Source organism: Mustela nigripes, chromosome 18, assembly GCF_022355385.1.
Source record: "Mustela nigripes isolate SB6536 chromosome 18, MUSNIG.SB6536, whole genome shotgun sequence".
Classification (NCBI taxonomy): Eukaryota; Metazoa; Chordata; class Mammalia; order Carnivora; family Mustelidae; genus Mustela; species Mustela nigripes.
This window is the reverse complement of record NC_081574.1, coordinates 17,973,601-18,044,058: the sequence shown is the minus strand read 5'-3', so window position 1 is coordinate 18,044,058 and position 70,458 is coordinate 17,973,601. Positions and strand designations below refer to the sequence as shown.

The window sequence follows — 70,458 nt, the reverse complement described above, 5'->3', positions numbered from 1 at the left end:
CGAACACACAAAGCCATCCCATTTACAACTGGGTCTAGAAACGAAGACCAGGGCTGGGCTTTTGAGAGAATAAAATACCACTAGGGGGAGCCAGAAGACCAGACGAAGCTTTTCCTGGGCCTTGACAAGTATTTCCCCAAGCCTGGGCAGTTTAATTTTGGTGGGATCTGTGAACAAGGTTCTAGGGACCCGTGTCCATGCTCATTCGCATGTTCCCCGCATCAGCATCGTTTTATGCACAACTTACTCTTCCACCAAAGCCACCCCACTGCGTGTGGATGGGACCTCCAAGTACCAGGCCTTGCCTCCCTCCTGGTCACCCTCACCTTGTACATCTCTCTCTAATTCAGACCTAAAATCAGCAGATCATGCTATCAAAACACCAGAATGGTCTACCTCACAGACGCAACTTCTTCCTCAACTCTACTGACCATAACAAACAGACAAACAAAAGCAAGGAAAGAAACTAATTTTTATTGAGGACCTGTTGTATTTCTGGCATTTCCACGTGCCGTCCACAGACGAATGGCTAAACTAAATGAGCTGTATACATACAAGAATACTATTCACAAAAAGGAATTAAATTTTAGGGGCACACCTGGGTGGCTCAGTAGGTGAAGCGTCGAACTTCAGCTCAGGTCATGATCTCAGGGTGCTGGGATCAAGTCCTGTGTCGGGCTCCCTTGTTCACAGAGGGGCCTGCTTCTCCTCTCCCTCTGCCTGCTGTTCTGTCTACTTGTGCTCTCTCTCTCTCTTCTTGAGATGACAGACTGAGTCATTGGCATATGCGTGAGATGGCCTGATGGCCTGGGCAGGGAGGGGAGAAGAGAAGTTTGTCCCTGAGCAGGGTCCTGGAGCACCCTCACACTTAGAAACCCACAAAGAGAAGGAAACTAGAAAAAAGGACTGTGCCGCGAGAGGAATTCCAGACAGCTGGAAGTCTTGGCAGCCTGGAGAAACGTGTTGTCAGAAGGACAGAGGGCTCAGCTCTGAAATGCTGCTCTGAGGATAGAAGACTGAACTGGAGATAGCAGATGGAAGTCACTAGTGAACTTCGCAGAAGCCATTCTTGTAGAATTCCAGGGACAGAGGACTGACTGGAGTGGGGTGGGGAGGACAGGGATGAGAGAGCAGGCGCAGCAGCAACTCCTTTGAGACTTACCCTGGTGGGAAGCCAAGCCCTGGGCCAGTCTCTGAAAGGACATGTAGGAATCAGAGATGAAAGACAGGGTGGTAATTGCACTCCTGGGTATTTACCCCAAAGATACAGATGTAGTGAAAAGAAGGGCCATCTGTACCCCAGTGTTTATAGCAGCAATAGCCACAGTCACCAAACTGTGGAAAGAACCAAGATGCCCTTCAATGGATGAATGGATAAAGAAGATACAGTCCATATACACTATGGAGTATGATGCCTCCATCAGAAAGGACGAATACCCAACTTTTGTAGCAACATGGACGGGACTGGAAGAGATTATGCTGAGTGAAATAAGTCAAGCAGAGAGAGTCAATTATCATATGGTTTCACTTACTTGTGGAGCATAAGGAATAGCTTGGAGGACAAGGGGAGATGGAGGGAGAAGTGAGGTGGGGGAAATCAGAGGGGGAGATGAAACATGAGAGACAAACTGAGGGTTTTGGAGGGTAGGGGATGGGGGACAGGTGAGCCTGGTGGTGGGTATTGTGGAGGGCACGTACGTATTGCATGGAACACTGGGTGTGGTGCATAAACAGTGAATTTTGAAACACTGAAAAGAAATTTTTAAAAATGAAAAAAAAAAAAAAAGGAAAAGAAAAGAAAGACCGCATGGTGCACTATACTATCTCCATTCTTCTCATCAAGTTATACTACAGATATTACTGTCTTCATTTCAGGCATGAGAAAGCTGAAAGAAAAGTCCATTTCCCACCCGCCAAAATTTTAAAACTAACACACAGCAAATGCCACTGTTATAAAAGACCCGAATTATTTCCACGAACCCCTGTCACATCCCATCAAAACAGAAATAAGCAAAGGTTAAGAACCTCTGTTTTCCTGCCAAACACAAGGACCCAGTTGAATGCCAGGGAGCACAAATGGCTATATTTTTTTAATCTTCCTGTTATTTGTTGACTTGAAATCATTCATTAAATACAGAAAGGTTTTGTCACATTTTAATCACTCTCCGGTGTTTGCCTTGATCAAGCCTGAATTTGGTTTGCAAGCTGGCAATCCTCCTCCTCACTTCACATTTCCAATCCGGTTCTGCCGAATACACGGAGGGTTCAGAAATGTCACAGTTAACGTCGTCTACAAAAGCGTAAAATGAGTTGGTGTGAGCTCAGGGTTTTGCCCCGTGCACCACAGGCCGCCAGAAAATGCAAGCCACTCTTGTTTCATCATGAAAGATACATGATCTTCATTTTATACTCAGCAGAAGAGTTGCTGAACTTGGCCAACGTCTTGAAGTGTACCCATAATGCAGAATTCCACTTCCAGAATTATAAAGCTTTCATGTATCCCACCGTTTCAAGGCTCAATGAATGGGAAAGGACATGCTAGCATTCTGAGCTTCCCGATGCTTCAAGGAGACATTCAGAGAAGGACAGAGTTGATTTCTTCTCTTCGCACCGCAACCCTGCAGAGCACAGAGAGACGACCCAGTGTCTATGACTTCCCTCTATATGGGAAGATGGGAACAGAATATTGAGAAAGTGGATAAGTACGAACTATGGGTATAAAGATAAAAACAGAATGTGGAAGATAAAACTGACAGCTCTATACTCTTCAAAAAAAAAATATATATATATATATATATAGTGATGTTAGTAACTTTTATTTTCAAATGGGTTGACTTATGTTCTATTCAATTACATGCTAAATATTAGAACAGACCATTTCAGCCTTTAAAAATGCTTAATTTTTATACAGAAAGCAACACTAAAAATCTAGGGGACTAGAAGTTGACAGCAAAAATCACCCAAACAGGGGAAAAGAGTCTGAAAATGTTGGCATACCCAAGGAGACATTGAGCTAGCTTAAACAAAAGGCATCACATTTCCCCATGGATCCCCCTGATCCCCATCAGATCTCTGAGTCATCAATGGAATCTTTTTTTTAATTCCTTTTTATTCATTTTTTACTTTTTAAATTTTAATTCTAATACAGTTAACATACAGTGTTATTAGTTTCAAGTGTACACAATAGTGATCCAACAACGCTCTACGTTACTCAGTGCTCGTCATGATAAGTGTGCTCTTAATCTCCTTCCCTTATTTAATCCACCCCCCTCACCCACGTCCCCTCTGGTAACCAGCAGTTTGCTTTCTATAGTTAAGAGTCTGTTTCTTGGTTTGTCTCTTTTTTTCTTTGTTTGGTTTCTTAAATTCCACGTATGAGGGAGAGCGTATGGTATTTGTCTTTCTCTGACTGAATTATTTCCCTTAGTATTATACTCTCTGGATCCACCCATGTCCCTGCAAATGGCACAGTTTTATTCTTTTTTATGGCTGAATAATATTCCATTGTGTATGTATCTCTTCTTCTGTAGGTGCTACATATTCACCTACCAATGGCCATGAGTTTGCATCTCCATCAAGAGTGCAAGAGGCTTCTTTTGTCTCCACATCCTCACCAACACTTATGGTTTCTTGGTTTGGTTGGGGGGGGGGGGTGGTTGGTTTTTTATTTTAGCCATTCTGACAAGCGTGAGGTGATAGCTCATTGTGGTTTTGGTTTGCATTTCCCTGAGATGAGAGATGTTAAGCATATAGAACCTATTTTTTTTAATTCCAAAGTATCCAAAGGCAAATTCACCCACTCACATCCACAAGCCCTAGCCCTCTTCTTTCCCCAACACCTAAGAGTTAGGAGCCCCCACCTTAACTCCTGGTTGTGGTTTTCACCATTCATCCAGACACCAGGCTAAACACCACCCCCACCCTTCCCTCCCCATGTTAATTTTGCCTTTCTCTTCTCCAGTAGGATCGCTTCTGTCCAAGTCTGCCATCTGTCACCTGACAGTCTCCCTGACTCCTACTTTTCTCTGTTCTGCTGGAGAGGTGACCCCGCAGAGCAGGGCACTGCCTTGCTTTACAACTGGGGCACTTCCTTCGTCTGCAGGTTGAGGGCGCTCCTGAGCACGGCAGGTTCTTTCAGAGCGCGCCTTAGCGGTCTCCTGGTGCTGCCGGGGCTGCTGCTGCCCATGACATCGCCCACGCACACATTTACACTAACACACATTTGCGGATTCTCAAGAACCCCTCCGTGGTTTTGCTCCTACCGGTTCCCCCGCCTGACCCCGTTTCCCCTTTATCAGCCTGGTGAAGTCGCATCTTCAAAGGACCAGTTCACCCTGCGTCCTCTAGCTGGCTTTCCTCAAACCAGCCCCTGCCCCATCCCATCCAGGCAGGGGGCTCGCCGCCCTATCTGAGAGCCGGGCATTGTTCCTCCTGAGGACTCCGCAGAATCGATGCGGGCACCTAGGTTGGTGGGGGCGGGGCGGGGGTGAAGGCCCTCAAGAAAATCAAAGCAACAAGGGGACATCAGTTCTAAATAACAAATATGCAGGCACACTAAACGAAAAGGAAAGGGTCGCTGAAATGAGAAGAATGAAGGAGTGACAATGTGTCCATACTTTTAACTCACAAAATGAGACAAGATGATTTCAGGTCCTTCTTTATTTTCAAGTGGCTCAATGTGACATTTTGTCCAAGGTGTACTTTAAGCACTGGAATAGTCCAATGCGGCCTCTTAAAAAAAAAAAAAAAAAAAAAAAGGCCATTTATTTCCCCATTCACCAGCAACAAGTAATTTGTCAGGTGCTCAGAAAAGAATCTGATTTCCTTAACAGTGTCAACAGTGCAACTTGTGAATGAGGATGAGAGTAAGGCAAGATAAAAACAATGCTTGAGGGTGCCTGGGTGGCTCAGTGGGTTAAGCCGCTGCCTTCGGCTCAGGTCATGATCTCAGAGTCCTGGGATCGAGTCCTGCATCGGGCTCTCTGTTCAGCAGGGGCCTGCTTCCTTCCCTTCCCCTCTCTCTGCCTGCCTCTCTGCCTGCTGTGATCTCCCTCTGTCAAATAAATAAATAAAATCTTTAAAAAAAAAAAAAACAATGCTTGAAATATCTTTTCCCTTTTATCTACAGGGATAAACCGATTAGCTAGACAACAGACTAGAATTTTAAAACTCCCAGGAAACGCATTTCCTTAGTTACATAATGAGACAATGAGAAACACTTGAGTCTGGGCCACATTCCAAAAAATGATCCTCCGATACACCGCATCAGGAAGTTCAAGGGCATGGTCTGATGACAGAGGGGAGTGTGCTGAAGCAGATCGGGGTGAATTCATAAGGTCTCCTCTTCCGTCTTCTGCCCAGAAGGAAACCAACCATTCTTGTCAGAAATGCAGATTATCTCCAAAAGCCAAGAGTCACGTTGGGGATTATGTTCACCTGTCCTTGGGAATTATGTTCACCTGTCCGTTGGGATAAAACTAAGCAGTAGGGCGCCTGGGTGGCTCAGTGGTTAAGCCGCTGCCTTCGGCTCAGGTCATGATCTCAGGGTCCTGGGATCGAGTCCTGCATCGGGCTCTCTGCTCAGCAGGGAGCCTGCTTCCTCCTCTCTCTCTCTCTGCCTGCCTCTCTGCCTACTTGTGATCTCTCTCTCTCTGTCAAAAAAAAAAATAAATAATCTTAAAAAAAAAAAAAAAAAACTAAGCAGCAGTATCATATTGAAAAGAAAACAGCAGAAAGGAGAGAAAGTGTCAATCCTGAATCCCCTCGTAAAATATTACAAGAGTTGTCCTTTTAACCTAACAGACTTTAGCTGGAGCTTCTTGTCCAAAGGATGGTGAGGAGTTAGATTGGGGGAAAGTCAGTCCGAAATGGATTGGAAGATGGGGCGCCTGGGTGGCTCCGTCGGGAAAGTGTCTGAATCTTGATCTCAGCTCAGGTCTTGATCTCAAGGTTATAAGTTCAGGCCCTGGGTTGGGCTCCATGGGGAGCCTACTTAAAATAAATGAATCAAGTAAATAAAAACAAAACAAAATAGATCAGAAGAAAGGGGTCTACCATAGGCAAAAGTCAAACCAAATCTAGTCTTACTACCTGGCTGAAGAGTGTTCACCATTTCTGAAAACAGGCTTGCGCTTAGACATTTCTGGGCTTTGGTCCCTCTGTCTCTGCCTGGAATGTTCTTTTCCAGCCTTCTCTGGCTCATCCGTCTTATTAACCCTTTATGACCCGGAGCAGAGGCACTCCTATGACCCTTCCATGCTTGCTCCGTGTCCCCAGAAATGGCACTCTTTGCAGACCTTTCTTATAGTGTTTCTCTTTCTGTCTCCATAACTGTTTGTGGGTCTCTCTGTCCCTCTAAACTGAGCCATTGTGGTCCGTTACCAGGAACGGAGGCTCCATAAGCTCAGTGTGCACTCACAAATGTGTGGTGGAAGAGAGAATAAATTAACGCACTAACAGAAACTAAATTTCTGGCCCCAAGCCTGCTGACGTCACCCCTCATTTGCCTCCCTAATCCTAGCTTCCAGGACCCCTCTGTCATAAGGAGATACAATGAAATGATTTCTAACGTGACTACCACTCTCGGATTCTATGCGCATGTCCTTTGATATCCGTGAATGATTGCTGCGTAATAAACCACCCCAAGCATGCATGATTTACCCTTTATTCTTTCTCTGCAGTTGCATTGGCTGCGCTCTCTCACGCCAGGGCATTCAGCAGGCTGGATGGAAGCATGAAGCGGGACTCACATGTCCAGGGTCTTGGTGCAAGCTGGGGGCGTTGGTTCCCTCCCAAGCCTCTCAGCCGCCATCCACTTACTTGAACACGCTCCTCTGAACACGCGCTGATCAAGCCTCTCTTATGCCCTCCATGCGGGTGTCCATGGGCCTGGGCAAGTCACATGACCAAGCAAGTCACATGACATGAACGGGCACTTGCTCTTCCCCGTTTGTGGACAAAGTGGCAAAACTTTGTAGTCACCTTTTTTGGTTGTTTTTTTTTTAGAGGCTTTATTTTTAAGTAATCTCTACACCCAATGTGGGGCTGGAATTTACAACCTGGAGATCAAGAGTCACAGGCTCCACCCACTGAGCCAGCCAGGCACCCCTGTATATTATTTTTAACCCACTACAACATCACAGAAATACTCGTAAGTTAATTTTGTTGTCCCCACTGTTGTAAATGGAGAATAGGACCTTTTTTCTTTGCTTTCCTTTCTTTTCTTTTTTTGCAGGGGGAGGTGGGTTGGGACAGCAAAGCAAGTTTTATTGAGCGATAGCAAAGTGATAGTACAAAGCTCCCAAGGACAGAGGGGACCCAAGAGGTTTGCCCCCGCAGTTTCTAAGTGTAAGGGTTTTATGGGTTTGTTGGTGGGCTGTCTTCATCGGATCAACCCTCCTCCCTGTGCCTGTCACCTAGTCAGGTTTTTGTCACCAACCTATTCTGTGGGATAGGGAGGATGGCTCCTTCCAGGGTGGTGTAAAATCCTTTTCAGGGTGGTTTCCTCTTCAGAGGATATAAAGCGGGTTAGGGCATTTAGGAGACAAGACCCAAAACACAGTGCAAGATTGAGGACAGCCAGGGGTCCTGCAAGAGTTAGAGGCCATTTTAGTGAACTCCCCACCTACTGCGGGGAGGAGAGGGCTGGCCCAAAGGAATGCAATAAGGATTATGATTTTGATGGATATAGGGAAAGTTACATTGAAGAAGACTTCTCTGTATCTTGTCACTTGAAGACTAGTTTGAAGTCCTCTTTAGGTTCAGAGGCATTTTGGTTCTTTGTTGTTAGGCGCCGTTAGGGATCAGGGTTTGACTCTGGAATGGTGGGTCCAGGCTTCAAATGTAGGCGTTTTGACACTGTCGGACTGACTAAAATCCCCTTTGCTGGCTTTCCCAGACCAGCTTACACAAGTGCTTGCTGATTATCCCACTTGCTGTTGCGCTGGCCCCTAGGCCAAGGCCATTCCCTTTAAAGCTGGGACACTGAGCAAGGCCCTCTTGAGATTTTTAAAAGCTTTTTGTGACTCTGGATCCCACATTACTAGATAGGCACTGGCTGTCAGGGTGTCCTTGATCAACCGATAGAGGGTCCTTGCTCTTTCTCCAAATCCCAGGATCCACGAGCGATGGTGTCCTATTAAAACCAAAAAAACCTTTCCGACAAGGGGAAGTTGTGGGGTCCTTAAGGAGTATGGGAACAGGCACTGACCCACTTCGGCCTGATCTGCCCAGACCTGGGATTGAGTATCAGCCTCTATTAAGGGGAAGCCCTTGCTAGTCTGCCCAGGGACTACCAATAAGAGAGTGAAGAGCTCTACCCCGGAGAGGGGTGGGGTTCTCAGCATTAGGAAAGGGTAAGAGATAATTGGATCTCCCCAGGTGCATCCCAAAAGGCGAGAAGAAAAATGTGACTATTGGGTCCCCCACTGACACCCTTAAAGACAACGCTGCAGATGGACAGCTGGCCCAGGGTAGAGCAGAACAGAAAATGTGGTTCTAGTATCAAGAAGGAAATGGACCGGTTTTCCTTCAATGTCCAGAATTACCTGCCACCCCCAGTTCCCTGGGGTGAGCTGTTTCAAAGAGGCCATCACATAGAGCCCCGGACCCCATCAGTCCCAATCGGGGGCGCTGGCCACCTGAACCTTCACAGCTTGAGGTCCCCGAGGGCATTCAGATTTCCAGTGTCCCCCTCCTCAAGCGGGGCAAGGGTTACCGGGCCTTGGCTTTTGCCGTTGGGGGCATTCTCATTTTGGGTGTCCTGGGTGGCCACAGAGATGCATTTAGTGGCCAAGCCTGGGGAGGCAGAGCTGATGACGGTTTGCAAGACCACAAGTAAGCCTCAGCTTCTAGTCCTCACTCTCCTCTTGGTCCCAACTGCAGAAAACCCGCTGGCAGCTCATTAGAGCTCTTCTAGGGTCCCCTTGGGGCAAAACAGCCAACTTTTGCAGTTTTCTTCCAAATACCTGGGGCCCATTGGGTGTTAGAGAATGATCTTGACCTTGGAAGAACCGGGGAGGTAGCTGTGGGTTAATGAGAGCCTCTCTCAATCTTTCTAAGAAAACTGTTGACTTGTCTTCCTGAATTTGTGTGGACAGTTAGCATCTTTACCAACAGACCCAATATCCTTTAACAGCACAAACCAGGGGCGCCTGGGTGGCTCAGTGGGTTAAAGCCTCTGCCTTCGGCTCAGGTCATGTCCAGGGTCCTGGGATTGAGTCCCACATCGGGCTCTCTGCTCAGTGGGGAGCCTGCTTCCTCCTCTCTCTCTCTCTCTCTCCCTGCTCCTCCCCCTACTTGAGATCTCTGTCTGTCAAATAAATAAATAAGATCTTTTTAAAAATAAAAAATAAATAAATAAAAGCACAAACCTCTGTCTTGTTATCAGTGCTTTTCCCACTTATTCCTGTTTGGAAAAGACCTGAATGTAATCCCATTGACAACCAAGCAAAAGTTTCTTAACAACTACCCAAGAAAACATGGAGCTAGCCAAGATTAACTGCCATTTTTTAAAAAGATTTTATTTATTTGACACAGAGAAAGCACAAGCAGGCGGAGGGACAGGGAGAAGCAGGCTCTCCGCTGAGCAAGGAGCCCAATGCAGGGCTGGACGCCATGACCCCAGGATCATGACCTGAGCTGAAGGCCGAGGATTAACGACTGAGCCACCCAGACACCCCAGTTAACTGCCATTTTAGCTCGAGTTTATTTGACCTTCAGCTAACCTAGGTAGAATCATTCCTGGTTCGAACCCTAAACAGCTTGGACAGATGAACGGACACTTCGGTTTTTTCCACCAAAGTGTAACTATGCAGTCCGTGTTGGGCTGGAGAAGACAGGGAACTTCCCCAAAACAAAGGGAGTTTCAGGAGTTTTGTGGGGTTTTTTTGTTTTTGTTTTTGTTCTTTTTTGTTTGTTTTTGCTTTCTTCTTCCAACACATCTACCCTCAGATTTAGGTTCTTATCTCATTTCATGGCTTAACCAACATGGAAAATCAACTCTGAATTTATTGGGAATTTACCACTTTTCTGCTGGCTCCTGACTTAAGTACATATTCTTTACCACTGAGGGAAATCTCTCTTTTTTATTTCACTAAGGGTGTTTGTTGGTATTTGTTTTAGTTATCGTAATACATACTGAATGTGAACAACAAGAGTGTCTTTTAGGATGATTATTTCTTTGGGTTCATTAATACGATGGATTGTATTAGTAGATTTCTTGCTGTTGAGCGCTCATTCCTTTTTTTTTTTTCTGAAGGCCAAGCAAAGCTTTATTTCGCGCCAAGCATCAAGAATCAGACGGACCGGGACGCCTGGGTGGCTCAGTTGGTTAAGCAGCTGCCTTCGGCTCAGGTCATGATCCCAGCATCCTGGGATCGAGTCCCACATCGGGATCCTTGCTCCGCAGGGAGCCTGCTTCTCCCTCTGACTCTGCCTTCCACTGTCTGCCTGTGCTCGCTCTCGCTCACTCTCTCTCTGACAAATAAATAAATAAAATCTAAAAAAAAAAAAAAAAAAAGAATCAGACGGACCATCATTCCTTTTCTTATATGGGGCCTCCCTCCGGGCCCCTCGCCCTTGACCTCCAGGGATGTGGGCAGGGCTGGGAGGGGCAACTGTTCTGCCTCTGGAGGGACTGTGGGGTAAACTCAACCTTCCTCAGCTGTTAACGGCCACATCTGTGCTGCCCCAAAGCACAGGGTACGTTCCGTGCTGCCTTGAGCCTTAACTGTAAAGCACATTAGATTTTGAATGCTTAGCACAAAACAAAGTAGACCCTCATTAATAATGTTATATTGGTAACATTATAATGTTATCATATGATCTCCCTAATATGAAGAAAGGCAAAGCGGGGTGTTTGGGGGGTAGGGAAGGAAAAAATGAAACAAGATGGGATGGGGAGGGAGACAAACCATAAGAGACTCTTAGTCTTACAAAACAAATGGAGGGTTTGGGGGGTGAGGGGGGAGGTGTAGGGAGAGGGTAGTTGGGTTATGGACATTGGGGAGGGTATGTGCTATGGTGAGTGCTGTGAAGTGTGTAAACCTGGCGATTCACAGACCTGTACCCCTGGGGCTAATAATACATTATATGCTAATAAAAAATTAAAAATTAAAAAAATAATGTTATATTGAGTACATGTTGAAATGATACTATTTTGAATATATTGGGTTAAATAAAACATGGTATTAAGATTAATTTCACTTGTTTCTGTTTACTTGTTTTTAATGTGGCTGCTAGAACATTTAAAATTACTTTAACATATTTAGATACCTTTATACATGTATAATCACATATACCTCTCTTATACCACACCAATCCAGATGAAGGCTACTCTTCGGTTACAAATATTTCTAAAAGATTTCGATAGTCTTATTCAAAGATAATTGGACATACCTGTGATAAATGGTTGCAGGAGTGGCCCCAATTTGTTCTCCTCTCCACGCCCTCGATAATCTCTTCCCACGCTCACTCTGGCCTTGGCAGTGTGACTTGGCAAGAGTGAGTAGAGCTTTGCCGAGAGCTGGTGCGTTACGGGCCACCCTCTCTTGCTGCTGGAACCCTGGAGCCGGACATGGCGTATCTCTGGGAGCCTCCCAGGGACCCAAAGACCCTAAGAAGAGGCCATGCTGGGTGGGCATCCCAGCTGTGACCGCAGAGCCTAGACCCCAGCCCCAACGTTTGCAGCAAGATGGGCAAAAGGACCACCCAGCCAAGCCACAGAATCAAAAGAAATCGTAAACTGTTGTTTCACGCACTAGAATTTTGGATATAAGTTTTATGCAGCAAAGGCCAACCGATTCAATACTTTCAGTCTTGAAGATGGAACTCATGCTGTAGGTATCAGTGTAATTATATGTAAGTGGAAACCACATTATCAGATTCTCAGAAGTATCTTATGATGGGTTTTAAAGTAGCCAAATCGGTCACCATGATGTCATCTCTTACCAGTGTCCTCCCTTATTTTTACCTGCCTTATCATGCGGTTCAAAATTCACATACTTTATGATCTCTCTCTCAAGAAACTTCCTCTTCTTCTAACCATTTATAGATAAGCACCCTTGCCTCCAGGAGGTGACTTTTATTGCCCCTGCAATAAGCGACTTTTTACAGGTGATGTGACTAACAAGTAGCCCAGCCAGGATTTCTGAATTCTAGGTCATTCCTTCTCTTGGGAGACTTCCCGCTGACTCACCCTCAGAAGCCAGACTCCTCCCACCAGGATCAGCAGGTGTTCCCCCAGCAAAAGAGAGAGTGCATTTCCCTTTAATTAAATCTGTTATTTACGGCAGAGCCAGCGCCCAAGCAACCTCAGGACTAGAATTGTTTGTGAATGGCGCTCTAGTAAAATCAATTGCCCAAGAAATTTAAAACATATTTATTAGATTTTTTAAAATACCTTACTTATTTAATTATTTATGAGAAAGACAACACAAGCCGGGGTAAGGGGCAAAGGGAAAGGGAGAAGCTCGTTCCCTACGGAACAGGGAGCCCGACATGGGGCTGGATCCCAGGACCCTAGGATTATACCTGAGCTGAAGGCAGATGCTAAACCGACTGAGCCACCCAGGCTCAGCCCCTTAAAATATATTTAGATCAAAACCACGAATAGCATGTGGCTGGGGTCTGATAATAGCATAGGGTACCCGCTGGCTATCCTTCTAGGTGTCAAGCAGAACGTTTCCAGTTCTGATGTGGTCACTTTCTTTTGATCCACTGTCTTCCTCATTATACCGATGATATTTTGTATATCCTCAGCAAAGTGTTATTCCAATCCAGAACTTACATTTGTAGAAAAAAAAAAAGAATTTACATTTGTATTGTCCAATTATACATAAGCATTCTACTTTCAGACATGTTCTGCTACATTTTCAGTGACTGAGAGAAAATATTTTTAATCCGCTTTAGAGTTTTGTATCAACACTGGCCCGAGCCAACTTCTAAGATTTTTATGCTTCTCCTTCTGCGAAACGAACTAAACTTTTAAAGTCTGTGGGTTTTCGACACTTGAATTTGCTTTACAGAATGACTGACTAAAAACTAAAGATCAATGAAGCAGGAGTTAAGGGTGATCGCTAATGGTGCCTGGGTTTGGAGATCGGATGCACTGGTTTAATGGCCTTGGTCACGTGCTGGCTCTTGATTTTACGGAACCCTGGATCTACCTAAACGTTGCCTTTTATTTCAAGTCCCACCAAAAAGTCAACCTGAGCACCTGCTCTCTGCTATGCCCTTGAGACTTATAGCTTCCCATCTTTATTATATTTTGGAAACCCTGCAAAGGCTAATTCGTTCATCTCTACATCTGGTTGAGTAGAAACTAACTGCTCTGCTTTGTAAGTTAAGATTCTGGGAACTGAACCCGCCCAGAGGCAAACAAAGCAGCAGTGTTAGTCTTACACTCACATCAATCAGTCAAAGCAGGACCCAAGTACCTTCCCTCCACAGGTCGGAAAGTCACTTCCCTCCACACCTCTGAATCCACGTGAGGACAATGAGGAGGCTGGAGCACCTTCTCACGGTCCTGCCTGCCCCCGCGTGTGTTTCCGTGCACACACCCTGCGGGGCTGGCCTGTTTCTCTGTGGCTGGTTTTTGTCTGGGTCTTTCTGGTGTGGAGCAGGGTCAGGAGCTGGAGGGCGCCTGGCCAGTCGTCAACATCATGTGAGGATATTGATCCAGTGGAACCGAAAACCTGATAAAATGCCTGACGGATGGCATCAAGCTTCGCAAACAACTGACGAGTTCTACAAGTTGAACAGGTTCCTCCTGGAATTGCTTCTACATCACGGAGGTGGAGAAGAAGGCTGGGCTGGGGAGAAAGGGGTCTTTCTCAAAAGCTTCTGCTGAGAAACGGTGCTATGGTAGGGCATTCATCTGCTAGCTAGCAGACTAACCAAATCCCGCACCAGCCGGGCCGGAGAAATAAGACCTGTCTGCAGGTTTCCCGGTGATGTGCTTGAGAAATCACTCTCCTGTGGCAGGAAAATAAAACCCCTCTGTTTCTCATCCTCAGGTTGTTTCCGTGAAATTCCCCCCAACCTCCATCTGTTGATGGGAAACGGAACTGTGAACAGAATAAGACAGGGCAGAGAACTTTCCAGCACAGTCTACACTGCTTTCTCCTCTTAGCGATGAGGGGCAAGGGTGGAAAATCTACAACCATCCAGACAAGGGGGGTTATCCTTGCTCTGGAAATATGGAGGACAGTGTGTTTTCTTATACTCCTTTTTCATTACCACGTCCAAAGGATCCATGAGACAAAACAACTGCTTGCTACATTTATTACCCTTTAGTTTGCCCTGATAAATCCTATGGATTTAGTTCCCTTTAGTTCCCTTTAGAGGCACAATACTTTTTATCTTTAGACTAAAATTTCCCCTTTAATCTCACTTAAACTCCCTAATTGAAGCCTATGGACTCACAGCATAGCCTTTTTGCCCGTTACTGGGTTCAGTGCATTTCCCACACGTATTCGGACGTAGCACAATATGGTAAACACAACATTGGGTCATTCAGAGAATTGTATTACCTGCTTAGCAACCGCAAGAAAGTGTATTCAGAGTTCCAGGAAGAAAAAGAGAAGAAAAAAGAGAAAATGTTTCTTAATATTCATGAGTTTAAGCATTCACCACAATTATGAACATGGTATGATTTTTTTTTTAAGATTGTATTTATTTATTTGACAGACAGATCACAAGCAGGCAGAGAGGCAGAGAGAGAGAGGAGGAAGCAGGCTCCCCGCTGAGCAGAGAGCCCGATGTGGGGCTCAATCCCAGGACCCCGAGATCATGACCTGAGGCGAAGGCAGACACTTTACCCACTGAGCCACCCAGGCACCCCAAGAATACTATTCTCAAGCTGAAAACTATCTCAATGACCTAGAGAAACCCACCCATGGCTGGGCAGCAGTTTTTGCTCTGCGGTAGGCAGGAATAGATGGGGCTGGAGAGAAGTGGGCTATGATGGAAGGCAGCCGGAGACTCCTCTCCCCGCCCACACTGTGCAGCCCAATGATTGCACAGCAGCAGCCTGAGGCTAAGGCAAGAAGGGTTTAAGATTTTATTTGAGAGAGAGAGAGAGAGAGAGAGAGAATGAGCCAGGGGGAGGGGCAGAAGCAGACTTCGCACTGGGCCTGACTCGGGACTCCATTTCAGGACCCTGGGATCATGACCTGAACTGAAGGCAAACGCTTAACCAACTGAGCCTCCCAGGTGCCCAGGTTTGAAGCCTTTAGAAGATAAAAGCTAAGCAAGTTTTGGGGTTTTTGTTGTTGTTGTTGTTGTCTTTGTTTGTTTGTTTATTTTAATGGCATGATCCCTTCTGATACGTCTGAGAGGGATGGCAAATAGGATCTTGTTTTGGATAGGCAACCACCATACAGAACAAGATGGAATAAATTAGAAGCCATATGCCATCGTATGCACAAAAGCCAAAAGGTGGAAACAAACCAAGTGGCCCCTGAAAGATGACCAGATAAGCAAAATGAGGTAACACATACGATGAAATCTTTTTCAGCTTTAAAAAAAGAAAGAAAATTCTGACAGGTGCTACCACAGGGACGAACCTGGAGGATATTACGGTAGGAGAAGTCAGCCATGAAAAGACAAATAGTGTATAATTCCACTTACATAAGTTGCACAGAGTAGTCAAATTCAGATTTTTTTTTTTTAAGATGTATGGTGTGGGATGCCTGGGTGGCTCAGTCAGTTAAGTGTCTCACACTTGATTTCGGCTGAGGTTATGAACTCTGGGTGGTGTCAGGCTCTTCACTCTGTGAGGAGTCTCTTTCTGTCCCTCTGTCCCTCCCCACCTATAAAATAAATAAACAAATCTTTTTTTTTTTTTTTTTAAAGATTTTATGTATCTATTTGAGAGTGAGAGAGAGTAAGCACGTGCAGGGTGAGAGGGAGCAGCAGACCCCCCACTGAGGAGGGAGCCTGATGCAGGACTTGATCCTGCTTAACTGACTGAGCCACCCAGGTGCCCCATAAATGAATCTTTTAAAAAATAAAGTGATGTATGCTGTAACTTCATTATGTGTTATTGTGTGGAAATTTTACAAAACTTCTTTAATCAACTTAGTACATATTTACATACTGCAATGATTGAGTAACTACTATGAGCTAGGAATAGTCTAGGTGCCAAAATACAGCCACAAACAGGACCAGCAAAGTCCCTAGTGCTTGGAATTTAACAATGCAGTGGGAGAAATGGACTATAAATAGGTCAATACATAATTAATAAAAAATAATTTTTGGTAGCAATAAGTTTCATAAAGGAAATAAATTAGGGGATGTGATACTGAGCTGACTGAGTGTTCCTTTAAATTAGATATCAAAAGTTTTTTTAATAATAATAAAAAAAGTTATTTTTTTAAATAATATAAAGGCTAGCAAAAGGGCTGTCAGGCTATTTGCCAATGAGGAAAGCTAATGCTATATTGAAGGGACTTAGTTCTAGCTGTTTTAATGCTATTTTAAAATAGAGAAGGAGGGCCGCCTGGGTGGCTCAGTGGGTTAAGCCTCTGCCTTTGGCTCAGGTCATGACCCCAGGGTCCTGGGATTGAGCCCCTAATCGGGCTCTCTGCTCAGCGGGGAGCCTGCCCCCCCCAACCCCCAACTGCCTGCCTCTCTGCTTACTTGTGATCTCTGTCAAATAAATAAATAAGATCTTTAAAAATAAAATAGAGAAGGAAACAAAGAATGGTCATAGTTTAATTTTTTATAATTTATTTTTTATTCCATAACCTACTGAATTTGCCATTGAAAGCCTAGCGACAGTGTTTAGGGCCTTCTCTGTGGGAAGTAAAATGTGAGGACCTTGAGGAAGGACACGGAGGTCACCTCACAAGAGCACACTGATGGGGTGGGTCCCTCTGCCCCCCCCCCCCGGAAGTTTGTCACGTGACTTCCAGAATGACATCACTGCAGAAGATTGGAACTATGTGCTCAGTGTTATCCGTGACCAGCCTGTGAGGGCTAACAGGGGACCCAGACTTCGTCCCTTTAGAATTAGTGGCTGGGAGCTCACGCTTCATCTGGAAACCCAGGGCACAGTGAATAGATTCTGGTCTTACCATAGGGCCTATCTTCAGAAAAGAAAGCTAGTCTAGGGCCCTGGGATCAGCTTTCACGGACAGGTACAATCTCAGCAACAATTCCTTCCTGCTGCACTGGGATTTGTGCTGTTTCTCACTGAACCTTACAATGAACTTGGAAGTCCGTGGAACAGGGACAGGGTGATGCAGGTCTGCGGTCAGATGCTACAGAGTGCAATCTTCTCTTTCTCTTACCACTGAGAAAGTGACATCCCCCCTCCCCAGGGCTACCCTGCTCTGTCAGAAACACCCGGAGCTGGCCTGTATTTCACTGGTTTCCATGATGAGAAAAGCAAGCGCTCCTATAACCACCAAACAAACCCGTTCACGGAGATGCGGTAACCACCTGGTTTGGCCAGGCGGTCATCTGGGAGACAAGCCTGTGGGTTCCGTGTGCAAGAATGCGGGGCAGAGGAGACAGTCGGGTTGCTAAGTGGCTACTGTGGTCAGGCCCTAAGATGGATTTCGGGCCAGAGCAGAACAAGACAAACATCACCCCTGCCCTCGAAGGCTTTACAACCTCGCCGGACAAACCAGGTGGTTCAAGTAATGAGGAACTGCGGCGGCCGGTGCTGCAGTGGAAGAGAGTGCGCGGCAGGACCCAGGGGGAAACAGGAGCTCAGTCCCTGAGACCGAGAAGCCTCCCAGAGTAAAGAGTATTTAAAGCAAAGATCTGAAGGGTGCCTTGGGGTCCAGAAAAGGAAGGCAGGATTCCGGAAAAAGAAACAGCATATCAAAGATCTAGGGATGAAAGGAGGGGAAAAAAATGAGAAAAAAAAAATCCAGTTTTGGGGGTAATGGTGTGAAAAAGAGGCGGTGGAGGGGAGGTGGGCAGGAGTGGGTCGCTGGGGCTGGGCTGTAGGCAGCCCGAAAAGAGAGGAGTCTAAGAGCGCCTGGGTGGCTTGGTTCAGTGTCTGACTCTTGATTTCAGCTCAGGTCATGATCTCAGGGTCTTGAGATGGAGTCCCAAGTCAGGATGCACACTGGGCGTGGAGCCCGTCTCCTCTCTCTCCACCCTGCCCCCTGCACGTGCTCTCTTTCTAAAATAAATAAATAAATAAATAAATAAATAAATAAATATTTTTTTTTTTTTAAATTTTAAGGCAGAGGTTAATGTAAGCACAAGATTCAGTTGCAGTTTTACAACGTCAGTTCTGAGGGCCTGGGTGGCTAAGAGAAAGGGACAGAGAAAGTGTGGGTGTAGGTAGTCACTTCGAAACCAGTCCAGGGGGAAGATGAGAGGATGTCTTGGGTTGAGGGAGAGGCGAAAGGGAAGAAGGAGACAGTGCAAAGGCAGGAGACAGATTGAGGAGACAGAACAGAGAGGGTTCCTGTCCTCCGTCCAGGTCACACGGCCTGGGCTTCCTTCATTCCACACAGGAATCCACGTGGGGAGAGGACTCAGATCCTGTAAAGTCTTCCCCAAGTCTCCCTGGGTTCTAAACCACAGTAAATTAGAGATAATCTGTGAAACGCTGTTCGCTGTTCGAAAGCAAAAATGTCCTCTTAGAGCTGAGGGGGGTTTCAGTTGTTTTTGGCTACGCTGGCTTTGTGTCCCAGACTTCCCTAAACCTAAGAATCCCCCGAGGGCTTGCAAACCCACAGATTCCATCTCACTACCCTGGGGAATCCCATTCAGTGGGAATCTGTGTTTTCCCTAAGTGTTGGTCCCAGGTGATCTTGAGTTCAGACAAATGAGGGGGCTGCTGGTCCCGGGGAAAGCCTGCTGATGGTCTCTTGGTGATTTATATTGTGTGATTGATTGCACTCCTACAAAATTCTAGAAAATGCAAACCAATCTATACTGACAGAAAGCAGATCAGTGATTGCCTGGGGATGGGGGGACGGTGGCAGGGGGAGAAGAGAGTGAGCATTACCCAGGGTAGAAAGAAACTTCTGTAGGTGATGGGTGTGGTTACCATCCTGACTGTGGTGATCACTTCGCAGGTGTTATGTATATATGAAAACTTAGAATACGTGATGTGTGCACTGCATTGTATGTCATTTATACCTCATTAAAAATATAAAGGTAACTTCCAATATGCAGTCTTAGAGTGTCTTAGATCAAATTTCAGAACACATTCATCAACAACATATTAGCAAGCAGGGGCAAAAACAGTCTTTTGATCGGTTTCATTAGTTTGATGAAGTCTCTGTTCTCTCTGTCCATTGAGGGGCTCCAAGAGCATCTGTCAGGAAAGTTCCCTGAAGGCAATATTCTAGAGCAGGATTAGCTAACCCTCTGGCTGGGGTCAAGAGAGATGGGCTTCTCTGAGGCTGCCGCTACACACAGGGTCATTTATAAATCACGGCTGGGGCTGTATTCTTGTGGGTATCGGGTATCTGGATTCTAACACTCTGTTCCTGGAAGGCCCAGAATGCCTTGCTCCTATTTCTAGCCAATTCACAAATCTCAGACAGGAATGAAAGAGCATTAGTAACCAGTACTTGTTATGCCCGAGTTTTTGCAACCAAGAGACCACCAAGGAGCCAAGCACCGATGCAATCACATGAGGGTTTATTTGACAAGCTTAAGCCTGGGCCCAAGTATACCTGACACAGCGGAGTAGGGACTTGGACCCCAAGCCAGATTATAGTCAGAGTTTTTATTTTATTTTTTTAAAGATTTTATTTATTTATTTGACAGGCAGAGATTACAAGTAGGCTGAGAGGCAGGCAGAGAAAGAGGAGGAAGCAGGCTCCCTGCTGAGCAGAAGCCCTATGCGGGGCTCAATCCTAGGACCCTGGGATCATGACCTGAGCCACCCAGGTGCCCCTATAGTCAGAGTTTTTAAAGGCAGAGTAGGGGTGGACTCTGGGTGAGGATGAAGGGGGTGTTCAGAAGGGCTATCAGGGTAAAGAAGACTGTCAGGATATTGAAGTCCTGTTTACTATCAAGTTAAGGCCGTTTTTCCCTTTAGTAAGGCACTAGCATGAAGACAATTGGGAGTTTCCTGGTAGAATGGCACATTCTGGTTATCAAGCTTCCTTGTTAGTGAGATTTGGGTTTAGAAGAAATTTAACTTTATTTAAGGCTTGAGGAACTGAGTTATTTGCCTCTGGAAATTGTGCTATTGTTAGATAGCTTCTTTGTTTGTAGATCTTTAGGTCATTTGTAAACCAAGGGAGACTCCTGCTTTGCAGGATTGTGATCTCTGCAAGTTAACTATTTGTTTTCCTTTTAGGGCAGTTAGAGGTGGCTGAGGAATGTCACACGTACTGCCGAGGGGAGGGGAGCGGGTGGAGAGGGGGTGCAAGGTGCCAGCTTTTGCTTTGCCAAGATGGCTGTACTTATGTCAGGGCTAGACTCGAGGTGGGTACAGCTCTGTTTTTCTTGGCCTCCGCATACTGTGTTCATTATCAAAGTCACTGGTACTGATTGAAGACAAAGATGGCTGAAATTTGTAGATTCTGCTGAGGGAGTGAGACTTTTTTTTTTTTTTTTTTTAAGATTTTATTTATTTATTTGACACAGAGAGAGAGAGATCACAAGCAGGCAGAGAGAGGAAGAAGCAGGCTCCCCACTGAGCAGAGACCCCCGACTCAGGGCTCAATCCCAAGACCTGAGACCATGACCTGAGCCACAGGCAGGGGCTTAACCCACTGAGCCATCCAGGTGCCCCAAGGAGCATGACTTTTTGACTCAGGCTCTGACATGTCATCTACTTACGCATACAGTAACTCAAAAGGGGGAGCAATCAAAGGGTGCATCAAAGGATGAATGGATAAACAAAGCAAGGACATTCTGATACATAGTAGAACACAGAGGAACCTTGGTAATATTATCTAAGTGAAATAAGCCTCATAAATACTATATGATTTCACTTAGATGAAGTATCTCAAGGACCCAAATTCACAGAGACAGAAAGGGGGATGGTGGTCGCCAGGGGCTGGAAGCATGAGGAGTGGTGGCAGAATGGGGAGTTATTGGTCAATGGGTTGAGTTTCAGTTTACGAAGATACAAAACTTTGAGAGCTGGACATTGGTGATGGTAGCACAACAGCATGAATGTGCTTAATGCCAATGGGCTGTATACTTAAAAGTGGCTGAGATGGTAAATTCCATGTGATGTGTATTTTACAATAATTTAAGAAAAAAGTTTTTAATGACAAAGGTATTCCTTTGATTCCTATACCTGGTTATTATTCACTCTAGAATGTTTAAAATTATTTCAAATCAACACTTAACTTTGGTTTTAGAAATATTTTTTCATTTTAACCAATTATAAAGATAATACACCTCCACTGTAAGAACTATGGAAAATGAGAAAAATATCTTTAAGAATGATTTTTAGAAAAATGTAAAATCATGACTCTCACACAAGTATAAAATGAACACATGCCAAAGATTTTATTTAACTCGTTAGCAACAAGGGAAGGAATATGATGTTAGGACCAGTTCAAAGAAGAATGCACATTTACAGGTATACAGCTGAGAAATCTACAAATCAATGTCGAATTGGTCAGTATCCATTGGGCAATCATCATTTCCGTTCTACTGACACAAGCTCATTTGCATTTCTTTTTTTCTTTTTAAGATTTATTTATTTCTTTTAGAGAGAAAGGGAGGAGAATGTAAGGGGTAAGGGCAGAGGAGGAGAGAGAGAGAGAGACAGACAGACCCAAGCGGACACCCCGCCGAGCGCAGAGCCCCAGGTTGGGCTTGATCCCGCAACAGGACATCAGACCCCAGCGGGACTCGTGAGTCAGAGGTCCAACCCACTAAGCCACCCAGGCGCCCCCTCATCTGTATCTTTATGAACAAAAGTCACCGGCAGTACTATAGGCTTTCAACAACTGACAGAGGTATAAAGCAGCTCAAGGACGAGAAACGGACACAGGACCCTATATGGTTAGACACAACTGAAAAGTGTGCCGCACAGGACGCCCAGTAACACTCCTCCTTTTTTTTTTTTTTTTTTTTTTGGCCTCTTCAAACTTTTCCATGGGAATAATAATAATAATAATTAGAATCCTCTGAAACCCTTCATCCCAGAAAAATACTACCTTTGATTCTTTTGAGCGGGACTGAAACTGCAGGGTGGGGCTTTTACTCAGCACGCTGAACACGGTTTCTTAGGCCACCGAAGCGCCGCATCCCGGGACGCGCCGCCGGACGGGGACCCTCGGCGCACACCTGCCCGACGCATCCCCGGCGCCGCCCGCTCGGCCGCGGGTGGCCGAAAGTCAACAGCCCAGAACTGCGAGCGGACGTCGGACCCGCCGGGAGCGGAGCGGGGAGAGGAGGGCCCCGCCGGGCGGACGGGCGGGGGCCGCAGCGACCGCGGCGAACCCGGGTCCGCGGCGCGGGAGGGCGGTGGCGCGGCCCCCGAGCCAGGTGCGGCCGTGCGGGCGGCGCCGCCCCCTCCCTCCTCCCCCCGCCCAGGGCCGGCCGGGCCGCGGGGCCTCGCGACGAGCAGGGGCGGGGCGACCTTTGCTCGGTCCCGGAGAGCCCGGCGGCGCGGCGGGGTGTGGACGCGGCCCGGAGCCCGCCGCGCGCGAGCTGCCCCCTCCGCCTTCGGCTCGCACCCCCCTCCCCTCCCACCCGGGCGGGCTGAGCCCCGCCGGCCGCCCCCGGGCGCCCGCACCTCGGGCCGCAGTCTCGGCCAGACGCGCCAGCGAACCGGTTTCGATTGGGGCCGGCGGCCTCGCGGGCGGCGGGAGCGGCGGGGACGCGCGGAGGGCCCGCGGAGGGAGCGGCCGAGAGGGGACGGTTCGGTCGACTCGGGCGCAGGCGGCAGGTGCGCGGCCGCCGGGATGCGGACGCCGGCGGTGATGACGCTGGGCATGGTGCTGGCGCCCTGCGGGCTGCTGCTCAACCTGACGGCCACGCTGGCGCCCGGCTGGCGGCTGGTGAAGGGCTTCCTCAACCAGCCGGTGGACGTGGAGCTGTACCAGGGCCTGTGGGACATGTGCCGCGAGCAGAGCAGCCGCGAGCGCCAGTGCGGCCAGCCGGACCCGTGGGGCTACTTCAACTCCGAGCCGGTGCGCGTGGCGCGGGCCCTCATGGTCACGTCGCTGGCCACCACGGCCCTGGGGCTGCTGCTGGCGTCGCTGGGCGTGCGCTGCTGGCAGGAGGAGCCGCGCTTCGCGCTGGCCGGCCTCTCGGGCGCGGTGCTCTTCGCCGCCGGCCTGCTCAGCCTCATCCCGGTCTCCTGGTACAACCACTTCTTGGCGGACCGCAGCGCCCTGCCCGCCGACGCCAGCCCGGTCACGCTGCACGTCAGCTACAGCCTGGTGCTGGGCTACCTGGGCAGCTGCCTGCTGCTGCTGGGCGGCTTCTCGCTGGCGCTCAGCTTCGCGCCCTGGTGCGAGGAGCGCTGCCGCCGCCGCCGCAAGGAGCCCGCGGGCGGCCCGCGCCGGCCCAGCATCAGCACGGTGCACGTCGACTGGCCCGAGCCCGCGCTGCCGCCCGCCATCAAGTACTACAGCGACGGCCAGCACCGGCCGCGGCCGGCCAACCCCGGCGCCGCCCGCCAGCCCAAGGCCGGCTTCCCCATGCCGCGGCCGCAGCCCGGCGCCTACATCAACCAGATAGACGTGCTCCGCGGGGAGGACGCCCGCTCCCCCCGCGACTCCTGGGGCAGCACCGGGTTCTGCCACGCCTCGCTGCCCTGCGACTCCGACCTGTAGACGGCGCCCCCCTCCTCTCCCAGGCCTGCTCTCGGCCGGTGCTGCGGGGACGAAGGACTCGCCCCCACCATGTCCAGCCTTGAACTTGCCCGGTACCTTGCGGCTGGAAACACCTGACTCGGCGTCCGAAACCCTGGACAGGTTCCTGGAACTGGTTTGGAAGGTGATCTTCCTTTCTTGTGACTCAAGCGATTAGGTCAACTTGGCTTTGCTTTTCTTTCTGTAAAATTTAGTTTTCCTCCCAAGAGGGATGAGGATCTTCTTACGGAGTGACGGGATTTTCATACTTGAAGCTGAAGGAAATCTGGAAAGGGCGCCTTTGCATCGTGTTGACACAGGACCATGACAAAAAGCCAAAATCAGCAAAGAGAGGCTCACAAGCCATGTTAACACCTTGAAACAGTATCCGGAAATGCCAGTGAACCTTACATCAATATAATTTTTTTCCCCCGTTGTATAACTTATTCTCCTGCAGACTCTCAAGAGACCAATATACTGGCTATGTTTGATTGAAGCTCTTAAAATAAACTTGGAGCCATGCAAGCACCAGGGGCTCTTGTGGCTTTTATGGAATAACTTGATTAACTCTTATTTACATTTCTTCAGGTGTACATAGCATTTGTCTTTATTACTTATTTTTGGTGTGAAAGTTGAGGTCACTGCAATTTCTCTCCTAGAAGCCAGGTGGGATTGAACGGACTTACTGCTCCATTCCTGGGCTACCTCACACTGGACATAGGGGACCATAAATTACATACAGAATGGAACCTGTTTTAATCACAGTAGGTAAAGAACATGGGCATATATCTCTTATTTATAAATAAAAGCTGAACACAAGCATTTCAGTAGACACACAAAAGCTTTTTTGTCTCCAATACAAACTTGTGGAGTTTGCTCATCATTACTAACGATTTCCTGGCTGCTTGGGCACTGTTTCTGAAATCTAGCATTCAGATCTTTGCCCCTCTTGGCATAAGATTACTAAAAGGAGCCAACGGGCCCCACTTAAATCCCTGATCGCTTTATTTTCAAGTTGGTGCTGTTTTCTGAGCAAAGACACTTCTATTGTTTGAAAAAACTAGAAGCACCAGTTTCCAACATGAAGGGAGACTAGAAATCCTTTCCTCTTGTAAACAGTGGTGCCTAAAATCACAGGTAGGCAGCTCTGCATTCCACGAAAGGGACTAAATCTCAGACAGGACCCACTCTAATTTCAAGTAGTTGATTTTAAGGGCGCCTTTCACTGAGTTGAATTTCATCTTTAAAACCAGCCGGTGGGGGGAACCTGGGTGGCTCAATTGGTTAAGCCTCTGTCTTCAGCTCTGGATCATGATCCCAGGGTCCTGGGATAGAGCCCCACATCAGGCTCTCTGCTAAGCGGGGAGCCTGCTCCCCCCCCCCCGGCTGCCTCTCTGCCTACTTGTGCTCTCTCTCTGTCAAAATAAACAAATTTAAAAAATCTTAAAAAAAAAAAAGGCCGGTGGCAGCCCATTCAGTTGTAGGAACGTTCAGTTCAGCAAGCACTGATAACAGCGAGCTAAAGCAGAACGAAACAGCACATTCTACTCATTAGCAGTGGAAGGGATAGTACAGATACACTTATATTTTGCATCTTTTGGGGACTAAACCTTAAAGTGCAGGCTATCTCTTTCAAATGCAAATTCTCATTGAGTAGGTGGAGCAGAGGTCAGAAAGGGACTTTTCCTACCAGCTCCCAGGAGGAAGCCACACCTGGGATGCCTGCGGTCCCCCCACTTGGGGTTGCGAGGCTTTCCTGCGAGGGTGCTTCACCCAAAATTGCAACCCCAACTGGCGGCAGAGAATCAGACCTCTGAGAGCTCGCTGCTCCAGGGACAGAGCCGGAGGGAGAAGAGGCAAGCTGCTTTCTCAGGGAACACCTCCAAAGGCAGGCATGAGGGCTCTGGGAAGTCAGGACCCAGGCGGTTAAGAACAAAGATACAGAGTTCCTACCAAGTGCCGAATCTACTCATCTTGCCTGCATAATAATTCCAGATATTTCTCAGGGAGGCCTGCGTAAAAACAAAACTAGGGCTTTGTAGTTTTCACTTTTCCTCCCCGCCCAGCTATTCTGCAGCTTATATCCAGGACACACCCCCTCTGCTGATTGAGGATTTGTTGTCAGGAATGAGGGCTCTGTTTTGGCCCTAGCAACAGAAATGAAACCGAAACTCCCTTTTAAAAAAAAAAATGCAAACTGCTTTTTGCTGTGAAAAAAGTCAAGACAGCATGGAAAGGCACTCCTGAGTCAGGCTGGGATCTGTTGTGGGCACACGGGTCATTCTGTGCCACAGCAGCACCCAGAGACAATGGCTCTGACACTCAAGACCCTGGACCAGGCAGGAGCCTCCGGAGCTGCTGCTGTGGGCGTGAACTTGGCCTAAACTGAAAACCCATGAGCCAGGCAACCTCCCCACAGGGAAGACACTGCTGGGGAACAGCACTGCCCCCTTACCTCATACCCACCCCCGCCACCCCCCTTGCGCCATCACGACCTGTTCTTCATGAACCTGATCACATACGAAGTATGTGTCCCCAATTAATGGGCGAAGTCTTCTCGAGATTACTCAGCTTGTGCCTGCCTGCAGGGACCGAGGAATGTGTGAACGTAGAGCAGACACTGTTCACCAGGCTCCTGCTCTGCCTGTTGGCCAGGCTGGCTCTGACCTAGCAGCATGCCTTCTGTGAGGAGGGGTGAAGATCTCAGCACAGAAGCTGTTCAACATTTGCAGATGCTGTAGGAGGCGCTGTCAAGATGCTTCTAGACCATGCATAGACCATCCAACCAGTAGGTGCGGGGGCACCTGTCGTTTCGTCGGCACATCTGTGGGCACCTTGGAAGACCACTCCAGGCTCTGCCTTTGGGGAACTTACACAATCTAGCAAAGCCTGAGAGACACGCACTAGGAAAATGAGGAGAAACAGACCAGCCACAAGGGCTTGAGGAGAGGGTGGTATTTTAGGGAAGGTGGTCAGGAAGGAGGTGATGCTTGAGCAGAGAACGGAAAGAAGAGAGAACCGTGATGGCGCAGTGGGCGTGGCACCAGTGTGTTTTGCTTCCATTTGGCTCTAGAACTGGCTGCTAAGGACAGGAAGAAGCTGGTGGTGTCTTTGAGGGAGGCTGGGAAAATCTTGCCCTCTGCCCTTTGTCAGGCTAAGAGCTTGAGGAGGGAATGAATACAGTCTGGTCTGGCACAAACTCAGTCAATCATGTCTTTAAAAGCCCTGGGATCTTCCTTAGGTGTTATCCTTTCTCGGCTTCAACTCCATTCATGGCTTGGCCAGGGCCTATGTTATCACCAGCCCCCCACACACCCTAAATGGCAACTTTCCCACAACAGCTTCGAGGCGTCCTGTTGGACATATCACTCACATGTTCAAGCATGTCTTTTTCTTGATGTACTTTCCTGTTTTACCTCTAAATTGAAAGTAAGGGTATGATGGTTTCTATGTATATTTGTAGTCCCAGAACTGGTGTTAACACTTGTTTGGGAACTGTTAGAAATTTAATAAGTTACCTCTAAAATCTGTTTCTGTACCCTAAGTGCCTCTTTGCCTTATACACAACTTGTCTTGTACAGTCATTTGTGACCCGAGGCCACAGGCCCACAGGGTGTGGAGGGGCACGGACGCTGGCGGGGAATGGGTCACGGGACCAACTTTGCGAACTGGGTTACCATCGGCTTGCAAGGACCAGGCCAACACAACCGGTGCCTCCTCTGGTCCCAACATGTCATGGATGAGATTTTCTCAATGTGAGGGGAACAAAATAAGGGACAACATCACAACTTCAAATACAAACTTGTGTGAGGGGCCAGGGAGGGGAAAAAACCACAAACGTGTGTGCAATTCTCATCCAACCTTCCCCGTGACCCCCGCGTACATTCCCCTGTCTCTTCACTGCCCGCAGTTCAATGGCCCCTCCAGCAAATCTCCCTTACGGAGGACCGAACACTGGAAAACAAGGGCCTTTGTCGAAATCAAGGAAAACACGAGACGAGGCGTGGGGGACACAATGCTGACCAGAGGGCTTGCTTCTCCAGGGTTCCCATGTGGGGAGCAGGGCTTGAAACAAACAGTCAAGACAACTGGACCACCCTCCCTCAGGTCCCGCGGGGCTGTGGAGCACGTCCTCCCCCCCCCCCCCCCCACAGGCAGGTGGGCGGAGCCGTGCTCACAAACCAGCCCGAGGTCCGCACAGCCTTTCCAAATGCGCTGTCTTGAGAGTGAAGCTTAAGAATTGGGTGAGGCTGAGAGGAGAGAAGTAAATGTGAGCGGTGAAGGCCGAGGAAGCAGACTGATCTGTACATCTGGTAAGTGATGGCAACCAACTCCATGTTCTAGTTCCTGGTTTCTCTGGATTTCAAAAGCCTTCCAGCGGTTAAAAGAATAGGAACCCGCTGCATCGCTTCCAACATCAATGATCTCTCCCCCATTGGTTTCCTAAAACAAGTAAGTAGCAAGAGTTTAACTGAATTGCTAGCTAGAGACCTAAAAGGTCAAGTTTTCCACAGGGCTCTCTGAACCTATCGCATGAAACTATGAGCTTTTCTAAAGCTCCTTGTCCCTCTCCAGAAGGAAACCCAAAGCTACCACCAGGTTACAGATGTTGAGTTTCTACAAAGAAATTTAAATTTGGGGGCACCTGGGTGTCTCAGTGGGTTAAGCCTCTGCCTTCAGCTCAAGTCATGGTCCCAGGGTCCTGGGATCGAGCCCTGTATCAGGCTCTCTGCTCAGCGGGGAGCTTGCTTCCTCCTCTCTCTCTCTGCCTGCCTCTCTGCCTACTTGTGATCTCTGTCAAATAAATGAAATCTTAAAAAAAAAAAAAAAAAGGAAATTTAAATTTCACATCTGCTATGGAGTTTACTACTTCATCTATTTAGGTGGAGAGAAATTAAGAAATTAACACCTAATACTGAGATCATCACAAAAGAAGTTCTTACAGTTAATATGCCTTTGCTCCAAACAGCTAAGTTTAGGTAACTGACATATGAAAGCCAGTGTCGGGCATAGCAGTGGTTAGGGATTGTTAATCCTATGAATGGGTACTTAACATTTATACTTAGTCTGTCAGTGACAAGGAGTTCAGAGGTGTCCTGTAAATTCTTGAATTGGGGATGCATAACGATGCATTAAACTGCATTCAAGCGGGATAATACTTAGGCACAGTTCATAGGAGACCAGATAGGAGGAGACATGACTAAGCCCGGGCAGGAGGTAGAGGTAAGGGATACCTGCGTGACACACACACTGGGCTGCTGTCAGCCACCCTTTCACCTGGAAAAGGAAATGGTGGAGCGGTTGGGGTCTAGACAGGAGGCGGAGCTTGTGGAATAGAAGGCGGGGCCTGTGGAGTTGAAGGCACAGCCTGCGGAAGTCCAAGGTCAAGGGAGCTGGCTAGAACTCTAGTCTTGGAAGTCTGCTGGACACTTAGGGTCTGCAGGAGGTGAGGGTGACAGCTAAAGTGTGTCCAGACAAAGTGATAATGCCGCTGCATGTCATTCATGCACGTTTTCCAGCGTTTTTTACTCACTTTTCCACAGATGGAGGCAGAGCCTTGCCAAGGGCCAACTTGGCAGGGAGACGGTTCTTGGAAGCGGTGGCAAGAGAAACCGAAGAATCACTCTGTGGCGAGGGGTCTCGTGCGCTTCAGTGCGGAAATGGTTTCTCTCAAATACAGCTAAGCACCCCCAGGAAACTGAATGCTGCTGTGGGTGTCTCCCAGCCTCAGGAAGGGTGGAACCCCCAGCTTTTGTTTTTCCTGTCAAGTTGATCTGTACTTGGAAATTTTTATACTTGACTGCAAAGCACAGTCAATTTTATATTCCATACCCACAGCTATAAGCTTAGGACCGCTCTTACGCCTTGAAGCCTACACAAACGCATGCTACAAGAAACGAACTTTATAAATAGCCTAGACAAACAGCCAAGCAAGGAAAGACTTCCAAGACAAGTCATGACTATCATTTGGACTTGGGTTCTCAGCCTCTGGTACTACGCACTAATCAGTGCACATATTTTTATATCTTCATGTGATGATTCATTGGCTGATGTAGGTTCTCTTGTTATCATTGGAGAAACAGTTTCATGATTAAGTGATCAGCCCAAGGTTGCTACTGAATGTTGACAATGCTCCTGTTATCCATCTCCCGTCACAGATTCAGTGCCCGTGATTCCTTACATAAGAGTGTAAAGGAAGATACCATCTGGAGGGCCAAAGGGAGTCCGGGATCTAAGTAGCATCTGTGAGTTTCCCAGCAGGCTAGAGCTCATCAAGATGAGTCCCAGTCCACACCGGTAACGCTATGTTGAGGCCCCCAGTGTCTACCTACTTTACTTCAAGCCTTAGACAAATCACTGTCTGAGTTTCTACATCAGTAGAGTAAATCCACCTGCACAGCTGATCCTGGAACAGACAGGGGTTGGGACACCCACCCACTGCGGTAGAAAATCCACACACGCCTTGACTCCCCCAAAACTTAACAGCCTACTGTTGATGAGAAGCCTTACCCATAACAGTCACTTAACACATATTTTGTATATTATATGTATTATATGCTGTATTCTGACAATAAAGCTAGAGAAAAGAAAATATTACTAAGAAAATCATGAGAAAATGCATTCACAGTATACGTACTGATGGAAACCACCTGCACGTAAGTGGGCCGGTGCAGTTCAAACCTGTGTTGCTCAAGGGTCCACTGTACTTAGTTTTAGAATCAAATGAGAGCATTAAACAACATCTTCTATAAATTTTCAACAAAAGCGCGTACTAACTTTGTAGTAAAACATCTGAGAGGGACTGATAAAGAACTAATACTTGAACACTTGCTACACTGCAGAAACTTGACCTTTACCTGGGAGGTAAAGATTTAAGAGATCCTTCCCTTCTGTAAGCTGAAAAAGCCATTAAGTACCCATCAAAGTTAGTGACGGGACTAAGATTCAAATCCAGAACCTCTGACCAGCACTGGGCCACTCCCGCTGGGGATCAGACAGTCTCTGCAGACGAGCCCTCACCTAAACCACATGGAGCTTGTGCAGAAATCCGACCTGGCCTGTGACTCTGCAGTCCCCCAACCTCCGCCAACAAAACCAATCCTCCAATTTAAAAAGCAGTTATGTTAATAAGTTACCATCTTCGCACCTAGTTACAGTTCGTTACTTATAGACGTTAAAACAGTACACAGTGCAGTGTCTAAACAATTTTTACGGAGATGTTTCAGCTCCTTTTTCAGCAGGTTAGTCACTTTGTAAAGTTAACAGTTCCTGTAGGAAAAGAGACCTGAAGTTAGAGAATATACACTATGATAGTTTTTTCTTGGTTTGTTTTGTTTTTAAAGATTTTATTTTTAAGTAATCTCTACACCCAACTTGAGGCTCAAACTCACAAACTCTAGATCAAAGTCCCATGCTCCACTGACTGAGCCAGCCAGGTGACCCTTAATATATATACACATATGTATTTATTTTTTAAATTTTTATTTATTGTTTTTTTTTTTTCTTTAAAGTAAGCTCTATGCCCAATGTGGGCCTTGAACTTATGACTCCGAGATCAGGAGTTGCACGCTTCACTGACTGATGTAGGCACCCATGAATACACACTACGTTAAAACAAAGCAAAACACAGAGGTGGCTGAGTGACTGAGAGATCGCAGAGGGACATAATTTTAGGAGTAACTCCAACTAGCACTCATAACATCCCACCCCACCATAGGACTGAGCCCCTGGTGGAAGTTCACCTAAAGCTGAATGTCTTGATTACTATTTCATGCACATTTCACTTTGGTCTGAACTAGAGACTGAACAGAGACTACAGATAAACAAGTTACTGAACACTCGTTGGAGACACATAATAGCATCATTCACAAACCACGAAAAGCGCTGTAAGTTAACACTGCCTACTCTCACCCAGCTCGGACTTTTCAGGAGGGGCATTCTTCAGCTGTATCTCACAATCTGTTCTCCGCAAAGACACTTCCCAGGCATACCTGCTCATTGTAGGCCTCGTTGACAAAAGTCTCACTGTTCATTAGATTCTCCTCTTCTTGGGCATTGTCTTTATGGCGGGTCGAATTTCTTGATGCTGCTGCACTATTTCTAAGAATCAAAAAAAAAACAGAGTCAAAAGAGTGGTTCCTTGAGGTTGAAGCTGGGATGAGTCAATAGCTGGAAAGGGCTGGCTCATCCCCTATCAAAGGCTATCGTTATGGGGACTATGTTGTTTTGTCTTTAGAACCAATCAAATGACCCAGAATGGGTGATACTTGAGTCAATTATGATTTGTTAATAGGCATTCACTTAACTTCCAAAAGAATACAGCTTCTCAATTGGGGGACTCTACTAATTGGGGTCAAGCAGAACAGAATCCAAGGACAAGTTAGTGGTTAGTGGATATTGGAGGCAGGTACACTAAGAAAGCAGATTCATGTGGTTAAAAAGACCTGTGGTGACCATCAAAACCCCATGGGTAGCATTTCAGTCAGTCTTAACATTAGTAATCTGTTAACCAGGGTTCCCTTGGGCAAAGATACACCATTTCTCTCTCCTGGCCTTTTCTTTAGTCTGTGAGTGCTGGACAGAGACATAACTTCCTTATCTCTGTATTTCTTGATAGATAGGCTGCTTAATGTCCCTTCCCAGCATATAAGTGGACCCTAACAAGCACATGTGACCTAATCAGTGTCTTCAGTCTGTGGTATTTGTTATAGCAGCCCCAGCAAACTAACCCATCCCTGCTTTTTTTTTTTTTTTTTTTAAGTGAACCAACTGGGAGCCATGTTGAAATCTGAATTCCTGACTCATTCAGTATGTCTGGGTTTTCTTCTTCTTCTTCTTTTTTAAGATTTTATTTATTTATCTGATAGACAGAGATCACAAGTAGGCAGAGAAGCACGCAGAGAGAGAGAGAGGAAGGGAAGCAGACTCCCATCTGAGTAGAGAGCGCGATGCGGGGCTCGATCCCAGGACCCTGGGATCATGACCTCAGCTGAAGGCAGAGGCTTTAACCCGCTGAGCCACCCAGGTGCCCCCATCCCTGCCTTTTTTCTCCAGCCATTGGCATGAACTCGGCCTTGTTGGCAAAGAACCTCATCACTTCATCCCTGAGATTGTGCCTCTGGGGCTGAGGCAGATTCTAGCTGCATGAATGCCTCCCCCCCCTTACAATATCATTTGCCTCAGGTCCCAAAGAGGTGACCTCTGTTGTCTCTCCAGGTCATCTAACAAGTGAGGGCTGCCTCATCCCCCGAGATCCTTCCTCAGAAGATAAATTCTTAGGGAAGGAGCCATACCTCTAACCCCATGAGTCCTATAAGCCTTCTTTGGAATGAACTCTCCCATGAGGACATTTGAGAGCTGCTCACCTTTTGAATTTGTGTTTTCTGAGACAGACAAGTGCTCCCAGAGCAACTAGTGCAACTGCTAAGACAATGGTTAAGCTGAGGGTGATGTAGCCAGGGGCAGGTCCACGTGCTGGCTCTTCACAGAACTCTCCGCCATATTCCACCGGACAGCGGCACTTTCTCAGCGGGCCTACCATTGTACAGATTCCCCTTCCGCTACAGAAATCTGTGCTACAGGGCAAATGTTTTGCTCTCTGTAAGTTCTTGGGCTGGACAAGTTCGCCTTTTTCCTTGGTTTCTGAGTTCTTGCTTTCTCTAGCAGAAACTGGAGGGATTAGTGTTTTTCTGACAGGGTAATTCATCCCCTCTGGACCCGGATATCTAGCCTTGGTGGACTTGGGAGCTTGGAAAGGTAGGGAAGCTTCTGGAGTCAACCTTTTTCCAGCCTCTGCATTTTTAGATGTTGGTGTTGAATGGGTTTTATCTGGATACGTACCTACAAAAACAGGTGTGAGTGTGGGTATATACACATATTTGTCAGAAAGGATTTCAGAAGAAGAATTCTAGAACACTTAACCAGATAAGTTTGAATCTGTGAAGTCATCAAATCATTACCATTACCTTTTGGCCAACCAAAAAACAATTAAAAACATATAAAAAACTGCATATCCTAAGGCACTTAAACTGTTTAGTTCCAGGACCAGTATATCATACCAATCTATTTTTAAAGGATGGTATGCCCAGTTTTAGTCAAGGCAGATTTCCGCAATTACAAAAAGGTTTTATTCTATAAAGAATAGTATGGTAGATCTAAGTGGTAAATATCTAGAAAGATTTTTAAGATATATGTTTATCTGTAAATACAATTTTTTTTTTTTTTTGGTCCAAGTGAACTGTTGGTTTTGCAAGATCTGCAAGCTGCAAAACTTGGACCAGATTTGGTGGCAGTAGTGAGCAGGAGGGAGTAGGCAACAGGGTATTTCTAACACCAATCTGAAAGTCAGGTTTGCCTGTAAGGCATTTCACCTTATCCTCCATCATTGTTGGCACAAACATCGTTCCATGTACAAATCAGCATGAGGTACTTGTTGAGGAGTGGAGCCAATTCCTGGTCGTCAGGTTGAGAGCAAGTGAAGGAACGTTAGGCTTCTGGTATAGTTCACAAACCAGATGGGGAAGACAATCCATTTCTTGCTCACTGACCTGCCTCCTAGAGTCGCTGTAACGTGAGGTTTTTGAGAAAACCGCCCTCATTCGTGAGACCATAGAATCAACTCTGGGAATCAAAATCTATTAACTTTTCTATTTAAGATTGAAATTGCAAGGTCAGTAAGAACTCTTCACTCTAAGATTCCTTTTCCAGTTTGTTCTCATACTAGCTAGGACAAGTTTCAGTGCTGAGCCCACTGTTGCTTCAGCTCTACAGCTGCCATGACTTGGCTACCACTGGAGTGCTGTAGAATTTGAGCATAGCAGCCACCACAGAATTAGCTACCATAGTTGCTCAGCCCACTGGACATGACAACACCTTTCCATGAAGGCCGTATTTGGCAGTAAGATTTCTGTAACAACCATCTACTAGCTAGAGTTTAAGAAGTAACCTGACAATGGTATGTACTCACATGGTAGCTTTAGTCACACACTCTTGTATTCCGTAACACTTTGAGGCAGAAAGTGCTACTTCCACATTAAAAGGGAGTACCCGAACTAAGGTTAAATCATTTACCTCACCTCCTCCTGGACCAGCTCGCAATGTGATCCATTTAAATGGACAGAATCAGATGTAGTTAAATAGTGTTCTTTCAGACAGCATACAAACTGTTGAGCCCTATGGAGCCCATCACCCATACTAAAACTTTCCAGAAGGCGTCCAACTGCCCATAGTTAGAAGTTTTACATTGTTCAGTTTAAAAGCGCCAGTGATAAAAGGCAGTGATTGAGAAGATAAAACCTTCAGGGATACTATAGAATTAGATATTAAGAATTAGGTTGAGATATTAAGGATTATTTTATTAAATATCCAAAGTATGTCACATATGGTGATGAACAGTGGGGTCCTAGATAGGAATTACTCACAGCGCATCTCATCAGATCCATCCAGACAGTCAGCACGACCATCACAAACTTGCTCCGGGGAAATGCACTCCTGACCATCCTCACAGGCCTGGGACAGCTCAGAGCACGGGACAGCTTCAACACATTTGCTTTCGTTAGCCAAGAAGTACCCACTGGGGCATTTACAAGTCGCTCCTTCAGGGTTTGGTAGACACATATGGCTGCACCCTCCGTTGTCTTTGGAGCAGCTGTTACTACCTGTGGACCCCCCCCCCCCATAAACCACTTTGATTTAGATGGTTTCATAAGGGTCTTCTGCCAACATTCTACAAATACACTATCAGATGTTATAGGACCCAGATGTTTTTTCCAGAGTGGACAGCTTTTCAGTTTAACTCTGCTTGGCCAACCAGGTGCCAAGTGATCAGTGATTCTTCACCATGAATCACACTGGAGAATTCTAAGAAGGTTCTCTCTGCAAAGCCAAGACTTCAGAAGTTTAAGCTTGACTAACATTAGTTTATAGAGTTTAGCTTTGCAGAACAAAGCAATGGAGTAGCGTTCGCTTAAGACCAATGTAGTCAACATCCCTGGTAGTGGTAGGTGTGGTAAACCATTTGAGCTCACATTGTTGGTGTTCTCTCGCCTAGGAAAAGACCGTATCTATGACTAATTTAACTAAGCCCTTCATCGCTCCACTCAAACACTGGAGAAAATCAACTGAGCACCCCCAAGTTGGACTTTCAAGGATGAGTCAACATCACAAGCAGATACACATGACAATAAGTAGAACAAAGATGAGTTCTAGTGCAGAGTTAAAGATAATTTCAATTATACCACAGTTGTAATTCCACCTACAAGAGAACATAAAATCATACTAAACCAGAGCCCAATATATATACTACTATTTTGTCTCCTAGAAAAGTAACGGGACTAGTTTTATACCAGAACTATACTATATATAACTGCATGAAGACAAGAGAGCTATGCATATCTATGAGAACTTGCCAGAGAAGTAACTTAGTGGGAAACACAAAGCCATTTCAAGGAGATACTGCAGGGCAGAGGATCCCCTTCAAAGGGAAATTCAACAGGCTTCTGTGTTCTCATTGCTGCAAAGTTGCTTACCCTGTTGACTAAGTTTACTGTAAACTTTTAAATCCACAATCTTCTGGTCTATTTGGAACCACTGGTCTTCTGAAAGCTCTGCCTTGCCGTACCAAACTTTAGTGATTTGTGCTGAAACAAAAGCCAGTGAACAATCATTAAGAAAGGCAAATTTTAAATTCTTGCGAGAGAAGCAAATTTTAATTTTAAGACAACTTCTTGTGCAAAGATAATTGCTCACTGTGAAAACCGTCACCCATCTGCATAAACTCTAGTTGAATAACAAGAGTTTTACAGAAGAGACATGTGTTTTTCTAAATTTTTTTTTTTCTGGAAAGAAATTTCAAGACAGATAAAAATAGTTCTATGCTTTCCTCCAGAATAAACTCAAGTGTAAGTTATGTTGAGCATTCATATACGTCCAGAAATACAAAGATAGATAATTAGGATATGAGACACTTAAATGTAGTCCATGCAAATGATGGGTAATGATTTTAAACATTGTTCTAGAACATATCTGAAAATGGCTTTCTGCAATAAGTGTCACCAGTGGATCTCAAAGGAAATCCTTTGAGATCAAGAGAGCAAAGGTCTCATCACATAGCTAATAAATTAGCACCTCTGGAGGGAAAGATCTACCCAACCTGTTTTTGCGATTGTAACATGACCAGCCCAACTGGTTAATGGACCAGCATTTGGAAACACTAAAGAGATAGATTTTAAATAGAGTTTTCCAGTTTAACCAAATCTAGACTCTAGCCAGAAACAACATACTAGAACACTGTTGTTTAGGAAAAACTGCTTTAAATACCAGTAATACCCTGCAAGGACAGAATATTCTGTAGTTCACCTCGTACTTTCCTGCGTATGAGTCAAGTGAGACACGTACTCATTTTATAGGCAAGGTATTCTAGCTACTAACTGACTGAGCAGTCATCTGATTCCAATTCCTGGCCCAGTTCTCTCTGTACTATATCAGAAGGCCCTCAAAAGTGAAGAGCCTCAGATCAAAGCCAGCAATGTCAGGCAGAACAGAATTAAGCATCTTCACATATAAAGAATGACCGAGTAAGTCAAAGCTTCCCCAAGTCATAGAATCCCTGTTACACATACATGTTCAATTAGGGAAGTTGCTAAATTAATCCTTCCAGAAGAAAGACTTTGCCAAAGATCAGTGCGAGACATTGGCAGATTTGCTTTAGAGACCCAGGAATAGATTCAGATCACAAAGACAATCAGACATTGAATAAGACATACCATCATCAGTTGTCACCCAGAACATCACGCCTTGGCCAATGGTAAAGAGGGTGAGGCCCTCAATGCCTCTGCGGTCTACTCTGTACCCAGAGCCATCTTGTTGAATACTCTCTATGAGGCCTCGCCCTGCAGAGAAAGACTCGGTTAATCTCACGTAGCCCGCCCAGCTCCACTCCATCCTGCAGCTCTTTGCGTCTTGTCTTGCCTCCCACCAGGAGGGCACTGTCCACCCTGCATTTTCTGAAGGACAGTTCTTCAATTACTCTACTCTAACAGTGATACACCAAAGATTGGCTCACGCACATTGGTTAAGTTCTCGATTTTATGCCTTCACAAAGGGACAACCGCGTGACTCTGTGGGCTTACGTCCTACTCAGAATGGGTTTGTCTGGAGGATGGTGCAGAATATGTAAACTCAGGCCTAAAACTGTTTGGAGTCATGGCTGAAGCGCAGAAAGCAGAACATCACTCTTTCTCTCTGGCTGAAGTCCTTCAGGCAGGGTGTTAGGGTGTGTTATAATTGCTTACCAGTATCAGCCCAGTAAACTCGGGTTCCCGAATCCAAGAAGGTCAGGCCCGCAGGGACCTGGGATTTCTGCCACAGCACCTTCCTCTTGCGGCCGTCCATGGAGGCACATTCAATGCTGGACCCGCGCCTGCCGTCGTCCTGGGCACCCAGGTCCACAAAGCACATGACTGCAGAGGGCGGGTGGAGCACAACCGAGGCTGGCTGGTAGAGATTTTCACGGACCAGCACAGTGGGATACTGGCCTTTTGAGGAAGCCACGTTGATGTGAGGATTCTCACTGTCAATCCAATATATGTTTCCACTCAACCAGTCCACAGCAAGGTCAGTCACTGTTCCCTCCACAGTTAGGATTTTCCTCCAAGAGAGTTTTCCAGATTCTTTGAGCCTCAGTAGCCTGATATCACCATTATCCAACTCTGAAAGGTAGAGAGCCTTTTCCTGGACTATGTAATCCAGGGATGCAAGCTGGTTCGCATTGGTAAAGGGAAGTATCCTATGTTCTGGTAAAGCTGGTTGTCCTAGTAAAGCTTCTAGATTTTTCAGATAAATCTATGGGAAAAAAATTAGGGTGGATGGTACCAGCTGAATCTAGTGTAATTCTCCGTCTTGATTTGCAATAATGTCACAATATTGAGAATCTAGGGAAATCTGAACTTATCATCTAAAAACAGATAGTCATTATTTCTCTCCCTTCCTGGAGCTTTAAGCATTTAAATGTCCTTGAATCCACGTGCTTCAAAAAGCGACCCTTTTGTTAAATGTCCTCCCCTTTATTTGGTAAATGTTTGAGCTATAATTGACATACAACATTTGTCTAAGTTTACCAGGTTTGTCTAGTTTACTAAGTTTTTCTAAGGTGTACAATGTGTTGCTTGGATACATTTGTATATGAAAGGCCCTCCCCTTTAAATGAGTCTCTGCTATTGATATCTTACTGAAACTGAAGTCAACCCTCCGTCCCAACATTTGTCCTTTTAAAGTGCTCAAGTTGTAAATGTGGTAGAAGTTATTAGAAATAACTTATTTGTTGGTGTCTCCTAGGACTTAAGAAAAGTTCCCCCGTAACTTGTACTTCCCCCTCACCAGGCTAAAACCCAGCTGAGCTGCTGGGACTAGAATTACTCTATATCATCAGCAAGATGCCCGGACAACTACGCCAGACACACCACACTCTCAGAGCCCTACCCCGTGTGCTGGTGTACTAGTTCTCAAGGAGTGTCCGCATTTCATAGCCACTTCATTTTTGGTCGTGATAGCTCCCAGGACACAGTGAATACTAAAATTTAAGTTGTATGTGCAGAATATTCCAAGGGAAAGTGGGGCTGGCTGGTTTGGTCAGTAGAATATAAAACTCTTGATCTTAGGGTCGTGAGTTTGAACCCTAAATTGGTTGTAGAGATTACTTAAAAAATAAAAATAATTTACAAAAGAGAATTCCAAGGACCAGGACCCCTACTATTACAACTGTTGCCTGGAGAATTCGAATTAGTCAGTCTGAAACAGACCACGACCCAGGCACAGACATGTGAGTGAGGCTGCAGACCAGTACCTGCATGATAGCTGTGGGCAATGCGAGGAACAGAAATGCAGAATCCTCGAGCGGAATGCAGGTGGTGCCATCGTCCGCAAGCAGGAGGCCAACTGGACAACGACAGCTTGCCTTGGATCGCGGGCTCAGAAGGCACAAGTGAGAACAGCGGGCGTCCAGACAGGGATTAGGAGCCTTGGGCTGGAGTACTTCGTGCATTATCTGTAAGAGAGTAGCTGGATGTCACCGGGCCTTGTTGAATCCTCACAAACAGCAAGTGAATAACCCTTGCTTTTTAATCATGATAGAAGGAGGTCACTACAGTCTGTACTTGGGAAGGTCATATAGGTAGCCTTTTCGGGGAGAATTGGGGGATTTTTTTTTTTAAATATTTTATTTATGTATTTGACAGAGAAAGACACAGCGAGAGAGGGAACACAAGCAGGGGGAGTGGGAGAGGGAGAAGCAGGCTTCCCGCTGAGCAGGGAGCCCAATGTGGGGCTCGATCCCAACACCCTGGGATGCTTAAGGGCTGACACTTAAGGGTGCCCCTAGGGGAATATATCTGAAGAGTACACTGGAGACCTTGAGTCCATGAGGCTGCTGGGAACGTTTGATGAGAACAGCCCTGCTCTTGCCTGTTGTCTTCTTCACGCGCTGTACTGTTCTCGTCTTCATGTCAGACCAGAAGACTTCATCTTCAAACACAGCGACCGAAAAGGGGCTCCTGATTTGTGTTAGCTGCAACATCTAAAATGGGGGTGATGAGGTTTCTGGGAGGAGTTTTATACAAAGCATGAGACATCTCACACAGCCTGATACCAAGGAATACTTACGCTAACACCAGTACCATCCAGATTAGCAGAGCCAATACAGTGAAACTGGTCATCAGACCAGAATATCTTCCAGCTCAACCGGTCGAGAGCTATGCTGGTTGGCCAACCGAGACCTTGACTGATGAGGACTTTCCTGCCGCTACCGTCCATCCCTGCTTGTTCTATTTGAGGTTCTCCTCCGATTTCAGACCAGTACATTAACCTGTGTGGACAAAAGTCAGCTGTAAAGTGTTACTTCACAGACAATATCAAGACATTCCTTGAAACGCTGATTTCTAGCCCAATTATTTTTTCCTCAAAATTGGTCTATGCCGTAAGTGAAACTGTGAAGTAAAAGAGAGTTTCCCTGGAAATCTTAGGGTGCACATTCATCATCACGTGGGGATAAAATATCATGATGGTTATAAGCAGCCAAGGAACACAGTAGCTCCTGGACCTGGAAAATAGGGAACCTGTCTTTTTCTCCTGGGCTGGAGAGCAGGCTGACTCTATGGGAAAGGTGTACCTCGGACTTCACTGGTCACAGTCAAGGCCAATAGACGCCTCAGTAACTATTGCCAGTTTCCTGAGGACCATGGTAACAGATTCCTGGTAGAAGGTATTGAAAAGGGGAGAAAGCAGATAGAGGATACCCAGTCCGGATCACCTCTCAGTCCTAAGTTTTGCTCCATCTTGCTCTTACATTTAGGACACGCATGGCCACCGCAATGACGGCTGGGCTCTGACAGTTAGGAAATGTTGTTTCCAAGTTTCTGGACTTCTCCAGAGAGAAAGGACTCTGGATGGAAGAACCTTGATTCACCCTCACACGCAATTATTTTCCCCACTACTACCAAGCCCATTCATGTAAATTAAACACTTCTCTTGAGTGCCTGGGTGGCTCATTCAGTTAGGCATCTGACTTTTGATTTCAGCTCAGGTCATGATCCCCAGGTCCCGGGATCGAGCCCCATGTCGGGCTCTGCACTCTGTGGGGAGCCTGCTTGAGAATTCTCTCTGCCCTTCTCCTGCTTGCCCTTTCTCTCTCTCTCCCTCTCGCAAATAAATAAATAAATCTTAAAAAAAAAAATAAATAAACACCATCCCTAATTCCATTCTTTTTCCTCCTGCCATTTAAAGCCATAAAAAAAATATACCTCTGAAGGGAGAATTATGTTCACAGAAGAAAGTTTAGGTGAGCCACCAAGTGCAAACACCTATACCAAACTTCACTGAAATAAAGAACTTTTATCAGAAGCTTTTAAGATTATTATATGTATGGTTGACCCACATCACCATAAGATTTAAAGTCAAGTCAGGTATGTTTTTTAGTCCTTCTGTGTTGAGTGAACAGCTCCAAAGTAGAACTAAAGAGGAATGATGCACTTGAGCAACTTGACTGGCGTTCTGAACCCTGGACTCACCCATTTAGCGGATCTAAAGCCAAAGACCGTGGCTGAGCCAAGTCATCGCCCAGGACAATCGTGTGCTCGCATCTTCCTCTCCACACAGCCGTCAGCTGAATGGCCAAAATCTGGCCTGCCGCCCCATCCACCCAGTAGAGGTTCCTCCCAATCCAGTCGACCGCTACACATTCTGACTTCATCCCTGAAGAGAGAGTGGAAACCATGCTGCACGTGAATCCAGGCTGAGTCACGGCTCTTGCTAGGTTTCAGATTGTAGGCATCAGACTCGAAAACCATGTTAAGTCATCCTACAACTGGTGCACGCGTCTCCATCAGAGCAATTTCTATTTGCAGAGGAGGATGACCATTAGAAATAGAGGCCACTGGCTGACTCGCATGGTCTACTGAGGTGACAAAGCAGCTTTCCATCTCTAGCCCACTAGCAGGCCTCGGTCCCTTTTAGTGGAGAAGATTTCACTGAATCAACGTTTAGACTGTTAACGACCATTTCATTCTGCGTGCTATATGTAGTTCGTAAGGGCAGGATGAAGCCCGCATGGGACATACCCTTCACCACGGTCCCTTTCCTCTTTGTGTCCATACTAATCCACTTAATGCTTTCTGCACCAGGATCTATCCAGAAGACCTTCTGCCCCACTAAGTCATAGTCAATGGAGAAGATCATCACATTCTTGTCCACAGTTGTCAGAATGTCCTCCTTCAAGCTCCTCAAGCCGTAGAGGAGAAGGTTGAACTGAATCGCCACCAGCAGGATGGGTTCGGTACCTGCCAGATAAGAACTGTGTTCAGCGTGTGGCCTTATGGAGCCTGAACGCTGAGCTCAGCACTGGCTAAGGAACCAGAAAGCAAAGTAGCCTTTGCCTTCTCGCTGCCAGGGCTGGGGGTAGCCCGGTAGTTCACCCCTCGATGTGCTGCTTCTGCTAATACCCACCATTTAAAGATACTTAGAATAAAGTCATGATTAGCATAAGCTAGGAAAAAAGACATTTCTAACTAAGTATTTAGGCTCAGGTGAGCAGGAAAGAAGGGCTTGTCAAGACTTTTGACACTTATCCTAACTTGAGGTAAGGCTGACCTGTGGCTAGAGGGACCCGAGCCGTCATCACGACAGCTTATCTGTAGACACCTTCCTAGATCTAATTCCATCTGAAATACTGCATTTAAAAAGGGGATCTGGAAAATGTTCTAGGCTTGCTCGGCAGGCACAAGCAGGCAGGAGCGTTTAAGACTTGAGAAAGAAGGTCTGCCTTTGTATTCCTGGAGAGTCAGGACTTGGAAGTTCCTGACCCAGGGCTCAGGAGACATCAGGGTTCCGGCTTACCTGCTGCTTTACAGGTGTGGCCATCGGGCTCCAGTGAGTAGCCAGGGTGACAGGTGCAGCGGTAGGAGCCCTGGGTGTTGACACAGGTCTGACTGCAAGGCTGACCAGCTGGCTTCCGGCACTCGTCCACATCCTTGCAGACCTGGCCACTGCTCCCCAGCTCGAAGCCTTGCTCACAAGCACATACCTGAAGGGATTTCAAGAACACTGAGACTTCCTAAAGACACTGACACATAACCCTGATGAAAACACCTGACTTTGCTATTTAAAGCACATGGTGATGTACTTGATTTCAGCAGCTCGAAATGAAAAGTTCTGAAAACCAACTTTGCTTTAAGTTGTCATTCTTTCAGTCTTATCAGTGCCACTGCACACCTCACACCCTTGCTACCACAGTGGGTCCTGAGTTAACGTAGGGGTCCGAGTTCAGCCCAGGACACCGAGAATCCCAGCAGAACCAGTAAGAGGCATGGAGACTGAACTGAATGGGCTGCCTGCCAAGGGAGAGGTTACCATGATCAGACATCAGAACACTATATTCTTCTACTTGCCCATCAGAGTCAAGGTCACGATGTTCAGTCAGCTGATAATGTTAGACCAGAACATGGGCAGTCCTCGATTTAAGGGCAGATCACATTCCAAATACACATATGGAAGACAAGTCCATAAAAACATCAGGCTTAGTCCCAAATGTCACCCCAAGCTCAGAGCTACAGAGTTACACCCACAGCAGAGTTTCTGGAGACTGGGTGGTCAAGTTCTAGGAGACACGACCCAGGGGAGGAACCTGACAGGACTCCACAGGAGCCAGGAGGGGCTCAGCAGACACGAGAGGACAGGTCAGGACAGCTCAGCCACGGAAGACGGAGGGTTTCACGAGCAGTAAGGACCGACCGACGAGTTCCCCCCGTCCCTAGACTCAGTTTACAGCCACCGGCAAGCAGTAGCGGCGTGAACTCACAGGCCCGTGCGGGGACCGGTAGCAGGCGTGGGAACACCGCGCCCCGCTGCATGCTGACGACAGGCACATTCCACCTTCATCGGAGCCGTCCGCACAGTCCTCCTTCCCGTCACACAGCAGGCGGAGGTCGAGGCAGCCGAGGGAGCGGCACTGGAACTCAGAGCTCGGGCACTTCTCGGGGCGGCCTCGAGAGGATGATTATCTACTGTTATAGCATCTGCTCCCTGCCGCCCCGAACACCCCTTCCACGGCAAGGATGTGCAATCAAGACACCCCGTCCTGTCAGGGCCAGTGGCACCTGCCGGCTGAGCTGGCTTCTCGTGCCAAGAGGAAGCAAGCAGTCGGTGCCCCTGGAAGCCCCCGCCCTCAGGGGGAGCCCGCACACTTACACCCAGCCTCGTCGCTGCCGTCCTCACAATCTCTCTGCCCGTCACAGCGCCACACGTCAGGCACGCATTGGTCTCCGCCGGCACAGGACCACTGCCTGGAGCCACAGCGAAGCTTCTCGGGTTCACAGTCCTGAGCGGACAGTAACTCAGTCAGCGAAACCAGCACTCAGAGCCCAGGATGGGGTTCTTGGAGGGAGAAAGAGCCTGGCTTACAAGATAATGCTCGAGTCCCTTTTGCAAGGGGGCCAGAGAAGCCCCAAGACTCAGAAAAACATTTTCAGCAGGTATTTAAGGGAAGAGGTGTAGGTAAAGCGAACTTGGCCATGAAGAGAAAAGAAAGGTCTTATTTTGTCCAATCGGGGCATCTTCATATAAGAAATCTAAGAATAAGGGCGCCTGGGTGGCTCAGTGGGTTAAGCCTCTACCTTCAGCTCAGGTCATGATGTCAGGGTCCTGGGATCGAGCCCCGCATCGGGTTCTCTGCTCAGCAGGGAGCCTGCTTCCCCCTCTCCCTCTGCCTGCCTCTCTGCCTACTTGTGATCTCTCTTGCTCTCTGCCAAATAAATAAACAAAATCTTTAAAAAAAAAAAAAGAAGAAGAAGAAGAAGAAAGAAAGAAAGAAAAGAAATCTAGGAATAAGAATGATAAGAATGTGCTCTAGAAACTTTTCTTTAGAATTCCTTTGCCATTTGGGGTCACCTGGGTGGCTCAGCTGGTGAAGCGTCTCCCTTCAGCTCAGATCCTGATCTCAGGGTCCTGGGACCAAGGCCCGCTTCATGCTCCCTGCTCAGTGGCGAGTCTGCTTCTCCCTCTGCCTCTCCCTTTTCCCCTGCTCTCGCTCTCAAATAAATAAATAAAATCTTTAAGAAAAAAAAAAAGAAGAATTATTCCTTTGCCATTTCCAAAACCACCCCTAGCCCATTGACATTCTGGCCTCCCTTGCACCTCCCCTGACGTGGACACTGTGCTTGGGGGCAGCACATGCTAGAGAAGGGGAGGGGACACCTGTCCCCCTGCTAACAGCCCTGAACCTTCACAGGCATTCTCACCCCCTCAGGCGCCATGAGGCCTATCTCCTACCCATGTGACAGACGAGAAAGTAGAACATGAGGGAGTAAGTGTTTTCTTCGGGTCAAACGCAAGCAGCAGGATTCAAGCCAGACTGCACCTCCCACAACGTGGCAGGGTCGTGGCTGCTCAGTGACAGGGAGGCAGAGCTTTGGAGCAGGTCTCTGGGGGGACATTTATACCAGAGCCATGAAGACCCAACACTTGCAAACCTACAATAAAAAGTCACTTAAACATTTGCCTTTTGACAAGAGATCTTCTCACTCCAGACACCCTGATGTCATGATGAGTGGCTCTCTGGGCAGGAGGGATGAGAAGCCTTCCTTCTCTGTTCTTGGGTTTTCTCACACTTTCCACGGGAAGACACATGATCCGGCTGTGAGGGGAAATCGGTTTTTCTGGAGAAGGGTGCCCTCCCTACCTTCTCATCCATCCCGTCTTCACAGTCAAAGTCACGGTCACAGAGCCACGCCACGGGCACACACTCTCCGCTGCCCCGGCACTTCACCTCCCCCGACGGACACCGCAGCGGCCAGGCCACAGAGCAGCTGTCCTCATCCGAGTGGTCCAGGCAGTCTCGGTTCCCGTCGCAGCGCAGAAAGTGCGAGATGCATTGGCCGTTCTCGCACTGAAATTCAAAGGCGCTGCACTTCACCTGAACTAGAAAACAAGGCTTTGGGTAAGAAGTCAGCCAGATGTGGAAGCCATTTGAGGGCACGTGGAGGATTTGAAGACTTTCCAGTTTTCTGCTGTCACCTGGGGAACTAACCCGCAGCCCTCGAGGTGGTTAAATAGTCTTAGGATAGAGAAGTCCTACTAAATAGCCCAGAAGAACCCTGTCTCGGAGAATGAGGGCTGGGGGACAGGCAGGGGGCACACATGGAAGGACACTGGGAGAGGCTGAGGAGTAGGACTCCTCTCTGGGACCTTACTGTCATCCATGAGGAGAGAAAGTCTCTCATGACATCCAACATACCCTACATGTTATGTTCTTGGGCTCAGTTCCTACAGATAGAAGTTGCTTGACTTGGCTCAAGAAAAAAGCTTAGGTCCTATGCAAAACCATAAATATGCATTGAAAAGGAAATTATACCCAGTGTTCCTTCCTGCCTCTCCTGATGTTCTTCTCGTAAACCCAAGTGCACGGATACTGTCCAGCTACTCCATGGCCTCTGCATTCAAATCTGTCATGATACCTCACCCAGCTTCCTCTTCTTCCCATTTCAATTCTCCAAATTCTCTCTCCTACCCTATTCCCACAATGTGATTAAGGGCCTTGAAACAGGCCACCGGGAAGACTAAAAAGAAAGATGGCGTATCCTAACGAAAAGAGGGGAAAGCAATCACACCTAAAGATAAGGATGGCCGACCACACGAGAAGACCTAGGATCAAAATTAAAATCTTCAAGATGGTCGATTCTTGCTCAAGCAACATTGCGAAGAGTAGACTAGTTTTCCACTAATGGGAATCTTGTCACAAAGAGAGAAGTGTTGTACCACGATCTCCAACATCCAACTCAGACCCTTTCATCCAATCTGCTAACTTTGTGGTAAGTCCTGTCCGTCTTCGCTATTTGCAGATTCTTTATTTACACATTCACCTACTTGCCAAAATTCATACCCCCACCCTCAAATCCATGCTCCCACGCTTTCACGGTCATCTGAAGATACGCCTACACAAAGCAGAAAAACACTTGTGTCCCCGAGCACGCGTTTCCAGCTGAGGTGGAATGAGGCGACGCTCTGCCTTCTAGTTTCCGTCCTCACACTGGAAACAAGTGTCCTTTCCGAAGTCTCTTTAGAGCCATAGTTCCCACATGTTTGTACTCTGGGGGAATTCTGCTGTTGAAAAGCTCCCCCCAAGGGCAGAGCGGAAATGTGGTCTGGCGTTCCTAGTGCGAGACGTCGAGAGCCGCCTCGCGGAGCAAACGCTGTGTCAAGCTTTGTTGGGGCAGGTGTTACCGTGCTGGGGTCGCGGCTTCAGTGTCAATGAGCTGACAATGTGCATATCAAGTAGTCTCTAAACAGCCTGCACTAAAGTAAGGTTTTATGTTGGTCAGTCGACACAAGTACTGTCACGAGAGAGTCTCAGAAATGTTGCCCTGTGTCTCTTCTATGGGCAGTGATGTGGGGTCTGTGCATTCGGGGTCGGTGGCAACCTCGTAGAACACAAGGCCGCCGACGTGAGCCGCACGGCACTTACCGCATCTTTGTTCATCGCTCCTGTCAGAACAGTCGGGGTGGCCGTCACACAGCCAGCTCTTGGGGACACAGCGAGTCTCGTTGTCACAACGCAGAGAACAATCTTCAGCGGGCTTCCAGCAGCCCAGCTCGTCAGACCCATCAGAGCACTGCTGAGCCCCATCACAGCGGAAGGTCTCCTCAATGCACTGGTTTCCGTTCCGACACCGGAAGAGCCCTACGGCGGGAAGGACCGGGGGTTTGCACCGTCTGCTCAGTCCTACTGAAGGCTGAAAGTCAGATGAACGCCCCCTCACTCTGGGGCTTAAGGGGTAGACTACATCCTATCTGATCAAGCTCTATAGCTTATCTAATCCCTAAGCAAGCTTTAATAAAGTGCTCAGGTCAGTTAAATTAACCAGCTGAACGAGGCTGTTTCAGTAATAAGGACTCCTATTGGTTTGGGTACTTGAACAACTTACAGAAAATCACTGCCAAATCTGTTCTAAGTGGTCCATTCTGGTCGGCTTATGGCTCAGCCTTTATAAAGGCAAACCCTGGAACACTTAAGCAAATTTAAGGAGGCAAGGAAGCAATAGTTAAAAATTACACCCGGTAAAACGTCCGACTTAACGTGATAAAACGGACACTGGCAGCGTCCGTATTCCGACAGACTAGGACCTTTAGCTACGACACTTTACCGAGGGGAGGCAAGGGTACTTGTGATCAACGCTGCTCACTCCTACCACGTGGCATTCCTCCTGACACAGAGACAGACCTGGTCTGCTGCAGAACCGGGCACAGTCCCCTTCGTCCGAGCCGTCCTGACAGTCCGGCTTGCCATCGCAGAGGTACTCCCGAGAAACGCATTCCTCCCCATTCCGACAGGGGACAGAAGACGGGGTACAGAGCAATGGGGGTGCAAGAGGAAGCGCGGAAGGACCATCTGCGGCCACCCCTTCAAGCTCAGGATCTGCAATAAACAGTGGCGTCGGCAAGGCTGGCCCTGGGCTCCGGGCACCGGAGACTTGCTTCTGCGGCCTCCTCCTCCCAGAGCCAGGTTGGGGCCCGGCAGCTACGTGTGCCTCCCTCGTAAGAAGAAAACAGTGAAATGGCCTCAAAGCCTAGATCCTTCGGTCAGACGTGATCCATTGGCCCATCATCATCTAACGGCTTTACATTTGGGCAAATTGTTTTCTCCTTCACGCCTAATAACTTCTTCTCCTGCCTGATACTAGCTGCTAGGATTGAAAAATAAAATTTCGGGCACCTGGGGGGCTCAGTTTTTAAGCCTCAGTCTGCTTTTGGCTCAGGTCATGATCCCGGGATCTTAGGACTAGGGCCCCCATAGGGCTCCCTGCTTGGTAAGAAGCCTGCTTCTCCCTCTCCCACTCCCCCTATTTGGGTTCCCTCTCTCGCTGTGTCTCTCTCTGTCAAATAAATAAAATCTTAAAAAAAAAAATAAAGTTTCTGTAGACAGGGCCTGGTTCTGGCTCACTCCCTGCTACAGCCCTATAACCAAGCTGCAGCCGCCCACCCCACCTCCTGTGATAGGATTTCGGCTTTGTCTGCCTCAAGGTCCAGAAACTAACTTTTTGGCTCTGGGCCAAAGGCTTATGTGAAGAGGGAAAAGCAGCCATCAGCAGGGTAATCTGAACTACCGGGGCAGCTCCAACAGCCAGGGGGACCTGCCCCGGTGTCCACAGCCCCTGGATGGTTCCTCAAAGGGTCCTCTGCAAGATGCTGCTGCTGGGGGAAGGGAGTAACTTGGTAAAATCTGTTCGGGAAAGTGCTTCTGAACAAATTAAATGGATCTCTTTACCTCCAGATGAAGAGGTTTAAGATGCTAACATATGAGAGGACTCCCCAAAGGGGTTATGGTGGGCAAACTTCTGGAAGTTTTGCTGGGGGTCATGTCAATGTAGCAACTTTGAGAAACGTGTGTGTGTGACTCTTAATCCTCCAGGATAAGGACGAGTGAGGGGGAAGGCCTGTGGCACTGTGAGTACCGACAACAGCTAATACAAAGACCCCCCCCCCCCCAGGATTTTACCCTCCGCAAACACACAGACCAGAGGCAAAGAAAGTGATTTCAAAGAAGAACCCCACAGAGGAAGACTCGCCTGGGACTTGCTGGTTCTCAGTCAGGATGATCAGTGTCCTCACATACGGCTCTTTGGACAAGGTGAAGGGCTCCAGTGTCCTCCTGTCCCACAGCAGGAGGGCTCCCCTGTGCACGGTCACCAGGTAGGGCTCGTGAGCCGCAAGAATGCCGTCACTCCAGGTCTTGTTCAAAGTGTATGTTCTGTTTTTTAGGAGACTCAGACTTTGCAAACCTAAGGAAGAGTCAAGTGCTTATAGGCTGGCGGAGAGTAACCTGTGTCGGGGTGGGGGGTAGGGACAGACGCATGGGTAGCCCTTGATTGAGAGTCAACGAGCCCCATTGAAAAGCCCAGACTCTTCCTATTGAGTTTTGTAGGTTTTAGTTTTGCAGTTAAAGATAGTCCCGGAAAGCGTTTAAAGCTCTAGGAACTGGAGATCTGCCACCTGTGAGCGTGAGGCAAGCCCTATCCTATCCTCAGGCAGCATGCAAACACACTCAGTTGCCCACACGAAGCCACCAGCCCTCGGGGGCAGCTACTGGTGGAGAAGACGGTCGGAGCCGGCAGCCAGGCAGAAGTTGTATCTGGTACCCAGCGGACCGAGCACCTCTGCTTCATTTGCAAGGCAGGTTTGGGTTTGTTACGTCTGCTCATGGAGGCAGAGACCCATTCCGAACCAAAAGCGACTAAGCATGTTAGCTCTGCAGTTTTCTGCCTTTCAAGTCAAAAATCTAGACTTACCAAGGAAACTGAGTCTGAGCTGAGGGACGCGTGCCCAAGCCGTAACTATGAGAACCTAATTCAAGCCCAGGTCTAGCTAGTTCTCGGAATGAGCTCATTCCTCACGCAGTAACGAGCCTTACCACCACCGCTCCCCGGCTTCTACCAACCACTGCTCTGCGTGGCACTTACCTGACCCTTTGGCCGTCCAGAGGATGCTAGACGCGCCGAGGTCCAAGGTCATGTGGGTGTCTGCCGTCCAGGTGCCCGTCCAGACTTGCCGTCTGGTTTTGCCATCGAGGGTCATACTTTGCAAGTGCTTCCCACTCTCCACCCAGTAGAGCACTCTCTCTGGCCAGTCGAGAAGAAGATGCAGTATAATGTGGCCTGTTGTGTAGAGGGTCCAGGTGTCTGGGCCAGGGAGTCCAGTCTTCTGGATAGCACGTCGGTCACATGGCAGCCAGTACAAGTTCCCTGTGGATATGTCCACCTTTGCTGAGCAGACTGTGAGGGCGGGAAAGGAACTCCCATTAGGACATTCAAATACATTCGTGCACGCCCTTAACGTTTTGGAAGGGAGACACTCAGAGGGATGCGAAGCCTGGTCCCTAACGAGCCCACATACCTCGTTCACATGAGGAGTCCCATCAGACCTACTCTGGTTCTAGGCCCTTATCTGTCATACGAGCTCATGTGATCCTCACAACCTGCTGGTAAGAGAGACAGCCACTGCCTTTTAGGAGCTGTATATCTGAGCTGCAACACTTATGTTTGAACGCAGACATGCAACTCTGCTTTCGCCTCCCTCTTCGTCGGATACGTAGGACAATCAATCAATGACATGCCAAGTGCCTGGAACTGAAATGGCTACGGGAAGGCAGAGCCTGGGGGAAGTGTCACCACAGCAGTGGTATGGAAGGTCACCCGTAGAGTGGGCGGGGAGTGAGGAGACCTAGAGCTTGAGGACAGAGATAGGACAGGGACCAAGTATATAAAAGCCACAAAGTGGTAGCTTTTAAGCATAACAGACGTGGGCACTAGCCCACCAAGCACTCCCTACTCCCATTCTGCCCACTAGACCCACGTAAGTGGATCTCAGCTAGGCAGTACCTACCCTAGGGTGAGTACAGCTTTAAAGTTAAGAGCAGTATTGGGCTGGAAGTCAGACTGCCATTTTTGAAGCACATCCCAAGATAAGGTGTCAGCTAATTACTGTGGCTCAGTTCCTGCAAATGCGTGATAGGGACAGGGCTTCTCCCAGTTTTGAGGATTCGAGTCGGTACCTATGAAAAGCATAGGAGAGCATCTGTTCTTTGCACAAGCTTGGAATGGCCAGTTGTTGAATTCAGGAACACTGCAAGCTTGCTGTCCAATATAGTCATTTTTAAAATTAAATCACATCAACTTAACTGCACTTGAAACAAAAATACTCTGGTCCTTGCATTCCTGCACTTTGCTACTCCATGCTCCTTCCAAACTCTGTGATAAGTCACCTTACATTGTGAGCCTGAAACCTGCCACTGTGGGAGTATTTTCCACCAGAGGCATTGGCAAACCCTCCAAATCAGGGCTTGATTTGTTTTCAGTTTCATTTTCTAGACCAGGAACTGACAAAGAATGGCCCTGGGGCCAATTCCAACCTTTGGCGTGTTTTTGTAAATTCCAGGGGAACATACCATGGTCCCTAACGCACACACGGTGGTCGGCTCCTTTGCAGACGGAACAGCACAGTGCCCGACCAGCCTGAAATAGTTGCTGTCTGGCCTTTTATAGAAGGAGGCTGACAACCCTGGTCTGGACTTACGTGGCAGAGGAAAGTGTTCATATTGCCAATTAAACTTACATGCGTCACACCTATGCCCACGACATTTTAGAGACCACAGAAGTTGGGAAAACATTTTCCTAGATTTTGAAAACTATTTTCCAAATCCACAAATCAGTCCCTTTGGTCAATAAAGTAATTTCAATTAGTCTTCACTGCTACACTTCCCACTAGTTTACAGAAGCAACTGTCAAATTACGTTAGAGTAGGACTGTATTTGCTCTGATGGCAGCGACTCTGTGCCAAATTGGATCGCAGTCGAGCATTTATTCATAGTTGGATTTTGTTAAATTCTGATTGAACTGCAGCTATAAACTGCTTTTTTTATTCTGAATTCTTGGATCTGTAACCAATCTGAAAATCATGTACCTACATGAAATTTACAACAAAGAATGTTGTATAGTTTGTTATTTGTAAATTGTGCTACAACATTTATATAGGCAAGCTTTATTGCAAACCTATATAATGCATCTATGTGCACATTCCCCACGCCCCCACCACCTCACAGAGCTGGGTCTTAGTAGAACACTCTGTGGTGTGCCGGAATGTTTCAGAACTCTAAGGTTGGTGCGCCTGGGTGGCTTAGTCGTGAAGCGTCTGCCTTTGGCTCAGGTCATGATCGCAGGGTCCTAGAATGAGCCCCGCTCTGGGCTCCCTGCTCAGCGGGAAGCCTGCTTTTCTCTCTCCCACTCTCCCTGCTTGTGTTCCTCCTCTCACTCTCTCTCTGTCAAATAAATAAATAAAAGCTTTAAAAAAAAAAAAAAAAAGAGCTCCAATGTTAACTACGAGGGAGACTGACAAACAGATGAGGCACGAAGCTGGGCGTGGGTAGCAGAAGGGAGAAGCCTGTACACACAGGGTTCCGGAGTTCTAGTTCTTCCCACTTCCTGGCTGTGAGGATGGGAGGTTTTACTATTCCCCGTGTTTTCACGTGGAGGAACTTGCACAGAGTTGTCCCCCACATTCCTTAAGTCACCCCAGGAAAGAAGGGACTTAAGGCTGGCCAGTTAGTAAGAAGAGACTAGCCACACCCAGATCAACTTCTCTCTTCTCCTATGGGCTCTGCCTTCTGCCCAGAAGACACGTTCTGTCTGGTATTAGCTTTAACTGGTGCTGTCTGCACGGTTGCCAGGGCCACAGAAGGTTCTTTGAGCAATTCTATACAGGTTTCTTTAGGCAGTCTTGCCTAAAACAGAATTCTGGAGCCCTCCCATTTTTTTGTTTTTCCTAAAGTAATCTCCTCTGTATTCCCTAGCCTACATTTTTCAATGAGGACAAGATTCACTCATTCAAGAGAAAACACTGGGGCACCTGGATGACAGAGTCGGTCAAGCATCTGACTCATGATTTTGGCTGGGGTCGTGATCTCAGGGTCAACAGATCAAGCCCCACATTGGGCTCGACACTCAGTATGAGTGTGTTTAAGCATCTTTCTCCCTCTGGCCCTCCCCGCCATGTGCTCTCTTTCCCATTCTCAAATAAATCTTCTAAAAAAAAGAGAGAGAGAGAGAGAGAGACAACACTGATATTAGCACGCTCTGATGCAAGGGGAAGCTGAAAGCTGCATGCTCACCGGGGTCGTAAGGAGACCCTGGGCTCTGCAAACAGGTCCCGGTAGGTAGTAACCAGCCTGATCCCCGCTCTGAAGGGTCTGCCTGGCTTTGTCATGCTTTCACTCACTTTGTAGGAAGAAACGCACCTGTGTGGCGTTTACACCTCCAACACTTCTGACACCAGATGTGGGGGATCCCGGGGGGTTCCCCATACCAAGCAATTCTGCAACACTAGCCGAATATCCTACAACCCAGTGCTGACCCTGTCCTCCTGGAGTTGGCATCAAAGCCCACAGGTTAAGGGCTCTGTGCCAAGACTGCCCCTGCTTCTGAAGCTAGTCACAAGTCTCGGGTCCCACCAGCACTCTGAGCCACTGGCTCTAAATCAGGGTTCCCACAACCTCCTTGGGTTTGGTAACCTGCTGCTCACAGAACTAAGGGAAACAAATTTATTGGTTTATTTCGTAAGAGATACAGATGAACGGCTGGACAAAGAGAACCACAGAGCCACATCCAAAGGGCCCAGAAGTAGGAGCTTCTGTTCCCATGGAGATGGGCTGCACCACCCTCCCGGCACACAGACGTGTTCACCAACCCGGAAGCTCTACTGAAGCCCCCGCTTTGGGGATTTCATGGCAGCTTCATTACATAAGCGTGATGGATCCCCGATTCCATTTCCAGCCCCTAGCCCCTCTCCCCTCTCCAGAGAACAGGAAGTGGAGCTGAAAGTTCTAAGCTTCCAGTTACGGCTTGATCTTGATCTTGATCTTTCTGGTAAACAGCTTCCCAGGGTCGGTGGTAAGGTTTTTAAATTTTTCTGACCTTAAGTCTGGGTAATGTAGAAATGGACCTTAAATTCAATGCTACATTGCACTGCAGACCCCGCCAAACTTGGCTCATTCTAACTAAGCTCTTCCTATGACCTCAAAAATTCCAAACAGCTTAGGGGAGGGAGGTGTGTGTCTGGTGCTTTCACTCAGGAAGTTACGAAGGTCTTAAGAACTCTGTGCTAGTAAGCAGGGGACAGAGACATATATATTTTCTTTTATTTCAGAGCCACGTACCACAGGGACTCCACATTCCACACTAGAAGCCAGCTCAAATGAAACTGCCAGTCCCTTACAAACCCTCAATGTGATCATTGTAACACAGAACCCTACTAGCTAAGATTAGCCAGTGGAGTGAAAGTGGCATTTTAATTAGTGGGGAGAAATAAAAGAAATTCAAGATCACGACTTTCCTCAGATAGCCACCAGTTGTGTTTCAAGAATGCGGTCCATTCCACTCTTTCCTGAAAGTTCTCTGGGGCAGGTACCAGAAGTTCCTAGGTGCCAGGCGTTGTGCTTGCCCACAGGACTCAGCAGAACCTACTGCTCAGAAGCGTGTTGGAGGAACATGCATTTCAATATGGCGCTTCCTGTAGTAAAGCCTATCATTGGTGCTTAGACTAACAGGGACCCAGACATTCAGAAATCAAATTGCTCACCCTAGAGCTCTAGCCCCAGATCTCTTTTACAAGGTAGATGTTTGCCTTTAGGTAGAGTACACAGCGCTAAGGATGGGCCGTGCCATTCAGCAATGTGAGAGTGGAGAGAAAGGATCTATTGCCATATTAAGAAAATATCTCTCTAGTTGTCTCAGAAATCTGCATTGCAAACCACTTCTAAATTAGTGCAAGAAAAATCTGCAATGCAAAACTGAAATATTTAAGGTCTATTTCTATCCTACCCAAACTTAAGGCCAGAAAAATAGAATTTCAAAAAACTTACTACTGACCCTAGGATTTCCCAAATCACAGTAGTCTTTTAACAGCCTGTATTCCTCTTAAAAATATAAGGTTAAGTCAGACAGTCCATGTTTAAATTACCTTAAAACCATCCTTTGGCATTAAGGTTGATTCAGATCAGGTAAGGTTTTTTTGTTGTTTTTTGGGCTTGGGTTTTGTTTTTGTTTTGTTTTGTTTTGTTTTAGTTAATTTTAAAGCCAGGAAATAAAGGGGAAAAATCCAAAATAGCCATCCAGCTTACCTGTGTGCTCTGTCCAAATCTCTTGCTTTTCTCCTGAATAGCCAGCTGAGCAGAACAGCTGTCCCCCGGCATTTGTCCAGTAGACGAGGTTTCTTTTCCAGTCAATATCCAGTAAATAGATGTTTCTCGAATGCTCTTGAACTAGGGTTCTCTCTATAGCAGTTCCCATAAAACCAACTTTCAACAAGTAGAGACGTTTGCCAGACGAAAATACTATCTTTAACTCTACCAAGAGAAAGGAGAGATTTACCATTTGGCCATTTGTTAGATAAGCCCCCTGCTCCCTTCTTGAGTAAACTCTCCAGCTGAGTAACACGTAGAAAGGGGTCTTAGCAAGTTCGCTTCTGAGGCATGAATACAGCACGAAAGCCTGAGCCTCCTTGGAGAAGGGAGTCATTTGGGCAAATGAAGTATTGCTCTGCTTTCCCAAATCACTAAAGCTTTCAAATTTCTGCTGGAAGGTTAACAGAGAGCCACAAGGATTAGGGCTGGGCAGTGCCCCATCTGTTTCATTCATGCCCTCAAACCCTTGCTCATGGTGCACAAGTCTCAGTAGAAAGAATTTTAAATTCGATTGCCTATTTAAAGAAAAGTTACTCGGGTATTTAGCTGTATATGTTATGTTCAAGATATAATTTTTAAAATTTTTTAAAAGATTTATTAATTTATTTGAGAGAGGAAGAGCGCATGAGCAGGGGGAGGGGTAGAGGGAGAAGCAAACCCCCGGCTGAGCAGGGAGCCTAACACAGGGCTGGATCCCAGGACCCCAGGATCATGACCTGAGCCGAAGGCAGATGCTGAACTCACTGAGCCACCCAGGTGCCCCTCAAGATACAAGTCAAAGTGAAGTCCTGAGTTTGGCACAACAGCGTATTACGTGCACCGTGATCGCATCCGGCATCTACCCCTGAGAATTATGTTTTTTAAAGGTGGTTAGAGCATGAAGATATTTATATCTTTATCCTTCTTAAAACCTGAGTGTTCTTCAGCAAAAACGTAATGTGGGAGGCACCTGAGTGGCTCAGTTGGTTAAGCGTTAAACTCTCAGTTTCAGTTCAGGTTATAATCTCAGGATTGTAAGATCAAGCCCTGCACTGGGTTCTGCACTCAGAGGGCTCTGCTTGAGATTCTCTCTCTCTCTCCTTTTACCCCTCCTCTCACTTCTGTACCTCTGTGCACGCGCTCTCTCTAAAATAAATAAATAAAATCTTTCCCCAAAAAAAGTAATTTGGATAGAGATGTTCAAAGGAGCTTGTAGGCCTTAATATTTCAAAGCAAAACAACAAGAATTTCTATTAACCATACTGCAATAGACCCTGCTTACAAACCTAGGTCAGAGTACGCAAGCATAAGACTACGGAGCATTTCTTTCTTGTACCGACTTAATTTTGGGGTAAAACTGACTGGTGTAAACCTATTACTCCTGCTTTAAAATCAAACAAGCCCTAGTATTCATTAACAGATGAATGGAGAAACCAAAATATAAATTAAATGATTATTCAAGGAAGGCAATTCTGACACATATTACAACATGAACCTTAAAGACAGTAAAGGAAACTAAGCCAGCAGCCGAAGGACAAACACTGTAGGATTCCACTCCTATGACGTTCCTAGAGTTGTCACGTTCATATAGAAAGTAGAATGGTGGTCTAGGGCCGGGGCTGGGGGAGAGGAATGGGGAGTTATTGTTTAGTGGGTACAAAATTTCAGTTTAGGAAGATGAAAACATTCTGGAGAGGGAAGCCTGAGTGACTCAGTCAGTTAGAAGGCCAACTCTTGATCTAGGCTCAGGGTGTGAGCTCAGCATCATGAGACCAAGCTCCGAGTCAGGCTCTGCGCTCAGTGTGGAACCTGCTTGGCACTCTCTCCCTCCCACTCTTCCTCCCTCCTGCTCTTGCTCTCACTCTAAACAAAGATCTTTCTTTAAAAAAAGAAAAAGTTCTGGAGATGGATGGTAGCGATAGTTGCATAAAAACGTGGATGCACTCAATGCTACTACATGCTTGAAAGTGGTTAAAATACTAAGCTTTATGTTCTATACTTTCAACACAATAATAAAAGAACTTAAGATCTTTGGATAACAAAACTTAACAAGGTAAGGTTGTCAGTATACAAGTGATTGATCCCAAAATGGAATGAGTCTCCCTGAGCCAAGTCCATTTGCCTCAGCATACTCACCGCTACATGTACCGGAAGGCAAAAGGAACATTCCCTCTGGGCAAACACACTTATAGCCCTTGGGATGGACGGGGGACAGGAGACAGAGGTGGCTGCATGAGCCTGGAGCACATGCTGGCGGTCTGCCTGTTTTCAAATAGAAATAGGTTAGGTATGATTTCAGAAATCTCCATATCAGTTCCAAACTTAATACTCAAGGGAGTTCAGTTGGTTTTGCCTTAAGAGGAATCCCAGGATCCTCGTTACCTTCTAGGTTAAACTCTCATGATCCCCTTTCAGATAGTAGCAATTACTTATCCATATTAAGCTCAGGCCAGTAAGTCTTCAACCAACAGCATCTTCGGCCCTAGAGTTAAGGCAAAAAGACTCCCTGGCTTGCTGACAAGAAGACTCCTTTAGAAGTAAGTAGTAGTCACAGCTCTCTACTTTGGGGAGTTTCTCCGACCCACTTAAGCTGAGTTGAATCTGACATACAGTTTCTGGTTATCAAAAGCCTTTAATTCCTAGTCAATGAATATTTGGCTTCCTCCCATAAACAGGACGTTGGGCTTTCTTCAGTTTTCTGTGAAGAGCAGAAAAATTAACATCAACCGCAATTAACAATGAACATGTCAGGGACATACCCTTGGGCTGCTGGGATTTGTGGAGGATGGAGAAAGCAGACATGGAAGCATTGAGCAACACCGCTCTCTCCTTGGGGGTGTGGGGTGAAGTATGATACAGATGTATTTTATTTGCCCAGAAGAAGGAGTTCTCGAATATAGCTAGTCCTATTGGGTTGTCGTCTTCCAAGAAGATCTCAGGAAATGTGTGCCTCCCACTGCCATCCACGTTGACCGTCTCTATGGACTGAAGGGTAGAGTCATGAGAGTTGGTCGCCATTAGCATGAGACTCTGGCATCAGGACACCTCTTGCGTGGACACTGATTAAACATCTTCAAGTGCTATCAACTTGATAAAGAGGAGAGTGCCTTAGAATTCATGGAGGCTAATGCCAAAGCCAGTGGTTGGACTGCTTCTTGCACAAACTGGGGTCAGAGGTACATTGCACAAGTAGCTACCCTAACTTACTGTCTGCTTCCAGATGTGGTACCAAGTCTTTCCCTATGTTCTCCAGCTGCTTTCTGAGGTGAATGATCCATTTCTCTTCACAGAGGGTGATGGGAGTTCAAAGAGGGGCTATAAATTGTCAAAGTCACAGCTGAAGTAACAGACTTAAAAATACGACTCCCAGGGCCCCTGGCTGGCTCAGCTGGTGGAGTAGGCAATGCCCGATCTCAGGGCTGTAAGTTTGAGCCTCACATTGGGTGTGCAAAGATGACTTTAAAAAAAGTGCCTGGCTGGCTCGGTCGGTTAAGCATCTGCCTTCAGCTCAAGTCATGATCCTAGGACCCTGGGATGGAGTAGGGCTCCCTGTGCAGCGGGGAGTCTGCATCTCCCTCTCCCCTCCTCCCATGCATACTCACACATGGTTTTATGGTTTTATGTCTTAGGTACAACATACAGTATGACCCATACTACCAGAAAATTCCAGGGCTAGATGTGACCGCGGTGCTGGAGAAAGTCACACACGAAGCCTCTCAGCCTGTGTTGATCTGGTCGGGCTCTCCTCAAGACCCTGGCCCAGCCCAGCTCGCTCTCCTAGGTCCTCGTGGCCAGAAGACCATGTGCGGGGTTGATGCGAGATTTAGGGAGGTGTCTGCAGTTACCCATGGGCCTAGCAAGCCCCCACTCAAACGCTTTCCTTCCTGACCTCTCTCCAGTACCTCTTTATACTCGCTGATCCAGTAGAGGCGGCCGGCCACGGGGTCAAGCGTCAGTCCCACAGGCTCCTCCATGTGGACGGCTGCGAGCACCTTCCGATCTGAGCCATCCATCCCTGCAGCCTCGAGAGTTCTCCTGCCTTTCTTACCACGATTTACCCAATACAATGACCTGAGGGAAGCAAAAGCACAGAGTGTTAACCATCCCCCCAACCACCCTGAACACATGTTCTTCTGAACAGCCAGACCCTGGGACCATACTTGTTCAGGCCCCCGGTCATTGCGCAGCTGAGAATGCAGATCTCTGCCCTCAGACTCCGTGGACTGAAAAGGGGCTCTTCCTAGGATTCAATTTAGAAGATATTTTTGAAGCAAATGAAGACCTATGTTGAAAACGTGGAAAGGTCTTCTTATCAACTTAAATGTCTAAGATAACCAGTGATTTGGGATATATTCTCAAAGAAATGCTACTTACTTCTTCGGGGGAAACACGATGAGCTGCTCTGGTACCAGATCCTTCTCCAAGATTTTGACGTAGCCTCTGCCATCACTCAAGCCAGCACCGATGACCCTTGCGAAGCTGCTAGCCCAATACAGCAGCCCCGTGAGCCAGTCCAAAGAGATACTGTCCACGGCCTGAAGTTCTGGGGATACACGAGACAGTATTACTATGCTCCTGTATTCTCCTACCTTCTTCTTACCTTGAAAAAGAGATCTGGACTAAACTTTTCTACATCTTCTGATTTCAAGCTGTACAAGGCAGCCAGTGGGACACAGGGAAGGAGAGCCAGAGAGGAGCTCTGTGCAATATACTGTGGGCGGCAGGAAAAGAGAAGGACCTTAGCAGAAGCAGAACCAAGAAATCTAAGAGAATGCAGCCTCAGTCTGGGGCAGCATCTGTTACAGAAGTCTCAGGGGGGTGGCTAACAGAGGGTTTCTACGTGCCCAGGACAACTAAGCACTTCCTCCCATGGACCGTTCTTCTTGAATCTCCCCTACCTTACCCCCGCTTACCCAGTGAGACAAGGGCTATCCCTTCTGTCTTACTGAGCGCAGTTAACGACTTGCTCTAAGTCACAAACCCAGGGATGAAGCGGAGATCAGCCCTGGCCTGAGCCCACATGCCCAACTTTCTGTACCTCTTTAGAGCAACCTCGTTCGCCGGTTATGCTCCAGCAAAGCTCCTGTTGAGCCAAATTACATGGCCTTATCTCAAATCAGGTTGCACTGGGGAGTCACAACAAGAGAGTCCCAGACGACGTCCAGATGAATACACAGGCCGCTTATACTCTGCTGAAGGCGCTTTAAGAAGCCAGGGCTCTGGACGTCAAGAAATATACCTGGATAGAGAGGAACCGGGTTTGGCTTCCCAAGGACAAACACGTGTAAGGCTTCATCCACCCAAAAGTACATGCTTCTGTCGAGATCATAGGCGACAGAAGTCGGCCTCGAGTTTACAGGAACCAGAGGCTCATAGATGCCTGTTCTCCGATCCAGGACCCCAAGTTCTCTCTCTGCCGCTATAAGAATTTTAACAGCATCATCTGCAATAAAGGGGGAAAAGGAACAGTGACACACTCCTTGGGCACTTTCTCTCATACCATTCTCTTTCACCAAAGATGCTGTCCCATCTCCCGTGCTGAAATCCGCCGACGGCTCAGGTCTGGACTGAGGCGTGTCCAGAGTCAATCTAGCCAACCACCCTAAGCCCCAATTCCTCTTCTGAACTCCAGCACATTCCAACTCATTTTTGGAACTCGCCTGTTTGATTTCAGATGCTGCCCTTCCCCTCACCTAGACAGAGCTCCTCTCCCTGCCTCATACACAGCAGCCAAATGGAATTCACCGTTCCCTTGTTAAAGCAGCACAGGCCAAGTTAACACTACGTCAGTGTGGTCTCCGGAGCACCCAGGTGTACAGCCTGCAGGACAGCTAACTCATTTTACTTAATAGGGGCGCCCGGTTGGCTCAGTCAGGAAAGCATGCAACTCTTGATCTTAGGGTTGTAATATCTAAGACCATGTTGGGTGTAGATTTAACAGATAAACTTAAAGAAACATAAAGACACCTAATAGCAACTGATACTTGATTTGGCCACGGAATGTTGTTAATAGCAGCTTCTTTAAAGGAAAGAATAATGTCACTCTCATACCAGACCCTAAAGTGAACCATGGACAACACTTCTATCTGTAATGACCACTAAGGACAGAGCAAGGGCTAGGCTTTGCTCAGGGTCGTGAATCTCACCTGTAACTCGACAACTGGTCCCATTGTAGAGCTGGTGACCTTGAACACACGCACAAGAGTAGGAGCCCGGGACATTACGGCACAGCTGGCCACAGGGACTGTAGGCCTGGGAACACTCATCTATATCTGATGACAGAGAGCCAGAAATCAGAGACGACCACGGAGCCATCTCCTGAGTATTTCTGGGTCATTGGGCCCCCCTTTCATAGTACGCTCGCTGGACACGTACTATGTGGAAATCCCTGTGCTGGTGCTGGCACAGACAGTCCCTGCCTCTGTGGAGTTGCCCTACGAGCAATTCAGCGGGGACGTCAGTGTGGAGGCCCCAGACATGCGGCTGGCACGGAATCCAGGTGGACGTTACCCCAGCAACACTCGGGGGCATTGCTGATTTGGAATGAATGGTAAGACGTGGAGAACCAGAAACACTTGTGCCCTGCTGGGGGAATGTCAAGCGGGGCAGCCGCCGTGGAAAACAGCTTGCAAGTTTTCTCAAGTTAAACGTAGACGCTGCTGCAGGATACGACAATCCCACGTCTGGTGTACACCCCAGAGTGTGGAAAGCTGGGATTCGGGCATGTGTACACCAGTTGCTCATAGCATCGCCCATGAGAGCCAAAACGTGGAAACGACCCAAATGCCCATCCACGGATAAATAAAATGGGGCATATGTATGCAATGAGGTATTTGGCCGTAGAAAGGGAGGGAGAGTCTGACCTTGCTATGACATGGATGAAACTTAATGACAGGCTAAGTGAAAAAGCCTGGCCCAGAGGGACAGATCCCACAGGGCTGCACTTAGAGGCAAGACCAGAACAGGCAAATTCAGAGAGGAAGTGGATGGGGTTTCTTGGGGACTGGGGACAGGGTTCTTGTTTAATGGGACAGAGTTTCTGTCGGGGAGGATAAGAGAGTTGTGGAGATGGATCGTGGTGATGTTCACACGCGTCATGAATGTGGTGGAGGCCACTGAATTACATCCTTAAAGTAATTAACATGGTAAGCTGTGTGACATGTCTATCCCACTGCCGTGAAAACTTCGGAAGATGCGCCCGATGAACTCTGACCTGCACAGCTCTGGCCGTCCTGCTGTAACTGCCACCCAGCTCCACACGAACACTGGACTCCCCAGGCGGTGTCACTGCACTGTCCCTCACAGCCCCCGTTGGCCACGGAGCAGTTCCTCCCTGGTAAAGACAGGGCAGCGGTCAGGAGTTGAACAAGGTACAGATCAAACGTTTTCTAAGCCAGGTGTTACAAGCCCCTGCTTGCTGTGAGGGCTATAGAGGCTTCTGAAGAATAACCTTTGACCCTGTCCTCTGACCTAGGAATGTGGACGCTTCAGGGAAAGACCACAGAACAGGGAAAGTGAAGAATCATGGAGCAGGGGAAAGGACTTTTCTAGGCAGACAGGCTGGACAATTTCAAATGCTGGTGTATTGCTCACCCGCAGAAGGCCCAGCAACCTCTTCCCTATTTCCTCTAGAAAATTTGAGGGGCCAGGACCCTTGCCCCAGGAAGTGATATAGTAATTTCTTAATCCCAGTGAATTACCTCTACAGCACCAGAAACCTGTGTGTTGTCCTACTGTTCATGCTTCCTGTGTCTTATGTGTTCCCTCAGTAGAAAGTGGCCTTCAGGGGCACCTGGGTGGCTCAGTGGGTTAAAGCTTCTGCCTTCGGCTCAGGTCATGATCCCAGGGTCCTGGGATCGAGCCCCGCATCAGGCTCTCTGCTCAGCAGTGAGCCTGCTTCCCCCTCTCCCTCTGCGCTGCCTCTCTGCCTACTTGTGATCTATCTCTGTCAAATAAATAAATAAAAGAAAGTGGCCTGTACAGCCCTTAGCACTAACAAAGGTCTCGTCATACACATCTAAGCCCAGATTTAAAGAGTAATCGAGACAGATGACAAAGTGACCTGGGGAGACCTGCCCCATCCCCATCCTCCACAACCAGAACCAACAGTGATTTTTAGAGTGAGAATCACAAGGTTTTAAATTTTCAGACCCTTGCTCAGGAGCTTCCTCCTCACCAGGAAATAGTCTTCCTCAGTCCTTCCTCAGTTAAATCCTTAGAGAATTCACCATACGGTCTTGAACACAGGATTCGCTTCTCAGTGCCATAGTCTGTTCTTTATTCCAGAATTTTCGGAGCAGTGTGGTTTGAGGCATTTAGTCTATTTTCTTAGAGCCACAGTGTGAGGCGAGCTCACCGAGTTTTCCAACTCAGGTAAGCTCTGCACACACTCGGGAGACCAGAGCCAAGGCTCGGAACTTGTAAGACGTGGGGGACCCACCACGGAAGGATGATTGCTGACAGAGGGGTCTGGTCTGAGCATTCTCTGAGAGTGTAGACCCCCGTGATAACTGAGGCGTTGGCTAATGTAACGGATTCTGCCCACCCCACGTGACGCCTGGCAGTTGGGTCCTCACCACACGTAGCTGGTTCATCAGCACCATCGACGCAGTCAAGTTCCCCGTCACACATCAGGGATTCCAGGATGCATTTCCCTTCCTCACATTTCACCATGCCTTCTGGACAGGAGGCTGCGTAGGAAGGAGAGCTTTCTTTTCCAACAGCACATGGGGGAAGGGGGAGTCAAAACAGACCCTTATTAATTACAATAAGGTGGCAGGGTTTCCAGAACCCAAGGCAAGTTGAGGTAGGAAAGAAAGTTTTATCATTTTAAGCAGAGTTTTCAGGGAACTGGGAGTTAAGACTTGATGATGATGTCAAGCAAGCCATGTGGGCACTCGGTTGAAATAATATTGATCAAATTGAATTAGTATTAAGTAGTTCTAACTGAGATGGTGTTAAAGTCAGTGAACATGAGCCCTAAAAGAAGACCCTCTTAAGAAACTGGTTTATAGGGGCACCTAGGTGGCTCAGTGGGTTAAAGCCTCTGCCTTCAGCTCAGGTCATGATCCCAGGGTCCTCAGATCGAACCCCGCATTGGGCTCTCTGCTCAGCAGGGAGCCTGCTTCCTCTCTCTCACTCTCTGCCTGCCTCTCTGCCTGCTTGTGATCTCCGTCTGTCAGATAAATGAATAAAATCTTTAAAAAAAAAAAAAAAGAAAAGAAACCAGTTTATACATGATAATAATGTTAGAATCTGAATAGTGGAGATTTAATTCTACAAAGATCGAGTGGAATTGTGGTTTACTGACAAGCTGGAGGTTCCACTGCACTGTGTATGTGGGGTCAAGAAAAGGAACACTTTACTCAATGAGTTCGTTGCAGGGCTTGGGGGAGCGGAGCAGGGGATCCTCTTTTAATGAGGAATTTCCCCGTCAAGGACCCCACAAGGACATGAGGCACCGTTAGGAAGCTCCTTCAGATACGGACACTCCAGTGTTCTGTGCCGTGGCCACATTGCCTTGAGTGTCCAGCACAGAGTTACTATTCGAGCACTGCTAGATGTTTCCATGGGTAACTACATCTTGGTTACTGCTAGGAGACATCCTGTTTTTAGATATAGGATGGCGTCTCAGCCGTAGGAATTAAAAGGCAACCTGCAGAAAGCAGCCCACATGGTACAACCTTCCGCTTTCCAAGCCAGGCCAGGAGGGGTGGGGGAGGGGCACTCACCACAGGCGGCCTCGTCCGAGGAGTCCCCGCAGTCGTTGACCCCGTTGCACCTCCAGCTCTCTGGGACACACAGCTCGTTCCTGCACAGCCACTGGCCCGCCAGGCAGTGGTTCGGGGAGCAGCGTGCTTCATGGAGCCCATCTTCACAGTCCCGGGGGACATCACAGAGTTCCCAAGGCTCGCGACACTGAGACTGTCCCGGACACTGGATTTTCTGGCCAGGGCACACCACAGCAGTCTCTGTAAAAGGCAGGCGTTGGCCCAGTGAGGTGGAAGGCCTGACCTGCCGGCTTGTGCCCTTGGGTATTCACGGTTTGCTCACGCTTTGGTCTCCAGAATACCAAGAACTGAGCAGGAGGCCAGTCACTGGACATGTGGCCCCAATTTGGCACCCCAAAGTGTCAGCCCAAAGGAGTATAAAAAGCCAACAGAAGCGAGAATCTTTTAGGTGATTTTGCAAAATGCAGTGGTGGATAAAAGGTCACCTGTCATCCCAGCGACAACTGAACACGGGCATTTAGCCCCCGTCCAGCAGAAGGCTACCTAGGGACTTGCTGGTGTCACTTAATACCGTGGAGGTTCATTCATCAAGGCAGCTAACTTGACATGTCATGTCCAAAGAGAAAGTAGGTTGTACCTACCGCAGTTAACCTCATCGGAGCCGTCCAGGCAGTCCCCGGTACCGTCACAAAGCCGGCTACTAGAAATACACTTCCCGTCGTCACACTGCCAGGCCTGTGGATGTCCGTGACACGCTTCCTCTGCGGGCCAAGGGGAATGTTCGAGGGGCAGAGAGGAAGAGCGGTTTGCCAGAGCACTGATAACTTTTCAGCTGGGGTTTTGTATGAAGTATTTTCATTAGCAAAACAACAATGAGCTCCCCGTCTGCCACAGGGTCCGTGCCACCCTAACCACACACCATACCCTGCCTCAGGGCCAATCACCTAGCAGCCCAACATCACTTACACTCCCAGTCATGCTGCTAGAATGATGAAGTTGTCCAATAAAATATTCTGTGACAATGGAGGCATTGTCCAAAGGGGCTGTCACTAGTCACGTGGGGCTACTGAGCTCTAAAGCATGGTTAGTAGGGTAAAAGAGCTATATTTATTATTTAAATACATGTAAATCTTCACATGTGGCTAAAGGCTACTGTATGGGCCAGAACAGCCGTATAGTGTCACTTCTTGGAACCCCTTTGGCATTTGAGACCATATTGAGAGCGAAGACAGTCTGGGTGCTGTCAGTCTGGGGTCTAATGGGACCTTCGAATATTTCCACCTAAGTACGCCTCCTGGCAGATGCAAGTAAACCTGGACAGCTGGGAGGAAGTATGGGGGGAGAACAGCACAAGGCACTTCTGCAAGTATAAAATGTAATTTGAACCTGTAATAGTACAGGTTTTAATATCAAAGTTTCCATATTAAATTAGTTAAAGTAAATGGCCAGCCCAGGAGTGTGCAAACAGGGTAGAGAAAAGGAATGGGGCACTCCTCAAGGTTTTTTTTGGGGGGGGGTTCCTCTTTTACTCAGGAATTTTCTTCTTCCATATTCACCGCTCAAGGATGTGAATCATGGGTTAAAAGGCTTTCCTCATCTCCTGGGGTCAGGTGTCCCTTCTGAGGCTGGGAGCACTCTTAGCATGGAGGTGTTTGAGCTGGATTTCAGGAAGACATCTACCAAATGGCTAACTTGGCTTCTATTGGTCTTATAGTTTTCTTTGGTCCTCCATTTGAAAAATTGTCTTCTCATTGTACAAAAGCTCGAAGTAAAGCTAAAGTAGTTGAGTGTATCTATTTACAAGTGTGTGCTGCGGTCAGTGAGGGTTGCCCATGGAGCAATCTTGTGTTAGTCCAGTTTCAGTACCCGCCACGTGTTGAAGCTAGACTTGAAGGCGAGAAGCCAGACTCGTCCTGGATTTTCTATCCCAACTAGCCTTCCACACTTGTGTTGACAACAGTGCTACCAACACCCACATCCCTAGACTTACAAGCTGAAAGCCTGCCACCAGCCAGAACACCTCCTATTTCTGAATACCCGCTATGAGTGAAAACCACAGGACCTGACGCTGTCAGCCGGGCACACAGCTGTTCGTGGATGAGGACACGAAACGGCAAGGAGTGCTCACCACACTGCTCGTCGGTCCCATCAGGGCACTCTTGATGTCCATCACAGAGCCAGGCCACGGGAATGCACCTATCCCCACACGCAGCTTGCCTTGTCATGTTACACCTTGCTTCATCTGCATTGGATGAACAAAAAGCAAATCCATGGGAGCACCTTTTCAGGAGAAGCTGTACTGAAAAGATTATTCAGAGGGAGGTCCTTCAACTAATACCCAGGAGAACATTAGGGGGATTCAGGACCATAAAAATCCAATGGACTTCTGCACTAATGATCCTTGGATACTGTTCTTTCTGGTGGTGTGGGGTTGGGAAATCACCATTCGCCACCGTTTTCCCATTGGAATGGGACCATCGTGCACTGCGCTCCAAGAGACCCAGCGACTTCTTCTGGTTTGATTTTAAAGACTCCAAACAGTTGCACGTTTAGAAGTCTAAGCTCAATGTCTGGACTCTAGTTTACTTTTAAGCATGTGCAGACACATCTAAAAATTAGATTTGGATTTTAGATCCTACACACGATCTTCGTAAGAATGCCTCTAATAGGTTGGTTATAAATATTTAAGTGCTCAGTGATTTGCCTAAGATTGATTTACTGTGTCTTATTCAAGTCATGAACTTCTATTTATCAACCTTGAATGATTAACGGTCAAAATTAAGCCTGTTTTGGAATGTGCTCCTCAGAAGGAAGCACCAGGAAGGCCTGACTATAGCAAATTTACTATACTGTCCTAACTTTCAAAGAGAAAAAGCCAATCTTTAGTTCCTAGAAAAGATAAACCACATGGCCTGTACTGGAGTCTCTGCAAGATCCAGTAAAGACTTCCCCCCACCCCACAGTCCTACTCCCAGGAACAATCTGTACATGGAATGGAAGGCGCGATGCAAAGTTGTGTAATGGAAGTTGGTAATGGAAGGCCATTATGTAAACCACACCTGCTTTGCTAAGAGACCATTTCTTAGTCTTACTTGTATCCTTCTAAGATAATATTTTAGCTTAGCTACTCAAGGTTTGATTTTTTTTTTTGAGGCTGGTGTATAAAAAACATTTTAAATATGCAAAAAGTATTGGTGACTAATGGGTACCTAACGACTCTCCATCTACTCACATGCCATCCAAGCAGTCTCACTTAGCTTGACCAAAACCACGGAGAGCAGGTGATGTTACCAGCCACTAATACGGAAGCACAGACTTAACTGTCAGGCTGCGTAGGTTGCCATTTTATTGAGACCCCTTACTAACAATGTGACCTTGGGAGAGTTACTTCCTCTCTCGGGATCTCAGTTTTCTGTCTATAAAATGAAACTAATAAATAAGTGATCAGAAGAGAAAGATTCAAAGAATAAATGGGCACAAAGCCACCTGGTGCCCTATACCCACCATATAAATCTTCGTAAAGCATTAACTCTTTTGCTACCACTTCCAGCAGATCCTTCCAGAAGGATCCCAATTAGGGGTCCAGTCGGCCCCCAAAGACTCACACTTCCAGGTGAGTCACACCTTGAATAATATTTTGCCCTGCTGATTCTTGGTCTGGAGACCAAGTGTGCATACAGATTCTACACGTCTGCAGGTGGATCTCAAACCATTATTTTTCACTTATGTAGATGCTTGCTGTGAATAAATAAGAAATGTATTAACATATTTACTTAAATGTTAAGTATAAGGTAGCTTTCTCAGAGTCTGTTAGTATGCAAAGTAGGGTGATCACATGCTATTCTAGAAAAGGCATCCGAAAGAGGGCTACATGCCAGAAAGCTTTGGTAACCATTGCTTAATAAAAAATGCAAGCAACTGTAAAGATGCTTCAGGAGTGATGCAAAAAGACCACACAGAGCAAGGACTTCTCATCAAGGCAGAGATGCCCCACCGCCTGTGGCAAAAATCCTGTGGGTTAGAAATCCCCCTGGAAGACGAACAACTCAATTAAGCGGCACATCCTCCGACCTAGTTAACACCCCCTTGACCAAGAATCTGCTAAGTGAAAATGATTTAAAACCAGATTTCAATCTATGAGGGCCACTGACAACACCTGTGGGGACAGACTGCAGGCCAGCTTGACCAATGCTAGGCACCTCCTAGACATGGCTAAGCCGCCAACCAGCCACCCACCACTTGGGAAATGTGGATGTCTTGGTCACTCTGGGGCATCAACTCAGCTCTCCTCTGCCCTGGAGTCTGCCTAAACCTGAGTGGTATCAACAAGTGCCACAGAGAGTTGCTTCCCAACTGCACCTCTGACCCAAGCCCCATTTCCCCGTGCTGTTTCCGGAGTGAGGGCACGTCTTCCGGAGGCCCCCAGCCTCCACCCAGAGTAAATCTGCTCTCTGGGGAACCCTGAGCTGGAGGTCCCCTCGGAGACCAGGGCTTGAAAGCGAATCCCACTAGGCCAGGCCGTTGGGGGAACAAAGAGAGTGCACCTGCCCTCGGGGGTGCAGAGAGCTCCCTCCCACACGCCAGGGGAAGGATGAAGGAAAGACCCCAAGGGTGTCCGCTGAGCCCACCTACCTTTCCACCCACTGAGCAGGACGGGGAGTCAAGCGCAAAGAAGCAGGGGACCACGCGACTCATCTGGCGGCCCCCCAGAAGGCCCGATGTCACTCCC

At 47.4% G+C, this 70,458-nt stretch overlaps 3 protein-coding genes across 4 annotated transcripts in view; 1 reads left to right on the top strand and 2 right to left on the bottom strand.

Moving 5' to 3' along the window:
• Window positions 1–22,515: 22,515 nt before the first annotated feature.
• Window positions 22,516–24,278, top strand: CLDN23 (claudin 23). Its single transcript, XM_059384553.1, has one exon. The coding sequence runs from the start codon at window positions 22,857–22,859 to the stop codon at window positions 23,730–23,732; it is 876 nt and encodes a 291-aa protein (XP_059240536.1). The 5' UTR covers window positions 22,516–22,856; the 3' UTR covers window positions 23,733–24,278.
• Window positions 24,279–30,632: 6,354 nt separating this feature from the next.
• Window positions 30,633–58,636, bottom strand: LOC132006392 (low-density lipoprotein receptor-related protein 8-like). Of its 2 annotated transcripts, XM_059384162.1 has the most exons (23): window positions 58,381–58,635; window positions 58,135–58,260; window positions 55,957–56,181; window positions 50,747–51,058; window positions 49,856–50,068; window positions 48,511–48,705; window positions 47,755–47,970; window positions 45,973–46,211; window positions 44,484–44,613; window positions 44,095–44,279; window positions 43,134–43,320; window positions 42,359–42,577; window positions 41,810–41,993; window positions 40,407–40,608; window positions 40,156–40,320; window positions 39,592–39,792; window positions 38,042–38,591; window positions 37,514–37,639; window positions 36,278–36,388; window positions 35,171–35,407; window positions 33,116–33,590; window positions 31,742–31,850; window positions 30,633–31,019 (listed from the first exon to the last, which is right to left on the bottom strand). In XM_059384162.1, the coding sequence occupies exons 2-23, from the start codon at window positions 58,163–58,165 to the stop codon at window positions 30,993–30,995; spliced, it is 4,539 nt and encodes a 1,512-aa protein (XP_059240145.1). In that variant the 5' UTR covers window positions 58,166–58,260; window positions 58,381–58,635; the 3' UTR covers window positions 30,633–30,992. The 2 variants fall into 2 exon arrangements, with proteins under 2 accessions (XP_059240145.1, XP_059240146.1); XM_059384163.1 differs by lacking the exons at window positions 30,633–31,019; window positions 33,116–33,590 and having other exon boundaries at window positions 31,762–31,850; window positions 58,381–58,636.
• A 2,033-nt stretch (window positions 58,637–60,669) lies between these two features.
• LOC132006393 (vitellogenin receptor-like) overlaps window positions 60,670–70,458 on the bottom strand; it is a 10,044-nt gene continuing 255 nt past the window's right edge. The window contains exons 2-8 of the mRNA XM_059384165.1: window positions 67,858–67,971; window positions 66,371–66,490; window positions 65,730–65,969; window positions 64,575–64,688; window positions 63,212–63,331; window positions 62,145–62,270; window positions 60,670–61,441 (exon numbers count right to left, since the gene is read on the bottom strand). Of these exons, the coding sequence (XP_059240148.1) occupies window positions 61,110–61,441; window positions 62,145–62,270; window positions 63,212–63,331; window positions 64,575–64,688; window positions 65,730–65,969; window positions 66,371–66,490; window positions 67,858–67,971 (1,166 nt within the window). The 3' untranslated portion in view covers window positions 60,670–61,109. The remainder of the gene's footprint in view (window positions 61,442–62,144; window positions 62,271–63,211; window positions 63,332–64,574; window positions 64,689–65,729; window positions 65,970–66,370; window positions 66,491–67,857; window positions 67,972–70,458) is intronic.

Excerpts from the sequence above, each read along its gene's own strand:
- CLDN23 (XM_059384553.1), top strand. The coding sequence starts at position 22,857 with ATGCGGACGCCGGCGGTGATGACGCTGGGCATGGTGCTGGCGCCCTGC.
- LOC132006392 (XM_059384162.1), bottom strand. The coding sequence starts at position 58,165 with ATGTTCCTTTTGCCTTCCGGTACATGTAGCG. Across the intron at positions 39,793-40,155 it reads AGCAGCCTCATGGACTCAAG|ATAATGCACGAAGTACTCCA; the intron begins GTCTCCAGTGTA and ends ACTCTCTTACAG. Across the intron at positions 36,389-37,513 it reads CTGGGTGACAACTGATGATG|CACAAATCACTAAAGTTTGG; the intron begins GTATGTCTTATT and ends CTTTTGTTTCAG.